The sequence below is a fragment of the Peromyscus leucopus genome, chromosome 2 (genome assembly GCF_004664715.2).
Source record: "Peromyscus leucopus breed LL Stock chromosome 2, UCI_PerLeu_2.1, whole genome shotgun sequence".
NCBI classification, from domain to species: domain Eukaryota; kingdom Metazoa; phylum Chordata; class Mammalia; order Rodentia; family Cricetidae; genus Peromyscus; species Peromyscus leucopus.
Genome location: NC_051064.1, coordinates 69,946,327 through 70,018,415, shown reverse-complemented (window position 1 = coordinate 70,018,415; position 72,089 = coordinate 69,946,327).

Below are 72,089 nucleotides of genomic sequence, written 5' to 3'. Positions count from 1 at the left end.
CCTTGGGTCCTGTGACTCTCTCTGGTTATGGGAAAGTTGGGAATCAAAGACAGACAGATAAGACACAGCTACAGTGAAGCTGGGACCAGGTGGAGTTCCACTATTACCACCACATGGAATCTCAGTATGCTCATTAAGCACTGCACAGTGGGGAAGGGTTAGCCAGTTGTGGTAGGAGGTCTATGTAGGTGAACAGTCTCAGGCTGTAAACATCCAGAGGAAGAAACCACAGATGCTAGTCTTTATACACCCTCATCAATAGTTCGTAAACACTCAGACTCAGACTTCTGAGGAAAGCTTTGTCATTCCTCTTCAGCCTGCCACATATGGGTAATGGCTTCCGAATTTCCCATGGGTCAGTTGCTCTTGAAGTCCTTAAGAAGTTGTGCCCATGTCAAAGTACACACAATCTCAAGACTTCACTTACTCAGGGCTTCCTCTACTCTCTGCAACTTGTATCTTCTCTAATCCAGGAGCCTGCAGAGCACTTTCCAGAACTATGATAACTAGAAGGGAGGGCTTCCAACTCAGATCAAGAATAATGTCTCTGTGTCTTGCAACCAAAGTGTGCTGTTCTTTAACACCAGGGTCTGGCCCTCTAGTTTTGCTGGGCAACCAAGAGCATTGACAGTAATCTATTGCTTTGGGTGCCACTGGAGTCTCTCTAGCCAAAGACTCATTGGAAGGTACCCTAGCCTAGGACAGAGATTTTTTAATCTAATAATCCACTTCTCTTGGGATCAAAATTATTCTCTAATGTGGGGCACCCCTGTTCAACCTCTTATCCTTTGTATATAAAATATTAAAAGTAAATAATAATATTACACATATAAGCTTACTACTAGTGTTCCATAAGGTTTCTTTATTCATCCTAATTTGGTTAACTCCCCCTTTACCTCTCCTTCTCCCGAACGCCTTTCCCCAGCCCCACTTAAACCTTTAATTCCCAGTAGCCTCACCATTTTCTTTCTTATTTACATATGTTTTATTATGCCCTTTTGCACTATTTTTTTTTTAAAATCAGGACTGCATGATCATCAGTACTTTCTTCATGCATACTTCATTTTGGTCAACTTTGCCCCTGGCTCTTCATTTCCTGATCCACCCCACCCCACCACCTGCTTGAATCCTTCTGTCCTCAGTCCTCGCACCCTCTGAATTCATCTCACCTATATTCTATTACCCTCTCTTAAAGCACTCCATGTCAAAGTTCCATCTGTGTTTTCCTGATGGTACCTCATGTACATAAAGCAATAGAACTGAAATTGGGCCCTTTATATAGGGCAGAAAATGTGGTATTTGTTTTTCATTGCCTAAGTGACCTTACTCAGTATAATTTTGTTTTAATCACTATCAACTTATCTGCAAATTTCACAGTTTCACTTTTTCTTTAAAGCTGAGCAATATTCCATTGCATACAACATTTGAGGTTTCATAATGTATTTTAGTTCTGGCTCTCTTGGAACTTGCTCTATAGACCAGAGTGACCTTGAATTCAGACTCTGCTCTCCAAGTATTGGGATTAAAGGCATGCACCACCACACCAGGGTATAATGGTATTTGCAAACAGAGTTTAGGTGTGAATTTTTAAAATTATATTTTATGCATCAATGGTAGATGCATGCCATTATGCATTTATTGAAACTCATAAAATCTAAAGTTCCCAGGAAACCTAATGTTAACTACTATGAACTCTAGGTGATAGTGATAAACACTGCAGTGGTCCATTTAGAGTGACAAATATGCAATACCATGCAAGATGTCCACATTTCAAGAAATCATGCAAGTGTATGGGGACTCACATTCTACCTAAGTTTTATTTGAAACTAAAATTCCTCTAGAAGTAATTGATTGAAAATTAAAATAGCAATGGGGATGTGGCTAATTAGTACTTACCTATCATTCAGAAATTCCTGGAATCCATCCCTTGCACTATAGATAATGTGTGTTGGCTATAGATCTATAATCTGGGTCTTTGAAGATAGATGCCTGAGGATTAGAAGTAAAAGGTCAGTCTAGTCTAAATATGAGTTCGCGGCCATCCTGGGCAACACACCCTGTTTCGAGTGGGGTGTGGGAAGGGAGCAGTGAGATGGCTCAGCAAACAAAAGTGCTTATTGCCAAACTTCCCATGGTGAAAGAGAAATGGACTCCCTGTGGAAAAGAGAAGGACTCTCTCCTTCGGATTGTCACTTGGTCTCCTCATACAGGCTGGGCCACACAATGTGTGCACACGCACAAAATACGTAAGTGTTAAAACGTAAGAAAAAACTAAACTTGCAATGAAAGCCTTAGAAATCATTTGTGTTCAGTTAGTTGTTCTACTTTTAATATATACTGAGATACACTTATAAATATAAATTAGTTTATCACCAACATTGAATCAGGTTTAACACAGAATAGCAGTGGATGAATATTCTCCTAAATTGGATCATTGATTTTTGCTTTAGACCTAACACCATAGAACTCATACCTATTCACAGTGATACCCAAAAGGAAGAAAAAAAATGACACGCACTGTTGCTTGTACGTGACCAAGCACAGCTAGGGAAGAGTTCAATTAGTCAGTGAACAGCTTCCAGATCCCAACGAGGGTGAGCTCGCTAAGGTGCATTACTGCCTGCCTCTGCTGTCAAGGGAACTTGTGCAGCTGGCATTCTAGAGGGCCAGAGACAGTGAGAGACTCTCTGCACCATCACAATCCTCTTTCATGAAGATGAAAATGTAAATCTTCTAGAGTTTAGGTCGCTTTGCTTTGGCCTTCTGTGTGAAATGATCTCAGTTGCTCTAAGTGAATAAAGTGTGCAATAGAAAAGAGACATGTCACCATCCCAAGTAATATGGGAACAGCAATGTGGAATGTAGATAAGATACAAAATGTTATATTTAAGTAAATTTAACTAATTAATCATATTTAATTAAAAAAATATAGGAACAATGATTTGACAGCCATAAAGTTCAATGACAGCTGGAAGGTCTATGGCTTTTCCAGTTGTGTGAAAATCAAGAAAGAAGTTACAGTTACAGAAATTACTTAGGGCCATTGAGAGGAAGTTGATTTCCTTTTGGTTGGTGACATGGCAATGATACCCAACATTTACTGTTTGCTTATTTTATGCCATGAAATCTTCTACTCAGTAGACAGAGTAAAACTGGTGCCATGCTTAGGTTCACAGAACAATCATAATGTTGTCAGCATAGGAAACATTATACATTATATATGTATATATACATGTGTGTATAATTGTGCAATGAATATGTAAGTGCTTACATTTGTAATGAAAATAAAAGGTAGTTTGTTTACCATCAATAAATCATTTTATCAAATAAAATAATGAATTAGTGCTCCTCATGATTCTTTGATTCAAAAAGTCACTTTTCTACCCTAAAGATATTTGTCTAAGTTCATAAAATAATATAAGATTATATTTTAATATATTTTAATCGAGTGATGCTTACATAAATATAAATCAATCATGAAGGAATGAAAGGTTGATATACTTAAAACTCTCTTTCTTCACATTAAAAATAAAGATGAATATTTCCTCATAAAGAAAGCACAATGAAAATCAAATTTTCAAGGAATTCTGTATTGTGATATGCAGTCTTAATTTCTAACTGTATCTGACTCTGCTATTCATTCTAGCTAATGTGCCACGATGTGCATGCAAACTACCTACAGAATATTAGGCCTGGATATATGTTTCTCTTTTACTAGGAATCATGCTAGAAATTTCCAAACATGGTTTCCAAGCCCCACAATTTCTCACATAAGGAAAAACAAAAGTTTAATTATTTGCTCATCCTCTGGTCCCATTGAGTATTGAGGGATTCTGATTGGCTACTGCTTCCACTGCATTGTAGTGATCTCTCTATAATGGTTTAATTTGAATCAGAACAGAGATATTTTCATAATTACACTCACAGTCACTTCCACTTCTTCCTGGTATTCTTCTCACTTTGCTAATAGGGTATTCCTTAGGGAAATTAACACAGTCATATTGCGGAAGTTTTCTTTTTAAAGAGCTTTTGCCAATATTTTACCCAGGATACTGAGAAGCATTATCCAAGAAACACACAAGGTATGACCTCCATTAATTCTCCCAAGGTAACTGTGAGGCTTTCTCACTCTGGTTTTTTTTTTTTTTTTTGGTGCACACTCCCAGAAATGGAGAAAATTACCCAAGAATGCAAAGGTCTAGGTGACTGACCAAAGATCTGTGGAACACACTTTGGATAGGTGATTCTTCAGGACAACTAGGTGAATTTTCACATTATTCTGATTGGACTTACTGGAACATATTTTAACTTATTTAAGCCCCCCTCTGCATCTGATGCAATACAAATATCATTTAAGATAAAAACATTATTGTTGTCTTTTTTTGCCTTGCCTTTCTCCAAAGGCAGGACCATCTGCCAGGCTCTATCAGAGACCAGTCTTCCCCTTAATCCCAGAAAGAGTCACTATAAGCAACAGCTCACAAGTAAGCCTGCTCACCTCTGTTTAGAACCCAGACTCTGACTTCTGTGTATTGTTGCCCCAACCTCACTTTCTTACTCTAACACTGCAATCTTAATTCATCTATTAATGTCAAACTACAACAGGAGTTTGTATCACACATATAGTGCTTTACTATATATCTGTAACTTTTTTGTTTGATGAGCAAAACCTTAAACTACAATGCTGCTTATCTCATAGTATGCTGGTGGTTCAAACCTGTAGGCAGTAACCAGGCCCCCACTGTACCTTGGCCCGCATAAGAGAGTGTGGGATGAGGAGCCATATTTGGCTCTGTTTCTGTGTGTTTGGTACCTCTTTAAAAGCATTTTTAGGTCTTATGTCCACCACGTTGGACACCATTTGTAGATGTCTTTTTCTCTGGGTCGCCAGCTCACCAAAACAAATATTTGTATAAGCTTTTGAAGTATGACCTAATGATTCTTTAGATTTTCTCAGTGTCCATTGTTTGTTATGTGTCCCCTTTTGCAATCTTGAGAGACATTATCATATATATTCTTAGGCAATCATGAGAGACATTATCATATATATTCAGTCGGTGCAGAGCTGTTGCAGAATTAGGCAAACATCAGTTTCCTGGGTCTTTTCTAATAAAAGATCTTTAAAACCTGGTTTTACATAAAATATGCTGTCAACTTGTGGGGACACCAAGAGGAACAGCTCTTTCCTGAGGGTTTTGTGTTGTGACTTACATCACTGTGGCATATCACACCTTTGTTGACAGTAATAAGTTGCAACATCTTCAGGCACCAGGCTGCTGAGGGGGAGGGTGAAATCTGTCCCAGGATCACTGCCATTGAACCCTGATAGAAACACATTATAAATAGAATACATGATATACTATAATCTTATATACTTTTTCTGGTTTCTTGTGCCTGTTATGGTTCTCCAAGAAGAGAAACTTTTGCTCCTGAAATATCTGTGTATCAGGTATGATGAAAACAAGAAAACAAAAGCATGTAGTGGCTTTTTCAATACATACAACAGGAGTTTGTATCACACCTGTGAATTTACTTGCAAGCTCTTAAAACCTTGAAACATTGTCTAGTGCAGTTCTCCATTCAGAGCTCTCTACCTGAAGGTATAGACCACCTACCTCCTCAGGCTGTCCAGTATTGCTCCTGAGAGTCAATAATAAAAAACCTACTGCTATTACTGTTAAAAAAAAAAAAAAAAAACAGCAACAACTTTCACACCACAAAGGAAATGGACAAGTGTATTGGTTTTCTTGATAGATTTCACTTACCAAAGTTAAATAAATATCAGATAAACAATTTAAATAGGCCCATAGCCCCTAAGGAAATATAAGTAGTCATTAAAAAGTTTCTCAAACCCCCCCCCCCAAAAAAAAGCCCATGGTTGTATTGCAGAATTCTACCAGACATTCAAAGAGAGCTAATACCAATACTCCTCAAGTTATTCCACAAAATTGACATAGAAGGAATATTGCCAAATTCTATGAGGCCACAGTCACCCTGATACCCAAACCACACAAAGACTCAGCCAAGAAAGAGAATTACAGATCAATTCCCTTCATAAACATTGATGCAAAAATAATAAAATATTTGCAAACTGAATCCAAGAAAATATCAAATAGATTATCAACTGTGATTAAGTGGGCTTCACCCCAGTGGTACAACGATGGTTCAACATGCAAAATTCTGTCAAGGTAATCCACCATATAAACAAACTGAAAGAAAAAAACCACATGATCATCTCAGTAGATGCTGAAAAAGGCTTGGACAAAATTCAACATCCCTTCATGATAGAAGACTTGAAGAAATCAAGGATACAGGGGATATAACTAAATATAATAAAGGCAATTTACAAGAGTCCTATAACCAACATTGAACCAAATAGAGAAAAACTCAAAGCAATTCCACTAAAATCAAGAACAAGACAAGGCTGTCTGCTCTCTCCATATCTATTCAATATAGTATTTGAATTTCTAGCTAGAAGAATACTAAATGAGATAAAATACAAATTGAAAAGGAACAAGTCAAAGTACTACTATTAGCAGATGATATGATAGTATGCATAGGTCACCCCAAAAATTCTACCAGAGAACTCCTACAGCTGATAAACACCTTCAGTTAAGTAGTTGGAGACAAGATTAACTAAAAACAAAAAAATCAGCAAATCTCCAACATACAAATGACAAATGGGCAGAGAAAGAAATCAGAGAAACAAAACCCTTCACAATAGCCACAAATAATATAAAATATATTGGGTAACTCTAACCAAGCAAAGAAAGACCTGTATGTCAAGAACTTCAAGTCTTTAACAAAGGAAATTGATGAAGATATCAGAAAATGGAAAGATTGCCTTTGCTCATGAATCGGTAGGATTAACATAGAAAATGGTCATCCTATCAAACACAGTCTACAGATTGAACCCAATCCCCATCAGAATTCCAATACAATTCTTTACAGATCTTGAAAGAACAACATTCAACATCATCTGGAAAAACAAAAACCCAGGATTACTAAAATAATCCTATACAATAAAAGAACTTCCAGGGATAACACCATCCCTAATTTCAAGCTGTACTACAGAGTTGTAGTAATTAAAACCTCATGGTATTGACATAAAAACAGACAGGTTGATCAATGAAATTGATGATCTAGACTTGAATCCACACAGCTACAGACATATGTTTTTTGATAAAGAAGCCAGAAACACATATGGAAAAAAGAAAGCATCTTCAACATAAAGCTGGTCTAACCAGATTTCAGTGTGTAGAAAAATGAAAATAGATCCATATGTATCACCCTGCACAAAACTCAAGTCCAAGTGAATCAAAGACCTCAACATAAAACCAGATACATTGAACCTGATAGAAGACAAAGTAGGGAATAGGCTTAAAAGCATTGGAACAGGAGATAACTTTCTGAACAGAACACCAATAGTGCGAGCACTAAGATAAATATTTAATAAATAGGACCTCATGATACTGAAAAGCTTCTGTAAAGCAAAGGACATCATCAATAGAACAAAATAGCAGCCTATAGAATGGGAAGAAGATCTTCACCAACCCCACATCTGAAAAAGGCTAATATCCAAAATAAAAGAAATTCAAAAATGAGACACCAACAAAACAAATAATCCAATAAAAAAATGAGATACAGATCTAAACAAAGAATTCCCAACAAAGGAATTTTAATTTGCTAAGAAACACTTAAAGAAATATTCAACATCCTTAGCCACCAGGGAAATGCAAATCAAAATGACTTTGGAATTCCATGTATACATGTCAGAATGGCTAAGATCAAAAACACAGTGAAAGCCCTTCCTGGTGAGAATGTAAAAGGAATATTGAAACCCTAGCTAGAGCAACAAGATAAAGGGTATACAAACTGAAAAGGAAAAAGTCAATGTATTGCTAGGAGTGGATGATATGATAGTATATATAAGTGCTTGTGGGAGTCTAAATTTGTACAGCCACTTTGGCAATCAATATGATAGTTTCTCAGAACACTGGCAATCAATCTACCTCAGGACCCAGGTATAGCACTCCTGGGCATATACCCAAAGGACACTCCATCATAACTCAAGGACACTTGCTCAACTATGTTTATAGCAGCTTTATTCATACTAACCAGGATCTGGAAACAACCTTGATGTCCCTTAAACAAAAAATGGAGAAAAAAAAATATTTACACAATGGAATATTACACAGCTGTTAAAAACAATGAAATCTTGAAATTTGCAGACAAAGGGATGGAAACGAAAAAAAATCATCCTGGGTGAGGTAACCTAGACTCAGAAAGATCAACATTGTATGTATTCACTTATAAGTGGATATTAGCTGTAAAGTAAAAGAACATGCTACAATCCATGGACGCCGAGAAACTTAGTAAGAAGGAGGATCCAAAGAGGGACACAAGGATCTCACTGGGAAGTGGAAATAGAATTTTGTTTGTCAGTTTGTTTGTTTGTTTTTTTGGAGTGTTTGGACTGGGAACAGGAGGGATCAGGTATTGTGGGGAAGGGAGAAAACACTGGGAGAAATTACTGGCATATATATGGGGACATTTTAGGGATGAGATAGAAACCTAGTACAATGTAAATGTCATGGAATCTATGTGAGCAACCCTAACAAAGACTTCTAATGAGGGATACAGACACTGAACTGGCCATGTTCTGTAACCAGACAAAGCCTCAAGTGGAAAGACTGGGACACAAACCCAGCCACAAAATCTTCAACCTACAATTTGTCCTGCCTGAAGAGAATTCTGAGACCAGAGCCTAGCAAACTTATCACCAGAGAGACCAGAGAGACTTCATCCAGCAAGTGATAGAAGCAGATAGAGAGCCCAACAGCCAAACATTAGGTGGAGCTTGGTAAGCCCTATGAGAAGGGAATTAAAGGACCCGAGGAACCAGTAGGATCAGGGACACCATAAGGACATGACCCACAATTCACTAGCACTCATGGTCACTCACAGATATAGGAAGCCTGTAGTGGTCTGATGTAGGCCCTCTACATATATGTTATGACTGATTAGCTTGATGTTCTTGTGAGATTCCTGACAGTGGGCGCGAGTGCTATCTCTGACTCTCTTTTGTGTTTGTGGGACCCTTTTCCTCCTACTGGCTTGCCTCAACCAACCTTGGTGTGATGGTATGTGCTTGGTTCCATTGTAGTTTGTTATGCCACATTTGTTTGATGTCCCTAGGAGGCCTGCTCCTTTCAGAAGGGGTAATAAGAGGATTTGATCTGGGAAAGAGGAGAAGTATGGGGGAGGATTGGGGAAAGTAGAGGGAGAAAAAACTACACTATGGATGTAATATATGAGAGAAAAATAAAAATTTTTTAAATTAAGTGAAAAAAAAAGCAAAGAAAAAGCCACATGCTCTGTTACTATACCCATGTTCAGTTACTGTAACTATGGAAAATACATCCCATGCTAATTGATCATTATGATTCATTAGTGAAATGGCTATCTTACCAAATCAATCTACAGATTAAACATAATTACCATGCAATTTTAAACATTTTCTCACAAAAAGTAAAAAAAAAAGAATCTCCAACTTCCTATGGACACATACACACACACACACACACACACACACACACACACACACACACACACACAAACAGGATAACTAAAACAATTATGAATATTAAAAAAAACAGCAGGGCTGGCAGTTGCTCACATCTTTATTCCCAGCACTCAGGAGGCAAAGCCAGGCAAATCTCTGTGAGTTCGAGGCTAGCTTGGTCTATAGAGCAAGATCCAGGAAAAGAACCAAAACTATGTGGAGAAACCCTGTCTCAAAAAACCAAAACAGAAAAAGAAAGAAAGAAAGAAAGAAAGAAAGAAAGAAAGAAAGAAGGAAGGAAGGAAGGAAGGAAGGAAGGAAGGAAGGAAGGAAGGAAGGAAGGAAGGAAGGAAGAAGGAAGGAAGGAAGAAAGAAAGAAAACATTCTGAAGATAACACCATCCAATGTTTCAAGGTGTTTTACAGAGTTATAGTAATAAAAACAGCATGATACTGTTACAAAAGCACACATGGTAGTCAAGGAATAGAACTGAAAGCCAAGATACAACTCAGCACATCTATAGCCACCTGATTGCTAAAAAAAGAAGCCAAAAATACACACTGGAGACAATAAAGCTGGTCAAATTGAATAGCTGTGTTTAAATGAATGAAATAGGTCCATAACTATCATCCTGTACAAAACTTAACTCCAAATTGATTAAGGATCTCACAAAAAGGTCACATACCCTGAAGGTGACGGAAGACAAATAACAGAATAAGTATGAACTCAACAGCACAGGAAATGACGTTCTTAACAGGACCCTGATACCACAGATATTGAAATAAACAATTACAAGAAGGACCTCATGAAGCTAAAACACTTCTGTACAGTAGAGATCACCATCATTCAAGCAGTGTGGAAGCATGTAGGATGATAAAAAAATTTACCAATTATACTGACAAAGGGTTTGTATCTAGAATATATAAATACAAAAACATCTCATCATAAAGAAAACAGATAACTCAATTTAAAAATTAGGTATGGAAGTAAAGAGTTCTCAAAATATGAAACACAAATAAATGATTAAGAAATGATTAAAAAGTTCAGCATCCTTAGCCATTAGGGAAGTGCAAATTTACTTTGAGATTTCATCTTACACCTGTCAGAAGGCCCAAGATCAATGAAACGAATGACAGCTCATGATGGAGAAGATATTGAGAAAGTAGACTACTTCTTCATGTTGGGGGAAAGTGTAAACTGATAGAGACACTGTGGAAATCAATGTGAAAGTTCTTCAAAAAGCTTAAAATCAATCTATCACAGGACCTAGCTATACCACTCTTGGGCATATACTCAAAGGACTCCTTATCTTGCTCCAGAGATAATTGTTCATCAAAGTTCTTTGCTGCTCTCTTTATACTAGTTCAGAAACTAGAAACAACTATTTTTATTTTCCATCCAAGATGGATTCACAATGAAAATCTGGTACACTTGCTAGATGGAATATTATTAAGATATCACAAAAAATGAAATTTCCTAGGAGGAGGTGAGAATAGGGGATAGGTTGGGGGGAAGGCTGGGGAGTGGGAGGAGGGAGGAGAGAGAGATCTGTGGTTGATATGTAAAATGAATAGAAAATTTCTTAATAATAAAAAATAAATAAAAATGAAATTTACAGGTAAATGGATGGAACTGGAAACCAATACCCTGAATGAAGTAACCAAGACCTCAAAAAAACAAACACTGTGTGTTTTCTTTGTATGTGGAGTTTTTTAAGTCTGCAGATATATGGTTTCACTGAGAGCACTCAGAGGTTAGGCAGCTAGTGAGAGACCAGGGAAGAAAAGAGAATTGTCCAAGGAAGGGGTTATAGAATTTATTGTTATAAAGGAATAAAGAGGAAATTAGAGTAGGAGAGTTAAATGGGGAGGAAGGAAGAAGTGCAGGGTAAAGGAGATAATATGAGGAGACACAGCTAACACTAAAGGCCTTTTGAAAGCCATATGGTTACCTACTACTGTAGAAGTTTCCTAATACACGTGGAAGGAAATTAAATGGAGTTGCTATGTAAGGGAAGAGAAAATGCCCCAGATAGACATCTTATGACACCAAGTAAAACCTCTAAGTGTCAGGCATGGGTTTCATTTTGATGAGATGTTGACCAGAGGGATCCCATAAGTCCCCTTAACATTATAGGCCATTGCCAATGTTACTGTCTATCCTCCACAACCTGGCAATAAGACCCTGTTGCTGAGGATACCACTAACTTATGTCTGAACACCGAGAAATTGAACTGGTATGCAGCTAGAAGCTTCACTCCTACAATTAGTGTTCATGGTATTGGAAGGTACTATTGTGCTACTGCAGGAGAAAAGTAATCAACAGTATCACCCAGATACAAATCCTGGGAACTATAACAGGAACTGGCATAAGACAGTAAGACTGCTGCAATGGTGGTTCAAATGTTATAAGAAAACCAGCAACTTCTTTTTATTGGACTTCAGGCTCATTTTATGAACTGCAATACATACCTGACATACAATAGTGGCTAAGAAGCTTATAGATAAGCCATGGATTCTAGAGATATATATGCTACAATCAGTCTGTTAAATGCACATAACAATAAAATGATCTCTAGTATCATATTGTTATACACATAGATTGGTGTATCACTTGGCCCTCATCAGAGAACCTTCTTGAAGTAGATGACAATTAACACAGGCACCCACAACTGGACAATGTGCAGAGGGTGAGAAATTTGGAAGTACTTAGGTCAACAGGAAATGTCTTCATCAAATGCCTTCATTTCAGGGGTCTTCATGGAAGAAGAGGCAGAAAAATTGTAAGAGCCAGAGGTGGTAGATGGCTCCAGGGAAACAATACCTTCTAGACACAGCAGGACTGATTGATGCACATGTGAACTGACAGAGATAGCACTCATAAGACATGTGCACATTCAAGCCAGAAAACACCCCAACATGAAGAAGGGGAAGTGAGCAGAAAATCCTACCCATAAATGAGAAACTATTTGCAACTATTACCTGATGGGAAAAGACAGTTTTCTCCAGTTGGTAAATCAATCACACTCCACTGAAAATTCCAGGTCCAGGAAAAGTTGGCCAACACAGGACTGACTCCAGGCTTTTTATGTGCTTTTTATTTTGTTCAATTTGGTATTTTTGTTGAAATTTTGATTTTGTTTGTTTTTATTATTTTCTTTTAGCGCGTGCGTGCACGAGAGAGACAGCATATAATTGGGCCAGTAGGGATGTTAGAATGTTCTAGAAGGGGTTTGCAGGAGAAAGAATATGATCAAAATATAGCATATAAAAAAGTTTCAAGGCAATAAATACAAAACATAATGGAAGAGAGAAACACTGGGTGAATCAAAAGACCTGCCTTTTAAATCTATGGGTAATTAAATAAAAACTCTAGTCCAGGTATGTGAAACTCCTTATGAGTTATTATATTACTTGAGAAGGCCTAATGATCCATGAAATAACACTTACTCTTACCATTGACCTTGATTATTTACCAGAACTAGATCATTAAACCCTATTGCTGAAGATATGACATAGTTTGTTTGTATGATATAGACAAATTAAAGCAGAACTGAACTGGACACTCTTTCCTGCTGGCTAGTTTTCATAGTACAGGAAGGTATTGTGAAGGCTATTGTGTAGCAATACAGGCTTCAAGACACTAATGGTCTTACTTACATTTAGCTCCTATGGGCAACTATATCAACCAGTCAGGGAGATGTCACCTGTTGTACAATAATGTCACAACTGTTACAAGGAAAGATAGTTGCTCTCTGATTGTATTTGAGACCTACTCCAAAGGAGAAAGTCCATAACTGACATTTTAAACCCTATAAAAATAATATGGAACCAGAAAGCATAGGACACTGGGCAGGAGAAAATATAATTCTGAGGTTTAGCTCAATGACATGGTACCAAATCACTACCGTCTAATTGTATATGTTTATATTCATAGACAATTACCACTCTCAGCCTAAACCATAGAGGCATCTACTTCTACGGTATTGTGCTAAAAGCATGGACTTTTGCCTAGATAAGTTATTGAAAACAAGTGATAGTTAAGTATTCAGCTTTATAGAAGAAATTTTCATTCTCTTCTCCAAGGCTCAGGGAACATTAGATAAGAGGGGACAGAAAGAGATGGAAAATAAGAAGAGGTATGAAATATCATCTTTGTGCCATAGTAGCCATTGTTATCATAAACTTTCAACAACTATGAGTGACTGTTCTGAGCCTGCACAAGAATGGACCCAACAATATTTAGACAAGGATGGACAAAGGAATCAAGGGGCTCCTCCCCTCACTGCTAAACTCTTTCCTCTAGATACATTCAAAGAAAGAAAGATTCATTGCCTTCTATTGTATGTCTGTTGGTGGCCTCACTATATTCCAATGGGTAGTTGCAAGTCAGTATTCACACAAATGGCTTTGATTAAACCAAACAACAAGTCACACACACACACACACACACACACACACACACACACTCACACACACACACACACACACACACACACATACATGTCATAAATATAAGAAATGGGAAGATAGGAAGGATGGGCATGTTGAAAGGGGTGGAAGGGAGATAAAAGAGGGTTGGGGTGTAACCAGAATGCTCTATACACATGTATGAAATTGTCAAAACCTGACCTGACTTAATAAAAACAATTATTTGTGGCAATTGAAATGGTTCATCCTGTGAATTTTGAAGGCAAGTGGCTGCACATGCACTCAAAGTTCTCTACAACACTGACATAACTGTAGAAAGTTTAGTGCATTTTAATTAATTCTTCTAATGAGACTGCCTGCAAATTTACTGAGTAAAGTACATTGACAGAATCAAATGGGCTTTGGAAATGAATTTCTTACTATCCTGCTACCTTTGTAGATTCCCCAGATTCTAATCAAATTTTCTGCAGGTATTTTCAATTACTATTTAAATCATTTTACAGTGTGTTTGCAATGTGTTTCTCACTTAGGAGACAGTCATTGATCTCACCTATCTAAACACTTCACTTTTTTTTTCCTGACTCAATTCTCTCAACTCTCTGTAACTCTAAAATCCTCAACATATCCTTTGAGATTGAAAAGGAAAACACTCTCTGATGTGTCTTGCTTTTGCATTGTTATTTCACCCCTTCAAAAGGCATACTTCAGGTTCATGCTTAAGAAGAGTATGGAAGTCATAATGATGACAGATCTGAGTAAATGACACTTAGGACATATTTGGGAAATGTACGGGTATTTCACATGTAGAAGAAAGTGTTGAGCACTTTAGCTTGGACTGTCATCGTGGACATTGCTTTAGTATGAAAACATGGGCTTAGTGTGTAAAACTTCAGAGGACAGGATGAAGATCAATTTGCAAAAGCACAAGGGATGTAGACATAGTATAATTACATTGAAAATGAAATGAATAAAATATGTAATAACTCTCCATGACAATAACTTTTTAAGCACTGTATGTCTATGTAATTCAACAAACATTTAGCCGATTCCAGCAACTAACCCTTTGGCACAGTGAGGGAATGAGGATATAAAGATTAATACAAGACAGAGTTGAGTCAGTTCAGATCTTGGTCTGTGCTCATAGCTCTAGACTTCAGATATCCTTGATTTTTGGAGGGGAGGACTTGCAGTTCAGGATCTCATTATAATCTGCAGGCTGGGCAATGACTACATCCTAGTAAAGCTCCTGTTCCTTCCTCCAGTGGCCTCTGAGAACACTTATCTCTATTTTGTCACTCTGACCCAATGCAAAACACATGCATGGCTTAACTTCATTTTCTCCTTATGAGATTAAGCCAGGGTAACTTATCAGCAATTTCATAAAGGTCCAAGGATAATAAGTGGATTATTTAAATAATTAAAATTAGCAAGCAGATTTGTGATTCTGAAATGAAAATCTGCAGATCTGACGCATCTTATAATGTCCTTTAAAGCAGGGCATTCAATGCCTAAATGTCCACGCTAAATCATGTGGAGATCTTATTAAAAAATAAAGACTTCTGTTGTGTGAGATAGGGCATGATCTCCCAGGCTATGCTTTGGCTCCTCAAGGCACTCTATTTACCACAACCTACACACTGATGATTCCTAGATGTCTTCTTAACAAGATTTTAAAGGGGCTTCTCCCTGCCTGTCATCTCCATGCATCAAATTCATATTTATCTCAGAGTGCCACTAAGTACACAGAACCTGCTCAGAATCTAGTTCAGAGTGAGTGGGACACTTAGAAAAAAAGGAATCTCCTTAACACCTAAATGCTGCCCACTTCTCAGGCCATATATATTTATCTCAGAAAAATTTGGCAGAATTAATGTGTTTTCTGTAATGACTCAATGGTTATTTTAGCCAAAAAGTGCCAAGAAGGTTTTACCTATAATCAGTACTAAAGACAAAACAGAAAACAGACCAATAAATAAAAACCACAATCAAACAAAAGGAACTTGATAGTGTCTATTTTAAATTCTTTCTAAATTAAAAGTGGAAAGCTCTCCTTCATTAAAAGTGTATAACATGCCAATATCTGCTCAGTTCTCAGCAAGCCTGGTCCAGATGCTTTAATCAATCACTCATTTTGCTTCTGTTGGAGGTAAAACCTGCCCAGAGTTCCTGTGGTGTTTTCTGAGTCCTCAGAAATAAACTAACACAAAGCACACAGCTCTCCAGAAAGACAAATGTTTTCTTCTGGTAGTTTATAGGCATAGCACACTCTAAATCCACTAGGAAAAATGTATTATCTGAGAAAACATGTATAGAAGAAATACAGAATACTGTCACAACATATTCAACCTTTGTCAAGACAACGTAAGTAATTTATCTCTTACAGTCATAGTCTCTCATTTTCTTACAATGAAAATACCAACAGAAAATAGCTAGACAGTCTATATAATAGGGGGTCCTGAAAGTAAACAGTATTGCCTTAGAGACTCCTAGCAATAATGGAGAGGGTGCCTGAATTTATCCTCCCCTAATATCAGATCAGTGACTACCCTAATTGTCATCATAGAACCTACATCCAGTAACTGACAGAAGCAGATGCAGTGATCCACAACCAAGCACTGGGCTGAGTTCCTAGGCACCAGTTGAAGTGAGGGAGGAGGGATCACAGGAGCAAGTGAGATCAAGATCATGAATGGGAAAACCACACACACAGCTGACCCAAGCTGGTGGGAGCTCATGGACTCTGGCCATGGGGAGTATGCATGCGTCCTAACTAGGCCCTCTGATTGTGGGTGACAGTTATGTGCCTAGATCTGTTTGGGGATCTCCTGGCAGCAGGACCAGAACTGATCCTGGATGCATGAAATGGTTTTTTGGAACACATTCCCTAGGATAGGATATCTTGCTAAGCCTTGACACAGAGGGGGAGGGGCTTGGTCCTCCCACAACTTAGTATGCCAGACTTTGTTGACTCCCCAAGGAAGGCCTTACCCTCTCTAAGGAGTGGATGGGGGATGGGATTTGGGGAGATGGAGGGAGATGGGAGGAGGAGAGGGAGGGGGAACTGGGATTAGAATCTAAAATGAAAAAAAAAACTTTTTTTTAAATAAATATTTTTTTAAAAGCTATGTTTGTCCTCGGCCTTTTTAATAATTCTGTTCTTGGTGAAGAACTAAGATGCTAGAAATGTTGAAGCCAAATATCTTTCTGTGACCAGACTCCAGGAATATGAGAAGGAAGGTCTGTTTTCCCTATTTATCTTCCTGTAACTGAGCACCACTGCCTCGAAACTATGTGAGAGGTCATGACTGAAACTGAGAAGAAACACCAGAAACCTGCAGGATAGACTGGTGATCACGCACATTTCACCTTCAATTTGGCCCTAAATTCTATAAAACTCCCCTAGACTGGGGCTTAATGGCATGTTTTGGGGGAGCCACTCCTTCTACACAAGAACTCTGCATTCTTTAAATTGGGCGCCCACCCATGAATCAACCTTCAGTAAAACCCTTTTCTAAACTCATCCTCTCATTGTCCGTGTGGGTCATTCTTCAGGAAGCCACTGACTCAGTGAAGGATGTTTGTGATCACAAACAGCAGCAGGTATCCCAATTCCTCATTTAAAAACCCACCCAAAGAAAAAAAGAGTCCATTGAGCTCAAAGACACACTACTTTTCTCAACTCACTTCCATGTCCAACTGCAGTTTCTGGTTTACATTTATTAAACTGTGTGGTTCATTCCTTGTCCTTCACAGTGCTGAGAAAGTCTTCTCTGTGGGGGTATTCCACATTTTACTTCATCTGTAGAAATTAGGTTACATGTTTATGATTCTGTGATCTCTTCAGATGTTGTATGTGTCTTTCGCTGGCAGTCTTCACTCTGGAAGCCTAAACATCCAAGGAGCCACAAAGTCAAACAAAACAACAACATCAACAAAAATATTCAAATGATTAATCAAATATAAAGACTATTTACCCATAATAGAGAATAGGAAAATAGGGAAAGTTTATCTCTACTTACCATAAATGAGGACACAGCTGAAATCAGTGGAACTCATTTCAGCTGATTTCTGTGGTGGCCTAAGAGACTCAAATAAAAATTCTAAAATCTCTATTCTAACAACAACTAGAATGTAGAAAAGACAGCATGAGGTTCCCACAAATGCTATGGCTGAAATGATTGTATTGTTCTCTGTCATGTTTGATTGTTGTCCTTTGGAATCCTGCTCTTTTCTGAAGGGAAATATTGGGGGAATATATCTGGGGGAGAGAGGAGGTGGGGAAATGCTGAGAGGAGTGGAGGGGAGAAAACTGTGCTTGGGATGTATTGTATGAGAGAAAAATCTATTTTCAATTAAAAATAAATAAAAATACAAAAAAATAAGAAATTAAACACTCACCAAACTTTGTTTTTAAAACATTAGCATTCATATGGAGTTTATTAAAATTCCATTGGTTAAGGAAATGTTCGGGAAAGTGGTCATATTTCATAAACCAAAGTATTTTTTAAGATATGTTTACAATAAGGAATTCAATCTTGTGATAGTGCAAGCTACACAAAGAAAATTGACTTCTAAGGTTTTTTGGAGAGCATGGTATATGGAAAGTGGATATGTTCAATATGTTCAATGTACAATGTATAGTTGTGTAAAAATATCCTTATATAACATAGCACCATGGACAATGAATATATATATATTTATATATATATATATATGGTTGTTTGTGTTAATAAAATCAACTGTGCATTTTCTAAAGTTTAAGTTTTTAACTGCTCTATCTCATAACCAATCAATAATTATTGCAACAATCTACCAATTTTGTTTTGTTGTAAAATTTTGTTCAAGATCTTAAAAGAAGAGATTCTTTGTTCAAATGAATCCTAAAAACTGTTTGTTTTTGTTTGTTTTAAGAAGAAGCATTAAAATAAGCGTGTGCTTCTTTACAAAGATGTGTTGTGAACAGCTGTCAAAGAAACTCAGAAGAGTGCTACCATGGAACACAAATCTAAAATAGGTTCTTGAGAGAAGTTGCATAGATACAGCATACAATTTCTAAACTGATTCTGACACACAGATTTAGCTGGACTAAGGAATCATAGTAAACCCCAAAGGGTCACTAAGGCAAGTCCCTATGTCCATGGGAGCATGGAGCAGAGGAAGGGCTCAGGCTGGACAGGTTGTTGAGAAGGGAGCCTTCAGAACTTGAGGACTGGTATAAGCACCCTTCATTTGAAACATACAAAATTGTTGGGTTAGTGTAAGTCAAAAACAAAAGGTGTAGCAGGGAGGAAGGCATGAAGTTGAATAATGCTAAAAGCATCACTCAAAGGTCATAGAAAAACTATACCTTTGATTTCAAAGTGGCAGGATCCATGAACCAAGAGGTGTAGAGACTACTTTATACCTAATTTGCACAATTAAAACAACTGTGTATATTTGCCAATTAAATGTAAGAGATATTTAAGAAAGTATAAAACAAACTAATCCAGATAAATGATAACTCTTAACACAAAGAATTATAAATAAGGGTGGAACTGAGACTCCATGTGTCTTAATAACTTTTCTTGATGCAGTGATAAAGTAACATAACAAAAGAGATTTAAAGGAGAATGGAGTTTATTTAGGTTTACATGCTTATTGATCTACAGATGGAAAATTTGAAAAATTATTTTAAAAGTAGAAGGGACAAAAACATTGTGATAAATAAACTTAACAGCATAAGGACCATCATTAAGAAAATCTAATGAAGTCAGGAAGCAGTGGCACATGCCTTTAATCTCGGCACAAAGAAGAAAGAGGCAGGTGGATCTCTATTAGTTTGAGGACAGTCGGGTCTACAGAGTGAGTCCTAGGACAGCCAAGGCTATCCAGAGAAACAATGTCTCAAAAAAAAATCTAATGGACATATTTCAGTAATATGAAAATATATAAAGATCTTAAGAAACCAAAAAAAGAAGTTGCCATGCAGGTAGATACTACCAAAAATTGATTGCATAGACATTAAACTATTCAAATTAAATAATTGACAATGTTAGACTGAAAGAGTTCTATAAGACAACAATTGGCTTCTTTCATTATTCTTGGGTATGCTACAACATTGGTTGATGTAGACATGACATAAGTTAATTCATTATAACATTTCAAGGACAGTAAATTCAATCAACCAAAGGAAAAGGAAAAATGAAGAAAAACACATGGGATTACACATCAGAGACTACAAATTGAAAATAAGGGGGCTAATACCCCTCCCCACACTCTTTTTGTTACAGCCAGGAACTTTTCTTGTTTTATTTTGATAACATGAATGCAAAGTGTTGTATCTGTCTGGATGTACAAAAGACAAAGATTTCTTTGCATCTTTGCAACCCCTTAGACAATTGTCTGTGGCACACATTACATTCTGTATTAATATGTATTCAACAAAAGTAAGCAAGGTTTTCTTTCTCTTCTACCTTTGTGCAGAGTTTCCTGGGTTACTGGGAGATGTTGTTTTTAATTACATTTCTTCCACACCCTGTCAATGACAATAAGAAATTTGGAAATTTCTCAACAGACAAGCTGTGTACTTCAGCAATGCAAATCAGAGACTTTAAACTGTAAATTAAACATGAGCAAATCTCTCGTAGCTCTCTGCTCTTTTTCAATACTGACAAGGTGGACTATGCCTTCAATGTGAAGATTTTATTGTTGAATAATAGTAAATAATGGTAACAAAGGTTTCAAAAATCATATATACAGTTTAAGAATATAAGAAGGTAGGGATAAGAATGTTGCCTGCAAAACATTATTTTGTTTAAATTTCTCTCTCTCTCCTCTCTCTCTCTCTCTTTCCTCTCTTCTGCCTTTACCTCTCCTTTTCTCTTCTCCTTCTCTTTCTCCCTCTGCCTGTCTGTCGTGAATAGGTATATAATCATACAGCAGCCGAAAGTTAATATTTTATTTGTACAAAAGAGCACATTTATTATTTATATAACTGCAACTCTGCTGTGGGATAATGCTCTTGTACACTTTAAATATTTGTCACTCAAATTGGTTTAATAAAGCACTGATTGGCCAGTAGCCAAGCAAACTAAGAATGCTGGGAAGAGGAATGGCAGAGTCAGGAGTCACCAGTCAGACGCAGAGGAAGCAAGCTGAGAATGTGGAACTGAGAAAAGGTACCAAGCCACATGGCTAAACATAGATAAGAATTAAGAGTTAATTTAGGTGAAAGAGCTAGTCAGTAATAATCCTGAGCTAATGACTAAGAAGTTGTAATTAATATAAACTTCTGTGTGGTAATTTGGGAAGTCGCTGTTGGGTATTTGGGAGTTGTGAGTGGAACAGAAACTTTTGCTCACAGAACTCCTAAACATATCTCATCCCAAGGAGATAAATTGCTGGCAATTATATGTTATATATCATTATTATCAAAACTGATTTAGGTAGCCAGAATTAAAGTGGAGAAATGAGACAGGGAATTTGATAACCCTCCTTTTAAAAAACCCCCATTCTCCTTTCTTTGCTATCTCCATCCCACTATTAGTTTGCCTGTGCTTTTCCTTCTGTGCCTCAGTTGACTGGAAAATGTCACTGATGTTCTAGATGGGCTGTTTCCTTTCTCAGTGCATTTACCTGCAGAGAAGGACAAGGTTTGTGGCTTAACTGGTAATGATACTTCTATTTCTGTGGACACATCTTTGAGTTCTCTTGACTAAACTTGACCTTACTTTGTGTCCTAGAGCACACTCCCATAACTGAGTCCTTTAATATGAACACATTACATAGTAAGTATTATAACTCTAACTATAAAAATGTAATTGTATAACAAAATGGAGTATCGCTAAGTTGATAACTTAGAGGAAAATAAGCAAACTGATGAATGTAGCTACAAAAAAGAAAATGTAAATGCCCTAGAATTTAAATTTCTCCTATTCAGATTCCAGCAAGGTAAAGCTTTGTAGTATAAAAGATCTTCACCCTAAAGAATCTAAGCACCAAGGGAATCCAGGGATTTCTCAAACCCCGTAACTAGAGAAAAGCTAAAATCGAATAGTGGTGGAACCTACCTGAAGCATACCTGGAAAGAGAGTGGAAGCAGTTTTAGCCAGAAGAGGAGTGAATTCTCAGTTGATTTCCACATGCAGTGGGTTGAAATCTGAAAAGTCACAAGCATGGACCCAAGAGTAGATCAAAACATTGCTTCAGTCAGATTAATCTTTTCTTCTCTCTTTTCTACCTAGCTTGGGTTGTTCTTGAGCCTATCCAATGCCAAGACAAAGAAAAAGTAGTAGGATGACAAGGATAAACCATAGGAACCAAAAGGCTGGGTGTGATGATAACACAGGACATTTGTCATACCTCATTAATTGCCAACGTTCATTCAGCTGCTCTGAAAGGTCAGGCAGGTATCATCTTCTTTTTCTTTCAACTCTTCTTGTGTGTCTCTCCTAAGTGTAGGAAGAGGGCAGCCTTCCCCTATACAGAAAGACTATTCTTCAGTCAGTGACATGGGAATATCTGTGTTGCCTTTCTAGACATCAGACAAGCTCTCAAAAGAGACAGGAAAGCAAAAGGAAGGAGAGGAGAGGGGATGGAATGGAAAAGCAAGGGAAAGGAAAGTTGAAAGGACAAGAGAGACTAAGGAAGACAGATAAAGAAAAATAAGTGACAGAATAAAGAAAAATATAGAAATGGGGGAAGGAAGGAAAGAAGGGGCTTATTATGTTGATTCTTTAGCTAAATCTTTTTAATTAACTATAACAATCTCTTTGCAAGCTAGCAAACAAGGGAAGGAAGGAAGAAAGGAGTCTACATGGAATTACTACAGAAAGCTAAGAAATTGGAAGGTAAGCATAGAGAGGAAAGCTAGGAAATGTGTAAATTGTAGAAACAAGATACTAAGCTAGAAAATATTGGCCAAGTGACTCAAATTGATAAACTAGATGTGTCAGTGCCAAGGGCTAGTTATTTCTGCCTATAAATACTTTTATAATATAACCTTGCCATTTCTAGTAGATACATTGCTACTTAATTGGGCCATTTCTTTGAAAATTTGTTGTGTACCAATTGGCGATAGCTTAGTAGAGACTGTTGACGTTTGGTTAGAGTTTAGCTTTTTGTCCTTCCAAGGTTCTCATATACATACATTCTTTTATTAGGGAACATGTGTTTTGACTTATTCTTTATTCATTTTCAAGATATAAATGGGGTTGTTGCTGCATAGTTTAAAGGCTAACATCAGAAGCCTAGGTCACATGTCTGTGGAACTATTCTGGGGGAAAGTCTCTAATTCAAATGCCATATACCTGCAGAAAGAAAAAAAAGTTGTGGAACAGAACGCAGTCTCAGTGCTGGATAAACAATCTGATCAATGATAATCAACTCATTGCTTAGGAATCTAGGGGATGGTGAAGCTATTATGATAGATCTGTAAAAGAAAACAACTTGTTTACAAAATGTATAAACAAGTTATGTGCAAAATATATCCTTTGTCAATAACTCAAGTGAATGTAACAACAGGAATAATTAGAACCATGAGAAATAATTTACAAAATAGAGAGTTACCTCATGATATCTCCAGACCTCTAGTAATGAAGCAAGATTGGAGCTAGGTACCTCAGGATAGGTGTGAGAAGAAAAGACATGTAGTAAAACCTACACATTGATTACCAATGTTACAATGGAAACAGATATTCTGGTTGAGAGGAAAATTGGTGTTATATCAAGAAATCAGGAACACTGAGAAAGATAAACAAGATTTCTTGTAGTTGTTCATCAGATCACCAAACTGACCAGCTAGAAGCAAGACAGGGCATCTGAAAGTGAAATGAGTGTGTGCAGGCCAGCTGGCCAACTCACAGAAGTTCAGAGAAATAGATAGATGTCACTGTCAATCTTTAGTATATTCTTCTTTGATTCAAACAATCAGTCATCATTTAATATATTCTTCTTTGATTCAACTAATTTTAACAGACTAAATTGTAAGTAGGAACAGCTTCTACAAAATCTCCACCTATTTCAGGAAAAAGACTACCTCACATGCAATGAGCTAAACATGAAGTAACCAAGATAGACTTCAGATCCATCTTGGTATCTGTGATAGCAGTAGGTTCTCTAGTAGATCTACCACCTGGCCACATGGATGTGAGAATACAGGGAACATAGTTTTATTAGCAACTATGAAGACATCTGCAAGTTCAGCAGTACCAATGGCAGCCAGACCTACTCAAAGAAGTCAGAAGAGGAATGGAGGTTATGGGGCTTCAACCACAATTAACTTGGCCAGCTCTATATGATCATCTCCATGACTGAGTCAGAGAAACAAGAACAAAGTATGTGGTCCCTCCATTGACTCATCTTCTGTGTTAGTCAGGGTTCTCTAGAGTAACAGAACTTAGAATACTAAACATATAATAGAATGAATCTCTCTACATATACATATACATGTATATGTAGAGAGATTCATTCTATTTTATGTTCATAATATATACATTATATATATATATATATAACCATATATTTTATTTAATCCCACATATGAAGGGGATTTATTAAAATGACTTACAGGCTGTGGCTCAGGTAACCCAACAATGGCTGCCTATGAACAGATGGATCAAGAATCTAGTAGTTGCTCAGTCAAAAAGGCTGGATGTCTCAGCTCATCTCAGTATATGCCATAATGCCCAAAAAACTTGGCTCTATTGCTAATGAAGGAATGAACTTGACAGTGAGGCAAGAGCAATCAGGCAGAATAAAAGAGTTTCTTTCTTCCATGTTCTTTATATCAGCTGCCAGCAGAAGGTATGGTCCAGATTAAAGAGGGATCTTGTCATCCCAAAAAATCTAGATTAGAAGTGTGTCTTTGCACTTCAAATGATTTCATTGAGGAAAAAGCCTTCATTGGTATCCCAGGTAATTTGGGTTTTAGTTAACTCAACAACTAAAAATAGCCATCACACCTTGTGATATGTTCAATGAATCAATAGGTGAATTAACCAATCTCAATAGAGATTACCTCACACTTTGTCTAGTTCCTTCCATAAATGCTGTAAAAGACCCTAGACAAAAAGCCCAGTGATTTTCCTCCTCCATTGGGGACCCCTTCCATTCCTGGGCATTTTGTATTTTCCTTAGTTTCTCACATTTCTTTAATTTCCTATACTAAAGCCTGATTTGACTTTGCTCACTACTATTTTCATATCTTAATTCATCATTGGTGTGAGTCTAAGAAATCCATTTCAGGTTGCATTTGGGAAACATTAAGCGTTTTGGCTCCTTAGGTCCCTGTGGCATGTTTATATGGCCTGAGAGATCTGCAGATAGACACCAGAAGGAAGGCAAATTTAATGCAGTTGCTGCAATTGTTCTGAGAATCCACTACCAAGTTTTTCCTCCTTCTTCCCTCTTTCCTTTTTCCTTCTAAACCCCCTTCCCTTTTTTCTTTTTTGCTTCTTTGCTTAGGAAATTATTTATCTGCAAAGTGAGACCTTACCCCCTCTTGAAATTGTGGAGCCAATAACAAAACTGAGCAGCAGTTAAGCAATGAATGATTTTTATTTTATTCTTTGCCAAGAATAGGAATAGTTGTAGACACAAGGGGAAATCAATCTCAGAACACTTGGAGTTGGGATGTTATGCATATAGGCATCCTTTCCTAAAAGCAAAAACAAAGAGAAAAAGAAAAGAAAGATTAGAGTGGGGCAGAAACTTAGCTAGGTCATTTAGGAAATACTCAAAAATGCTTCCTTCCCTCCTTTTTGTCTTACAAACAAAAAGCCTAAATTTTTGTTTAATCTAATTATGGTAGAATCTAGTATTTATAGTATAGGATACTTGAGGGATTCAGAGCTCTTCTATTTTCTCTAGTTGTTTACACAAAATAAAGATAGAAGTGTATCCTACCAGAAGGACCTATAATTCTTAAAATACATATAAGTTCTCATTAGTCTCAGAAAGGAGAAAAACGCATAACTGATATTTTGGCTTTGTAACATTTGTGTGTGTGTGTGTGTGTGTGTGTGTGTGTGTGTGTGTGTGTGTGTGTGTTTTACAGAAGCATATTTTTACGCCCTTACTTGGAAGATTTTAATATTACCGAACTAAAAAATAATTTAGTTAATTTGTTGTCAGATATAAGCTAGAGACTGCTGCAATTTAGAAATATGGCTGGTTTGCAGATAACATGCCCTGCTATAAAAGCAAACAAAGAAAAACCTGGGGTAATTGCTGAAAGGGTTTTACAGGGGACAGAGTCCAGCTTTTGCAGAGTGGGCAAATCCTATGCCATCATGTCAAATTAACTCTATAAATCCTCTGTTTTGGGCTGTTGGATGTGAAGAGGCGTTTGAAAAACTGAGAAAGGTTATCATAGCTCTACCAGTTCTATTTATTCCAAATTCTGAAAACCCCAATATGATTTATATCATACTAATGTTGCATATTGGATACTTTTTACTGTTGGTCGTACACTGAGAGGAAAACACTGGCCTGGATTCATCAAGGCTTATTGTCTGTGAAAATTCATCCAAAAAATAAAGTAAAATAAATTTAAAAACTCTAAAGATTGGGTGTTTATGTCTGGAGTGAACTGTGCTCACACATGAGCTGTCAACAGCTTTCAGGACTGTGATGCTTGGTTTGGACTTTAAGTGAATATACATGATGACTGTAACAAATAACCGGGGAATTTCTTTTTTAAAAGCAATGTTTTTGCTTTAATGAGAACAAAAATGTCTGATGAGAACTTGATAGCATATTTGTTAGTGACACTCCAGCTTCCTGCTCAGTTATGAGTCATTCATGCTACAGCTCACAGAAGACAGGGCAAGGTGTCTGGTGGGAAGGATATTGCTATAGAACTGAAAAGCTGGCATTAAAATACAGCAAAATCTAAACTTAGAAATGCCATTTAATACAAGAAAGTTCTGTTCATTTTCTAAAGACTAGGTAAATTTTGTAATTGTGTGTGTATTTATATGTGTGTATGTGTTTGTACATGTATGTGTAAGGATGTGTGCATGACTGTGTACACACTTGTAGAGGTCCTAGGGTAAATATCTGGTGTCTGCCTCTATTACTCTATACCTTGTTTCTTTTTTACTGATTGATTGATTAATTGATTGATTGATTGATTGATTTAATGACATACATGTTTGTCCACTGGGGTGTCCATGAAGAGTCTGGAGGTTAAGGTTAGAATGTCTTCCTCAATTGCTCTTTCATCTGATGTTTTGAAACTGGTTCTCACACTGAATCTCAGATTTGCCATCTTGCTGGTCAATTAGCCCTCAGACCTAGATCTGCCAATCTGTGCCACTCAACACTGGGATTTCAGACATCCGTGGTCACACCTGCCATTTAAAGGGTGCTAGAGATCAAATTCTAGTGCTCATAATTGCTGAGAAAGTACTTGATTCATTGAGCCATGCTCCCAGCCTCAATTTTCTAAAAAACATTTTAATAAAAAGATGAAAACTGATGATAAAAGAGGATAGAAATTATGAGTCTTGCTGCACCACAGTCTTCCTGCACTTTGTTAATAATGGAGTTTCATTCACAAAATTATCTGAACATAAACATTTTAAAGGCAGCAGTAGACTGTTGCTATGCCAACCAGCTATATAAAATTCATTCAAAGCCTTAGAGGTACACTTCTGGCAGAATTTGTTACTGGATAAGCCCAAAGTACAGAAAGTTCTTTGATCAACTTTACCAGGAAGCTGGTGGCAGTGGAAGTCTATAGAATGAATTCTTCTAAAGATAAAGAGATTTTAAAAGTTCTAATTGTTTGGTGTCTGTCTGGGTGGCCAGCAGTCTTTCGATTTTGAAAAGCCAAAGTTTGGACAGTAATAAAGTTTCAATTAATATATGTCGTCACCACTTTTAGGAAAGTAGAGTACACTTAAACTGCTTAGAGGACAGCATTTCCTTTCTACCATATATTAAATTTTTGTAGTTTCTTGTAAGCATCAGTTTTCCATTAAAGCAAATGAATCAAACAGTAAAATGAACTATTTCTCTACAATTCTGCAACCATTATGTGAAAATGGCCTAAGGCTTTATACTCACCAGAATGTTTGTTAAAACTCCGAGTGGAGTTCAGAAATAAGCATGGAAGGTGTTCTGTTAAAGTCATGTGTGGAAGGGCAGGCCTACAAAGTTGGTACTGAGTTCACCTTCCTGTGCCTGGCTCAACTGTACCCTCCCCTAATCAAATCCATTGAAAACAAGGCTTCTCCCTTTCCTAGCAACTGTGAGATGTCAAATCATTTGGATCAGGAATGAATAGTGCAAAGAAGTTAAATTCTTTACTAATAGGAATTCTTCATTTCTGCTGTGCTCTGAGTTAGAGTACTCAGACAAATTATTATAGACTAATATACTCAACAACCTGATGGCTGACAAAGCAAAACAAACCATTTTATTTGTAATTTTTAGAATAACAAAGTAAAAATGATTGATTTGCATCTTAATACATAGGTCTGAAACATTTTGCACAAAAATGCTTTCTCGTGTGCTTTGATTAGCGGAGTAATGCAGAAAAGAAATAAATGTTTTCTTAGTAGACAAACATTGACCTAGCGTTACAATGAGAGAGTGAACAGGACAGTTCTGTGATATACTTGCTTAACTTTGGCATGCAGGGTCTGTTCAGTTCTGGAACACACAATAACAACGGGAGTGGATATGATTCAGGAAGGTTTACTCTACTGTGACTGTATCTGAGCTATTATTAATTTGTTCTGGTGAATTTTTGTAGACTAAGTTAGTCTTTGAGGTTTAAAACAAAGACATAGTCACTAAGCCCCTGAAAGACCCCCACTCCATTATGAGGACATGGGGCGTTGGGCCGATGAAATGCCCCCCTCCCCCCGTCCCAATAACTTAGCCTAAGAAACACCATTCTGAAGGAATCAGAAAAACAGGAGTTCACAGCTGTGGCCAGCCATCCAGCCTTGAGAGAGAGATAACTATGGCCAGCCATCCGGCCTTGAAAGAGAGATAACTGTGGTCGGCGGCCTTGGGAGAAAAACAGTTGAGTCAAATCAGGATATTTTATGGCTGGCCCCCTGGCCTTGAGGAATAAGCAGCTGGGCTGGAAAAACACCCACTATACCCTGGGCAAGGCCAAGTCAGCCACACACATACGACCCCAAGTTCACCCTGGCCTTCTTTGAAACAACCAATAGGGACCCTGTAACTACGCTTCTCGCTTCTGTAACCGCGCCTCTGCCCCTGGGATCCCATAAAAAGTCCCCCTTGCCCTAGGAAGGCGTGCAAGTCCTCCGAGAGACTTCGCCCCAGGTACCTGTGTATCTAAATAAACCCTCTTGCTGTTTGCATCTGATTCGTGGTTTCGGCGTGTTCCTTGGGTTTGGGGTCTCTCCTGAGGGAAGATCTCCCCTGGGGGTCTTTCATGCAATGCAATCTGTACCTTTCAATGTGTGGTCCATAATAAAACTTTTGGCATTAGGTGATGGTCATGGATATATTTGTATTTCACTTCTTATCCAAGAGAATTATTAGAGAAGAGAAAATAATTAACAAAAGACCTAAACAATCATTTAGAAGTGATGCCATTTACATTACTATGTAGGTGAAATTGCTTCTACTGTAATGAATATTGGAGAAAAATTGATGAGAAATATTTTATTTTGGCTCACAGCTTGATAGGTTCATGCACACACTTCAAAGCTCTGTTGTTTGGATCTGCTTCAATGCAGCATCATGTGTGCTGAAGCAAAGCTGCTCCTTCACAGCTAGAAGGAAAAGAAAGAAACAGGAAAATGAAGGAAGGGGTAACTCAAAATTCTATACAGAGGCATAGTTTCAAGGTTCCAGATTCTTCCTCTAGACCCTGCATCTTAAAAGTTCCATCTCTATCCAAGATCCTGTGGTCAGTAGAAAGTTATTACTATGTGTATCTTTGTGGATAGCATGGAAGATTCAGTTATTGAAGTGACAAGTGATTGTCAGACTCTACTAGGAAAATCCTTGACTAAACAGTTAAATGATCTACCTTCAGAGTTAAACACATTTTAGATGTGAAGGGGATGAGACATTAGACCAGGGCATAATGGTGTAATAGAAGTGCAGGCCTGGAATATCTATATGCAGAAGGCTAGGACGAGTAGATCACAAATTACAGACAGACCAGTCTGGACTCCAGAGTGAAATCCTTTCTCAAAAGTTGAAATAAGAAAAAGAAAAGATAAAGACAATAAAAAACTACCAAATAATATTTACTGGCTTGAAAATAAATTTTCACATTTAATATGTGAATAGGAATAAATGCATTGTTCATTAAGAATCTGATATCGCCGGGCGGTGGTGGCGCACACCTTTAATCCCAGCACTCGGGAGGCAGAGCCAGGCAGCGGATCTCTGTGAGTTCAAGGCCAGTCTGGGCTACCAAGTGTGTCCCAGGAAAGGCGCAAAGCTACACAGAGAAACCCTGTCTCGAAAAAACAAAAAGAATCTGATACCATTAAATTCAGTAATACTGCTTTTCTATGGTAATTTTGATAACTGACTTCCATTTCTAGGACTTTGCTGGGGAAATAGACAGAAAAAATAGAAACAGCAGTGGACATTATTAGAAAACCCAATACTATTTATTTACTAGCCAAGGTGGAAACTATAATGTTGACTACAGTTTAAATTTAATATATCTAATTCTTCCAAAAGAAAATAACGAAAGAGATTTACTCTTCCTTACCTCTGACCTCTGGTTTCTTAGAACATTCATCAGAGAAAACCTGAAATTCTTTCCCTGTTTCTGAACAGCTACATAAATGTTTGAGTTCCAAACAAACAACTAGAAGTCGTAAGAACGATAGATACCTTTCTGAAAACTCCAGGAGATATTTCTTTTGAAATCTAAACATCTAGGTCTAGAGAACCCTATACTTTACCATCTCCCATCTCTACAAAAGGGTAAGATCATAACTTCTGAGACACCTCTTTTAAAGTGCAAAACTATTTCCAGTCATAGACATGATGTACACACACATACAGTACATATAAGTACATACATAATTTACATATATATATGTGTACATAAACATGCATGTTCAAATTATGTGTATATATGTATATATGCACATATATAATTTTCCCCTTGGCTAATTATCTAACACAGAATCACCCCAATTACAAAGTAAATGCAAGATGTGCATAATTAGGCAACTTATGATACTAATGCTCTTACTTAGAGACTATTACCTTCAGAACATATAGGGAATGGACTGTTCCTATTTGCTATAAAATATTGAGATTTTTGACTTTAAAAAGATTATTTTCTTTGTAACTTTTACTTTTTATGTGTGTATCTGTTTTACCTCTATGTATATGCATCATCTGTGTATCTGGATCGCATGGAGCTAGAAGAGGATGTCAGAAACCCTGAAATTGAAGTTACATATGGATGTAAGCTATCATGTGGCTGCTGTGAACTGAATCTTCTCTTTTGGAAGATCAGTGAAGCTCTTCACCACTCAGCAATCTCTCCAGTACAATTTCTGACTGTTTAATTTAATCTCTCAGAAGTTTCCCTATGATAATCATTTTTTGTTTAGTGCTCATTCAATAACAAATGTGTTTCTTTTCTTGACTGTCTTTGTTGGAGTAATAATCTGTGTTGAGGGAAGGTTTGGTTTCACTGATATTTTCCCAACAAATGTAAACAAAGCTTGGTAACAAAAAAAATAGTAAAAATATATCACTGACTTGATATGATGCTAAGTCAAACTAATTTGTATATTAATGTAACTGAAATGATTAGCATGATGGTTAGGGAAGATTATCTGCACAATATTGATTCCCATAATGCATGGGCACTGTTTTCATGTGCTTCAAATTGTGATCATATAGTGTAAACTGTTTTTGCTATTCCAGCCACAGTCTCCTTTTTCTTGGATGCATTATCATCTAAAATATTTATTTGCTACCTCAAACATCTTGATCACTTGTGTGCTTCCTTTTTCTGCTGTCTTTTGTTGCATTTATTGTGTTGCAATTACTTTTAAATATTGACGATGGTGGACAAAATTGCCATGAAGGCCACATTCCATTTTATCTTACACCCCACAATACACTGTTCCCAGACTCTCACATGGATGAGCTCATCAGTACAACCCAATGGAGCCCTGCTGAATTGCATTGGTTTTGCAGATTGGAGGATACAAGCCACACTTTCCATTTCAAATTTGTTTCTAAACTGTTTGTCCTAATAGAGTATTCAATTGACAGCTTAGTTGGCCCTTGGCTCTCAGCTTTAATCTTGGGTACCATCCAAAGTTTTCCACGTTCTTTCACTGGGAATCTAATTTATATTGCAAACTCTCTTGAGGAACATTTGAGACGAGTATACAAAGTAAGTGCTTCAGACAGTTTTTTGCTTCTCAAGAAACTGACAGACTTTGTGTTTTTGTGTATTCTTGTCTTCTATAGGTCATATTCAATAATGATTTAGTGAATGTTATGCTAGAAGGGTTTTAAATGTGTTTGACTGTCTTTGGGCCTCTTAATATTTTCTACTGGCTTCATTAGAAACTGGCTTTTTCATTTTGCCACACAGAATTTTTTGCCTTCACTCACACCTATTATTTGAAAATAGCCCCAAATACATAAAACACCTTGGGATTGTTTTATGGATTCATTTCAAAAGCACCTACTCCCAAATTTAGCTTATTATAACTTTAATTAATCACAACAGTTTCCAATTTTGTTGCAAATATTACTTTATGATTTAATCCAAACTTTCTGGTTTGTGATTATATGTTGTCACTATTTTGACTTGTCATTGCATATGTGTTACATATTGCTGTTATATCCTTAAGTAGTAATTTATTTAGTTTATTTAGATCAATAGTGATTCACTTACAATATGTCCATATGTGTTCTCTTGTTTTAATTGTCTATTTTAGGAAAATAAACTTTAGAACAATTTATGAAAATTAAGCAGAAAGTATAGAATGTGCCCATACCTTGCTGTAGAAGAATTGGTTTAATAGAAAGCTGATTAGCTAGTAGCCAGGCAGGAATTATAGGCAGGACAACCAAACTAGGAGTATGATAGTAAGAAGGGCAGAATCAGAGGAGACAACAGCCACTAAGGAAGCAGAACACATAGAAAATGAGGTAACAAACACGAGCCATGTGGAAAAGCATAGATAAGAAATATGAATTAATTTAAATGTAAGAGTTAGGTAGTAATAACCCTGAGCCATCAGCAAAACATTTATAATTAATATTAAGCCTCTATGTTGGTGATTTGGGAACAGGAAGGCAAGACAGAAAATTCCAACTGCAATATCTGTCCCTCTTCTCACCTCCATATCTCTCTATTATTAATATATTGCATTGGTTTAGTGCATTTATTATAGTTCATGAGTTAATAATGTTCATACTATATCATTAAATAAATTCCAAAGAATACATGGAATTCATCATTTGTGGGTTTTTTTTTTTTCAGTGCATCATGGATGCATTACCATCTCATGTAGTAGAGTTTCACTGGCATGAACAGCCCCTGTATTCTACTTATCTATTCTTCTCATAGCAACTGATTGGTGATTCTGTCATTTCTATATGGTCATGTACTTTAACTCATATTCTATTAAATGCATAACCTTTTTAGACTTCATGATGATTTGCATAATAATGATCCCCATGTACTAATATGTTTGAATGCTTGGCCCATATATAAAGGCACTATTAGGAAGTGTGGTCTTATTGGAATAGGTATGACCTTGTTGGAGGAAGTGTGTCACTGTGGGGGTGAGCTTTGAGGTCTTATATACTCAAGCTAGGCCTAGTGTGGCAGTCTACTTCTGCTGACTGCAGATCAAGATGTAGAATTCTTAGCTCCTTCTCCAGCATCATGTCTGCCTGCATGCTGCTATGTTTACCACCATGATGATAATGGACTAAACTTTTGAAACCACCCAATTAAATGTTTTTCTTTATAAGAGCTGCTGTGGTCATGGTGTATCTTCACAGCAATAGAAACCCTAAGATAGACTTCAATAAACATTTAAATTTCTTTCATTTCTTTTATTGTAGCTTGTCTACCACATTTTATTGTTGAACAATATTTGTTTGTGTTGCTCCTTCACAATGTGTTTATCTACTCATCCATTGAAGTCCTTGTATTTTTTTTCCAGTTTGGGGCAATTATAATATTTGTGTGTAGGATCTTTCTTCCTGCTGCTAAGCTGCCTACCTGCCTCCCCTTCCTTCCTCCCTCCCTCCCTCCCTTCCTTCCTCCTTCCCTCCCTCCCTCCTTCCTTCTTTACCACTCATCATTGCTCTCTCCGTTCCTTCCTTCTGTCTTCTACTTTCTGTGGGAGAAGGATCTGTTCAGCTCTGTCCCAGCTGTTTACAAAGCTTAGCTGAATTTTCATCAGCTGTTTCTCTTGTCCATTCATCTGGACTTGCTATCCTTCCATCTGCCTGCCTTCTGATTCACCCTTCTGGATCTGTCATCAACATGTCTCCCATTCATCTATCTGGACCCAGTCTTGACACTTCATTTCTGCACCTGGACTTAACTCTAAAGCAATGCTCTAACATGTTATCCCATAGAAGTGGCAGCAGGGTCTCTCTAGAGACTGTCATGTCAGGACAAAATGTGTTTCTCCCAGGTTGGCCTCTCTGGGCTCTTGGTTTCTTTTACCCTGTACAAATAATTTGTAACCTATGCACATGGAAGAGTATAGATATATTTACTGTGTGATATACAATATATGCTCTGAAAGTTTATATTAGTCATTCAGATTGAAATAAAATGGCCTGTGGTCAGTTCAACCAGGGACACCATTGAAAGCAGGAGCATCTGGAAAATGTCTGTGAATGAAACTGCAATGCCTTGTAAATTTATTATCATTCAATGAATTCTGACATTCTTTAAGGACACAAATCTGTTCATTAATGTTTCTGATGCAGCCTGTTCACAACAGCTACAAGAGGCTATAATAGGAGGTTTCCTTTCTCTGGGTGAGGTAAACCCTGGTAAAACACTCTCCCTTGATGGCAGTATCTTTTATTGAGGATTACAGACTTACCTGGGTGTATTTCAAAAATGCGACTTTTCCATTTTGAGGCCAGAGGGGATTTTTTTCTTTAATCTTCATTCTAAAAACTGGTCAGTCTGCTTGAAGTAAAACCCATGAAGACATGGGCTTCCCTAGGAGCTTTTATGTCAGACTACACAGGTCACAGGCTCCAGAAATGAGAAGTTAGGCCTTCAATGCTTCTGTTAGCTGCTGGCATGGGAATTGGCTCCTGTTTAAGCTGTGAGGCTATCTTCCACTTCATCTTTTTTCTTGTATGAGGGTTTTTGCTGAGCCTCAATTCCCAAGTGGATTTAAAACGAATTGATTTTTCAGATTTGTCAGTGTTTTACTTATGAGGAAATGAATAATGATCTCTAAATTACTTGTCTGTCTGAAGATGAGGCAAGATAGAAAAATAGTAAAATGAAGGGGTCATGGTAAGAAAAAGGTCTTAGAGTCTGGCTGAAATTTCTTGTGAGCTAAGATTAAAGAGTTCCAGTACAATGGACACTAGCTCTGAAAGATGCTAATAGAGACAATATTCCCTTCACAGAGAGTCATTTCTACAGAAGAATGTTAAGGTAGCCACAATGCATGTGTAGTAACCTTAAGTATGGCCTTGTTCCTTTCTCTATTATCTTCTAGAAATCTCATAAGTGAGACTAGTTAAGTCCTTTTACAGAGTAAAACATCTGAACTCGCCATATAACTCTTATGACTAGGGTATTACTTTATCAGCTATAATCCTGTCAGATGGATTTGGGGAACCAAGCTGGAATCTCATTCAGTTCCCTACCAACCCTTTGAAAAAAGTAACTATGCAGTCTTCCAAAATCCTACAAAAGACTATTCTAAGGACAGTTAAGCAAAAATCTCTTTTGAGAAACTCACATCCATACTGAAGTGTATTCTTCCAGCCCTAGGAAGTTAGAAAGAGCAGGCTCATAGGCTCACTGTCATTCTCAGCTAGACAGTACAGTTAAAGCTATCATGGGCTACATGAGACCCTGTCTTAGCTAGCTTCTGCTGTCAACCCGGTGAAAGTTAGAGTGGACCAGGAAGAAGAAACCTCAACTGAGAAGTTGTCTAGACCCATTGGCCTGTAATTATGTCTAGAAGGCATTGTTTCGATTGATGATTGGTTGTGGGAGGGCCAAGCTCATTGCTGTGGATATCACTCTATATAAATAAAACACTGATGGCTAATGACCAGGCAGGAAGTATAGGCGGGACAAAGAGAGAGGAGAATTGGGGAAACAGGAAGAAGGAGGAGAGACACTGCAGCCACCGCGAGGAGAAGAGCATGTAGAGTCGCCGGTAAGCCACCAGCCACGTGGCAAGCTATAGATTTATAAAAATGGGTTAATTTAAGATAAAAGAACAGTTAGCAAGAAGCCTGCCATGGCCATACAGTTTATAAGTGATATAAGCGTCTGAGTGATTATTTTATAAGTGGATTGTGGGACTGCGGGGCTTGGGGAACCTGGAGAGAAGCCCTCCAGCTACAAATGGCGCCCAACGGCTCGAGTTTCCACCTTAAACCTGAGAATATTTAATAACCAATTCTAAACAGAGCCAAAACCAGGTTCCTGCTTCTTGTCTCATACGGGCAGCTAGATGCGACAAAACGCAAGTTTGGACACTGGCGGGTTCCTGGCGGGTGCGTTTGACCGGCAGTATGGCGGAAATGAGGCATCTGCCAGCGGCAAATTAAGCTGTGTGGTAGATTTAGTCTTTACTAGTATTTAAAAAAAAAAAAAAAAAAGAGGTTTCTGGGCTACACACTGCTTTGATAAAAGCTTAGACCCACTATTTCTGAGACTTGATGACTCCCAGAGCTGGCGGAAAACGTACCACTGCCATGTTGGGAAGCTGAAGTGGGCGGAGCCAGCAGCCACAGCGCCGTTTCAGCCTTACAATGGTACAGTTTAAAGCAATAGGCTCAAGGCTCAAGGTAATATAAAACATAAGCCACATAAAGATGGCTACCACACAGAAAATCTGGATTATGTTCTCTTTGATATTCATAACTAAAGAAAAACATTTGATTACAAAACCTGTTGAGTTATGCCAAAATGTATATTTTAAAGGTACCTTGACTTCAAAATTTGGATATAAGGATATGTTACTTTGGAAAAGAGGTTCTGCTTTTGTTTCCACAGAAAGCCAGAGGCTGTGGACTTGTTCCAGATTAAGATACATCAGGTTTCACCAGCCAAGACCCCCTGAAAGGACTCCAATGACACCATGGCCCAGATGATCCAACATCCAGATCGGTTTCAAGGCAACTGGTTCACACAATACAGCCTCACGGACTACCCCATATGTCTAAAATTTTCTTTGCGTCCCCATAAGATACAGCGCCCCCCTCCAGCAGAAAGTAGTAAGAGATGCTACGCCCAAATTCCCAAATATACCAAGCTGGCTTTAGAGGTGGAATTGGCTCACTCCCCCTCTAAACCCAGACATATTGCTTTTAAAAAAAAAAATGGTTAAGTGATTCTTATGTCCCAAATCAAAAGAGCCCTCTGGTATGGGACAGGGAAAAACCAATATTTTTATTTAAAACAGGTTGATTATAAATGTGATCTCTTTCTAAAAAACAAAAGGGGATATGATATATAGGAGGATATGGAGATGATAAGATAAAAGGGTAGATTAATGAACCTACTTTTAAAGAACAACTTGTTTAAAATGTTTTACATTGGTATAGATTTTAGTTTATGTTTAAAATGTTTTACATTGGTATAAATTTTAGTTCATTGATACAAACTTGAAGTTAATTTTGTTATACTGTATATATATATATATTTCTATTCTTGTTTGAGGTATTATGTTTATATAACTCATTTAAAATTGTAATGGATAATTAAAAAATAGGTTAATAATTAGTCATCTATGATAATCATATCTGTAGCCATGTTAGTTAAGTCTTCTAGGTATACATAGATATATTTCAGATAGATAGGTAATCTTCAAACACTTCATAGACCTAGAGAATATGGCATTTAAATAACTTAGAATTCTGTTGACATGAGACACAATTGCTCCTGGCTGCACCAAATTGATCCCGAGAGAATGTTGGGCTTCTAAGACATTTCCATTTGGAAGTTTGTCTTTTTGGCACAAAATGGCCTACTGGGCAAAGAACTGCCCTTGCCTTGATGGCTGACAGTACAAATGCAATGCTGTCCTTTCTGGACAAGCGGGACACAAGGAAAGCGACTACTGTACTCTGCCAAGACAGGGTAAGATGGTCTCTTAAAATTCCTGCTTCTAAAAATGGTCTGTCAGATACTCTAGGCCTGTAGCCAATTTGAATGCACCAACAATGCTGAGAAACATTAGGTGACTGTCCAGGCTGCCAGCTGTCTTGGTCTACTCTTGCAAGATTCCCGAAAGTTGCTTGCATCCATCTACCATTTCTCAGGTACCATTATGTTCCTTCTCAGGTCTTTGATGTGGTTGAAGACTAGATAGTCATAATTTTCTCAGTTATGATAAAAGATAAGTTAGCTATAAAACCTTAAACTCACAAATATAAGATAGATAAGACATCTTCTTTAATATTGTAACTATAATTCTTGCTCGGTAATTGTTTTGTTATATGTAATTTTACCATGTTAAAGTTAAAACCTTCCTTTTTAAAAAAAGAAGAAAGGGGAAGTGCTGTGGATATCACTCTATATAAATAAAACACTGATGGCTAATGACCAGGCAGGAAGTATAGGCGGGACAAAGAGAGAGGAGAATTGGGGAAACAGGAAGAAGGAGCAGAGACACTGCAGCCACCGCGAGGAGAAGAGCATGTAGAGACGCCGGTAAGCCACCAGCCACGTGGCAAGCTATAGATTTATAAAAATGGGTTAATTTAAGATAAAAGAACAGTTAGCAAGAAGCCTGCCACGGCCATACAGTTTATAAGTGATATAAGCGTCTGAGTGATTATTTTATAAGTGGATTGTGGGACTGCGGGGCTTGGGGAACCTGGAGAGAAGCCCTCCAGCTACAGCTCATTATGGATATCACCATCCATAGCATACAATTCTGTGCTATATAAAAGAGTTACCTGATCATGAGCATGATTGCAAGCCAGAGAGGGGCCAATAAGCAGTATTTTTCTAAGGTTTCTGTTTGAACTCCTGGTCTGACTGCCTTGTATGAAGAATGTGACCATGAAATATAAGCCAAATAAACCCTTTCCTTCCCCCAAGTTTCTTGTGGTCAGAATATCTTATCACAGCAACAGAAAAACAAAAACCAGCCACTGTATTAACAATAAAAAACATTAGGAGAAAAAGGGAAGATTATAGCATCTCTGCAACTTCAGCCAGAATAAACAGGACAGAGAGACAGACATGAAGTCATAGATGTTAGCTTTTCACCCCAGTGTTCATGACCTTGTGAGCTCAAAGGAAGAATCAAAATTAAGTCCTTTCGTTTGCTTGTTTTTTCTGTTTGTTAGCAAAAGCAGCTTCTAGTTGATGACTTCATTGTCTAGTTTCTTTCGTAGTCTTATTGGATAAAATTATTGGAACACGTAATAAGCATCAGGTTTTGCTAAAAACAGCATTGACCTCTCACTTACATGTTTCCCTGCAGCTCTCAGATTACAAGGATTTTTTCACTTGCAAAATCAGAGTGTTTAACAGGAATTCAGGAACTTTTGTCTTGAAACTGACCTCTTAAAGGAAGATACAAAGAGATTACATTCTCCATTGTCTCAGAAGTAGGTCTGTGAACAAAGAATTCTGCCAAGCCCAGGAGGATCTGGAATCCACTATCCCACAAACAAAATTCTTTTCTTTCTTAAAACAGGGATCCCTCAGACCCTATTTTCCTCTTAGTGGATTTAAAGAAAAAAAAAATGTGGAGACAACCTGATTGAGTTTGAGGTCCCTTGTAAAGAACAAATAAACCTAACAAAAGGACTCCTATACTGCTGGGTGCTCCCCTCTGAAACCTGGATTAGGCATAGACCACACCTAAATAAACAATTTCTGAGAACAAACCAAACACCAAGAGATACTTTATTAAGTAAGGCAAATACACAGGATGGCTGAATCTGAATGGGGCAGAAACGGCAACAAATAGCTTTCCAAGTGTTAGTTTTAAGAGGGAAAAGGGGGAAGAGGTCTGTGTTAGAATGACCTAGGACATATTGGTAAGTTCTGATTGGGCATTTTAATTAGGCTTGTCAAAATAATGAATTTTGATGGCTGGACCTTGATGTTTTAATAGTTGGGCCTTGGTGATCAGCCTCAGGAAATAGTCAGGCATTACAAAATAGCCACTCAAGGGAATAGAACTTGGTGGCTAGCTTTAGGATTGTAATCTAATGGTTAGCAAGGGAGAGGGAAGGGGAAAGGGCCAAACTTGCCAGCTCCGGCCTGTGTTTACCATGATTGGGCTTGCTAGAGCCCTTCACTTAAGTCATGATTAATTTTTGCATGAAGCTTAGCTTTTGTGGTGGTTTGAATGACATGCCTTCCTTAGTTTCAGGCATTTGAATACTTGTAGTGATGTTTGGGTAGGTTTAGGAGGTGTGGTTTTTCTGGAGGAAGTATGTCACTGGGGTGAGCTTTGAGTGAAGAACTAAAGTACCCCCATTTCAAGCAAGCCCCTCACCCCAGCTTGAAATAGGCCTGAGTTTCAAAATTCTCAGAGCTGCTGATATAAGACCCAGGACAAACTCAGGATGTTTGAAGAGCCATTTGTTAGCAACTGATTAACTGTAGAATGGCCCAATGCTTGAGATGGTCAAAGTACAAAGTCAGGATGTTTGAAGGACTATCTGGTAACAATTGATTAACCACAGAATGTCCCAGTGCTGGAGGTAACCTATACAGTTTGACATACAACCTGTTAAAACTACAAAGTAAGATAACACAGAAATTCTGAAAAGCCCCTAAAACTTGCGCCAATCAGAATTGAACCCATACTAGCACTCCTAAATAGTGTAACCTTATGGCTTTTGCCTTTAAAAACTGAGCTTGCAGAGGGGCGGGCACCTCCTCCAGCCTGTACTGTGTTGGATGGTTTGATGAGGGCCCTGCCATGGCTTGAACTGCTTCAATTAACCTTGCTTTTGCATTTCAGTGAGTTTGTGTCTCTGGTGATCTCTTGGGGGGGGGGTGTCTCACGCCCAGGGCACAACGTTGAGGTTTTGAGATTTTAAAAGACGCATGCCATTCCCAATTTGCTCTTTACTACTGGTTTGTGTTTTGAAACTTCAGCCCTCAGGTCTTAGCTTCCTTCCCTCGTCACCAGGCCTACCTGCTCCCTGCTTCCCTATCCTGATGGAGATGGACTCTTATCCCTCCGGAACCAAATGGCCCAAATAAACCCTTTCTTGTATCAGTTGCCTTGTTCATGGTGTTTTTATAACAGTAGAAAAATAACTACTACAGCCTTTTTCTCATGGCTTTCTATAAACTGTAAGATATCCAGAGGTTAAACCACAAACAATTCAATTTTGCTTTCTCAATTTGTTTTCTAGTTTAAGGTGTCAACGGCCTATCAATGTTAGTGACCCTGGTCACAGGATAAAAGTGAATTTTTCTCTGTCTTCGTTTGCTATGTTAGATACCATAAGCAAAAGCAAAAGAGACAGGAATGCTTTCCTTTGGATTACCATTCTAGGTAGCAGTCCACTGCTGAGGGAGGTTGGAGCAGGAACTCAAGCAAGAGCAGAGGTAGGAACCATGAAGAAAAGCTGCTTACAGAGTTGCTCACTTTGTTTTCTTATACAAGTCATCACCACCTATATCAGGATGGTGCCAATCACAATAGTCAAGTCACTCCCATATCAGTTAATCAAAAAACAGCCCACAGACTAGCCTTCAGGCCAATGTGATGGAGGAAATCCCTCAACTGTGGTTTGGTCTCCCAGATAACTAGCTTGCATTAGGTTGACAAAAGCTAACTGGCACGTGATCCATATTTTGGTTCAGGTTGGCACATTTTGTATATATTTTCCATTCTATGGTTTCTAAGTGTTACAAGGGAACTCAGGTTTCCCTCTGTTGGATTAGTAGTCTGATAAATAAAATAATTTCTAAACAGATTCAGAAGGAAGTTGAAGACAATTTTCTTAGAGTTTTCAAGTAAAACAACATGGTAAGACCAACTTTAAATATTGGCAGCTGCCAGGAAGTGGGACATGGAGAAGAGTAAGAGAGGACATAGCATCTTTCCTGGTAGGGAAGAGGAAAAAGGCAGGTTCAGCAATGGAGATCAGCAACTGCATGGCAATCAAGCAAGTGTCAGACTTCCTGTATGGTGGACTCCTGTCTGAGGGGTTGATAAACTCAGCTCTACTCAAAGGAGGAGAAAGCAGTGTGCAGGAATCTCACTTCTTGGGCAGAATGTCAAGCTCTCTCCAAGGCCAGAAGTATCCCACCAACCCTTTCTACCAGGAAGAAATACCTTTCCTAAGGACCTCAACAAAGACTGAATTCTCCATCTTTTCATAAGATATTTTAAACCTAAAGGAGTGGCAAAATTCAAAAGAATCTCAGTCTTACTCGGGAAACATTAGGTGGAGTCCAGAGCCAAACATGAGAAAGGAGTGAGTTCACACTCAGTGGAATCCAAGGTTGTAATACCTGCTTATCTACCTAACAGAAAGGTAGTAATTTTTTATCTGCAATAAGTATGATAGGATGCACTCCAAGTTCAACTGTGTTAAAACTATTTGAAAATTTAATTTGAAAAGGCACTTATGAGTTACTTGAGACAAAAAACAATGCTTTTAAGTGATAGAGCAAATTAAGTAATTTCATTTCATTTTCTAAAATGAACCAACTCTGTCTTGGAAAGATTAACATGATGTTTGGATGAGTGAGAACATTAAAAAATTGACAAGGTATAAAAGTTAAATTAAATTTATTTTAGAAAAAATGGTATATATGTACACTTATTCTGTATATTAATATTTTATAGCATGATTGCCATACATTTTATTCTTAGTTTTTTTATTTTATGAAAAAATAGTGTATAAATGCATAGATATGTCAAAAATGATAAAATAAAAATTGCTCATTTTAGAAATGATAGCTTAATGTCAATATGTGTGCAAAAAATATTCTTTTAGGTTTTAGCATTTCACTCTGGGGTGTAGTTTGGATGATGCAGAAGTATATTCTTTCAGAATGAATAACACTAAAATGATACAATCAATGGCAACAATAAAATAAATTTGGCTGATCTTCAAAGTGGAAAAACCTTTGATTCCTGTATGAAAGGTCAGATGTAGCAAATCCATGTGCAGAAAACCAAGAAGCAATTTCAACAAAGATGCCGGCTCAGTTCTGAAGGAATAAGGTATAGATAAGTGACAGAGTTTCAGTGTGACTGTTTCTATAAGCACTTGTTGAAAGAATTGATTTATTCCTAGTTAATGAGAGACTTCAATCAGCCAAATATTGTCTTATTGATTACAGACAAATCATAACCTAATGCAAGCACTGTCTTACATTAGAGAGAGCAATAATAAAATCCAAGCACCCATGTCAGATTTTTTAACTGAATAAAACATGAAATTACAATAGAATTAAAAGAGGAAACATTTGCTTTTGGCTTATGTTTTCAGAGGTTCCAGTCCAAGGTCATCTAACTCTGTCTGTATGGGCCTGAGGAAAATAAGAGTATTATGGCCATGGGTATCTATGGTATAGGAAGTTTTTTATTTCTCAGAAGGCAGGAAGAAAAGAACAAGAGCTGGGTTGCTGGAGATAGGGTCTACCGTTTAAAATCAGATGCCCAGCAATCTGTTTCCTTCAATTAGGCTCTTTCCCCACTAGCCCTTTAGCTACGAACTCATGAATGCATTAGTTCATTCATAGAGACTGAGCCTCCAAAACTTCAAAACTGATATGCATTTGAAATCTATCAAGACTGAAGGCTAATGCCCTAAGAAAGTTTGGCAGAGACTTGTTACAGTCTGAAAAAGAAATTGACCTGAAATCTGAAACAAAGACTTAACTACACAAGCCACAAACTCTTACAACCCAAAGGAACAAGGGCACCATCCCAATGTCAAAATAACAAACAAACGAAAACCACTAGTGTCAGGGAACAAAACAAAGTTTAATTGAAGCAGAGGAAATCCAAGAACACGGAAGAAAATAAGAAAAGAATAGACTATTATAAAAAGATATTTGAAAAAACATGTCTTTTTTTCCTTTGACACACAGAACAGCTATAGATTTTAGTAATCAAGAAGTGTTAAAAGGAAAGGAAGTATTTTGACCAAAATCATGAATTCACAGGATAGCTCTGAAAGTAGTGTTGAGGCAAGAAATAAGGACAAAAGAATAGATATAAGGTAGCATCATCATGCAATCACTTCATTATTAAGGAAAGAGATAATAGTAGCTTTGACTGAAAAGGACATCAAAAAAGTAACTCACTTAAAGAGACATGAAGGAGGCAAGATTAAGAAGTCTGATTAAGAATTATTTTAAAAATTCTCTAATGTTGTCTTATATTGCTAATATATACATACATGGTCACTCATTTGAAAGTTAATTATTATGTATTTAATCTGTACTGGACTTCTCTGAATGGTAGTGGACTGAGGAAATTGGTTGAGACCCGGTTTTGTCCTTGTCCTGAGCCTGGGGGTAAAGAGACTGAAACTTTCTAGGGCACAACTGTTTGCAAGATGTTTCCCAAGACTGTAAGACTACAACCTAAACCACAGGCTAGAGTAAAGCATGAAGTACAGACCCAATACAAGACCATGTTAAATGTAACAGCTGACATGCACAAGTGAATTTGTAATGCAATTGTATCTTTCAAGATCCATGACAAGTGGATCACAGAGCAGTTTACTACAGGAAAAGAGAAGTCTGCATCTACTGACTCCTAATCAAATAAGGACCAATACAGTTTCAACTCACCTCTAATATTTTGGTTGTGCCTCTGTGAGCCTTAAGAAGGGATCTGTGGTGTCGTCAGCATCCACATACTAAGAAGATCCTAGAACAATAGTGTGGGTCCCCAGAAGAGACAGCAGAGAGGCCAGGATAAATGTAGCAGCAAAAAATGGTTAGATATGACAGACAAAGAATAGGTATAAAAGATGCTTTAGTATATAATCACATCACTAGCAAAGGCAATTTTGTAAGGTACTATAAAATGAAGCAAACTATATTCAGTGTGTAGATCTGGGAACAAAGGCACAAAATTGAAATTAGTATGAATGAAAATGGTAAGTCTTTAGCCTTTAAGATCATTCTGAACCCAACTCTGTCCTTATATTGTAACTGTAATTATATGGACTCCCACTGTTTTGCCTGTTCTGTCTGTAACAATCCCATTGAAATTAGGGAACTCACTCATTTAGGCTATAATACTTGACATTACAACTGAAGAAATTCTCAAAGGCACTGATTGTCCACTCAAGTCCCAGTGACTTTTGTGTACCTTATGCATTTTAAGTAGATAGTACATTAGCTCAATACACAAGCTGAATTCTTTATATTCGAACTCTAACTTTACTTCCATCTCTTTCCATACATATTATTGCAAGAAATTAGGGTTACATTACATCTTTTGAAATGAAGGTCATCATCAAAACAACCCTTTGTTTACATACATGTTGTTAGAAAATTGGTTTGTTCCAGTAGTCAAGAAGGAGATAATTTCATGTTTGAAACTACGTGAAGATTAGAATTAAGGCATGTCCATTATATTTAGTAGCACTAAGGATTGCTGCTGAATGGCAGTGAAGAATTTCAATTATTGACATTTGAAATGAAGATCATAGTACTTTTATTAGGGAATAATTGGCAAATAAATGGAAACAACACATAGAACATTTTATTTCTTAGAAACTTTGCTAGTAATTTGAGAAGTGTTTTGGACAAAAGGATGGTAAAGGTACTTTTTTTTCTACCATTTTAGTTTCTTGTCAAAGGGCAGAGAGGAAAGTGAACATAAAATATACTGAGAAGTATCCATTTTAGAGAGAGTAATTGAATACTCAGAAGACAAGATACAGAAGAGTATCGGAGTACAAAAAATAGGAAAAAAAAAAAAAAAAAAAAGCAAGATAAGTGTGACTAGATGAAGTGTAGACAAAGCAGAAACGAAAGAAAAAAAAAAAACAGCAATGAAGAAAAATCCTAGATCAAATAAAAAATTATATAAATAGAATATATTGAAATAGCAAAAGGTTGTTAGTTTCTAACACACAAGAGAGGGAAGTCTAAGGTGATCTGTAATTAATCTGCTCTCATCGCTCCATCAGACACTGATGAGTTCTATATGACAGCAGTGTTCGCATCAGATACCAGTTATCAGCTCAGGCATCTGCAGTAGTCTACAGTAGCGTATCTTGTGATTTCTGTGTCTTAGCATTCTGCTTCTTCTATTCTCCTGGGTCTTCATTCATCATGGTATCTTATTCTCCACTCTGCTCCTGATCAGCTGGACTCCCTCAAGCTCTCTCATTGTCTTTAGTTGCTTATGTAGATCTCATCTATTTCTCTGTAGTTGGACGATCCCTGTGTCTTTCTTACAGTCTTCTTTACTAGGTAACCTCCCTGGAGTTATGAGTTGCAGTCTGGTTATCCTTTGATTTACATCTAGTATCCACTTATGAATGATACTGTGTTTGTCTTTCTGAGTCTGGGTTACCTCACTCAGGATGATTTTTCTAGTTCCATCCATTTGCCTGCAAACGTCATGATGTCATTGTTTTTCTCTGCTGAGTAGTACTCCATTATGGAACTCTGGGATTCCAATAGGCAAGAGAAAGGAGGAATTGTATGAGTGAGAGGTATTGAGACCATGATTGAAAAAAGCACAGGGACAAATTGCCAAACTAGTGGAAACGCATGAACTGTGAACCAATGAGAGAACCTCCATGGAACTGGACCAGGCCTTCTGGATAAGTGAGACAGTTGATTAGCTTGAACTGTTTGGGAGGCTCCCAGGCAGTGGAGCCAGGACCTCTCCTTTGTGAATGGGCTGGTTTTTTTGGTGCCTGGGGCCTATGCTGGGATACTTTGCTCAGCCTTGGTGTAGGGAGGAGGGGACTGGGTCTGCCTTAACTGGGTCTGCCAGGCTGAGCCTACTCCCCAGGGGATACCTTGCCTTGGAGGAGGGAGTGGGGAGTGAATTGAGGGGGAGGGCTGAAGGGTGGGAGGAGGGAGGATGGGGGCATCCGTGGCTGATATGTGAAATTAAGTTAATTATAAAATAAAAATACTATAAAAAAACTTATAAAAAGAAATAGCATACTTGTGAGTTACAGGGAGTCATTTTACCAATATGCTCTATTCACTCCACATTGGTTGGTTGTTTATTTCAAGATAGAGTTTCACAGATCCCAGAATTTGAACTTTGAACCACCTTACTACCACCCTTACTACCATGCCCAGTTTATGTACTGTTGGAGACAAAATCCAGGGCATAAAAAGAAGCACTCTAACAGCTATTATGCTCTAGCTCTCTGTTCTTCTTGCTATGTAACTATATTCAGAATTTTTACATTTTTATGTCTGTCATTCATTAACAAAACAAAAAGAAAATCAGAAATCTTACTTTGACCTTTGATGTTTCCTGGTTTATTTTTACTTTGTAACTATGGAACTTTAAAGTTTCCAGGGGTCCCAAATCCACTGAACTGTAATTGTCTACTTTCACCAGTTATTCAAAAATAATCATAGAATGGAAAAACTGTACAAAAGGAAAGCCTCCCAAAAACAGAAATCAAAATCAGAGTAAATTCCAGCAGTTTCATGGGTATGGACATGAAAAAGTCAGTTAACCTAATCACAAATAAAAATTTATATCCTTCCAGGTTGCAATAGACCTTTTTTGTTTTCTTATTTTACTTTAAGAAGGCTAGAGTTTATCCTTCTTTTCAGGTATTGAAAGACCAGGTATGCATACAGATCTCATTCATGTTGAGGCCTGTAACTTCTTTAGCTGGAAACAAAGATAAGATTTTATCAAAAAATATTTATTTTTAGAAGTTCATCTAAATAATCATAATTTTGATAACTCTGAGAAATTCTGGGAATATTGAATACTGTTCCTGAGTCACAAAATATAACATGCTAGGAATTTGAAAGCACTGAGAAATTTCCTTTCTTTTCACATGGTGTACTATAATTCAAAAATGTAGTATTGCTTCTAAATAAACACATTTCTTAAAGAACAAAAATATTTGAAAAGAAATATTAGTGTTCAACAGGTCGACCTACAAGATGTACAATTCTCTGTAGGACAGCCCCACCTGCCAATGTCCATGGGGTCACTGGCTGTGGAATCTGATTGTTTTCTGTCTGTAACTTTCTCGTGTGTCACCACTCTACCTCTCTAAAAAGAAAGCTGTGGGGTTCTTCCACAGCCCATTGGTAGTGTGTTATACATTTTTGGGCACACATGCTGCTGTAGATGGTCAGGAAGATGATTTCTCCTTAAGCTGTATAATTCTAGTAATACTAGAAATTTTTCATAACTGACACAGGAAAAAAACAGTATTCTCAATCTTAGTGGCAGCTAATTTTAGATTTCAGAATAGATTTCAAAATAGACTAAGCTGCCCCTGAAGAAAATACACAAAGACAAGATCCCAGTATTACTAAATCAAGGTCAGTCTTGAAGCAACTTTGGTAGACATAACCCCTTATAATAATTGACGTTTTGCAAGTAGTCCCAGCCTCAGTTTGTGTTACAGGCTTTAGGTTCAATCAACTGTTTACTTTATGTCTGGAAACTCTCATCAACTTATGCTACATTCAAGGCCAAGCATTACTCACTGACCAGTCAGTGTGACCTTCCTACCCTGAGAGAAACCATGCGATTCCTTATGTGTATCAGTTTAGCTCTGTCTCTGATGGTTTACTGGAGAAATGCCTTGTGACCCTGAAAATATAACTCATAAGTGTGCAGAGTTTGGCTATGAAGGGGGCTGTGAAAAGCTATGGAGAGAACTGCTGTGACAAGAGCTATGCAGAGGGTAAAGGTGAGTGGGTAGGGTTAAGTGCTGAGGAAGGGATGTAGATGGGCAGAGAAACTATAACATGCTAGGAATTGAATGTTGGCCAGAGAAGAAGAAATGGGAGAGTAAGATGACAGGGTGAATGAGTAAAGAGTGAATGAATGATGCAATAGTGTGTGAAAGAATGTAACAGACTAGAGAAATAGATAATGGTATGTATAGAAATGTGAGGGGGCTGTGTAGAGCTATGTAGGAAGTCGCTGTATTAAGAGGGGTGAGTACATGTTAGAATGTGTATAAAGAGCTGTTCAGTGAGGGAGTAACAGAGCATTTGTTAGAGTATATGGGGGATGTGCAGAGGGAGCTGAGGGAAGAACATGTGTAGCTAGGCAAAAAGAGAACAAGAGAGATTTTCAGAGAGTGGATTTTTTAAGATGAAGTAAAGGAGAAAGTTACCATCGGAAAGTGTATGTTTCCTTATTTTCCCCCTCAGGAAAAAATCTAGCCCTCAGATAGATAAGAATTTTTCCTAAGTCATCACCACATTAAAGAATTTTTTTTTTTGTCTACCCTGGTGGTAACTAGAAGTTGTCCCCTCCCAAGTTATTGATAATATAGAATATAAAACAAAAGCTAATATTATGCCAGAATTTTTTTATATTTAACATTTTCTTTGACCAAAGTATGGAATATTCCTTTATACTATATGAATATATGACACTGTGATTGGTTTAATAAAGAAACTGACTGACCTATAAATAGGCAGGATAAATCTAGACAGAAAAATCAAACTAAGAGAATGCTAGGAAGAAGAAGGGTGGTGTCTGGGGCTGAAAGCCAGACACAGAGGAAGCAGGATATGTAGAAAGTGAGATAACAAGCCATGAGCCACATGGTAGAACTTAGATAAGAAATATGGGTTAATTTAAGTTGTAAGAGCTGGCTAAAAACAAGCCTAAGCTATCAGCGAAGCATTGATAATTAATATTGAGTCTCCATTTCAGTTATTTGGGAACTGGCAGGTGGAAAAGAAATGTCTGCCTATACCAAGTTATCCATTTCCTGTATTGTGTCCTCAATGCTTAAGACACATATCTTGTATTCTGTTGGGGAGGTTTGCCTTTGAGGCTCCTGTTCAAGTTCCTAAATTTTTCATCCCACATTTCCATCAGTTTGAGTGTTCTTTTTTGGTTCTATTTCCACTTTCAGGTCTTGAAGGTTTTATTCACTTCCTTCTGTTGTTTGTTTGTTTTCATAGATTCCTTTGTGGGATTTTTCATTTCCTCTTTAAAGAATTTTATCATATTCATAAAAGCTATTTTTTCTTAAGAGATTTTCTATTCATTTTACCTACCTACCATAGATTCCCCTGTCCTCCTTCCTCTTGCCCCCCAGGTTTACCCCCAACCCACCCTGCTTTCCTGCCTCCTCCAAGGCAAGGTCTCCTATGGAGAGTTATTAGAGCCTGGTACATTCATTTGAGGCAGGTCCAATCCTCTCTTCCCTGCGCCAAGACTGCATAAATCCAGTTACCCTGAACCTGATAGAAGAGAAAGTAGGAAGCAGTCTTGAACTCATTGGCACTGGAGATCACTTCCAGAACATAACACCAGTAGCACAGACATTGAGAGCAACAATTAATAAATGGGGACCTCTTGAAACTGAGAAGCTTTTGTAGGGCAAAGGACATGGTCAATAAGACAAAAAGACAGAATGGGAAAAGATCTTCACCAACCCCACATCTGACAGAGGACTGATCTCCAGAATATAAAAAGAACTCAAGAAACTAGACATCAAAATACCTAATGGTCCAATTAAAAAATGGGCTATAGAGCTAAACAGAGAATTCTCTACAGAAGACTCTCAAATGACTGAAAGACATTTAAGCAATTGTTCAACATCCTTAGTCAGCAGGGAAATGTAAATCAAAATGACACTGAGATACCATCTTACACCTGTCAGAATGACTAAAATAAAAAACACTGAAGACAGCTTATGTTGGAGAGGATGTGGAGCAAGGAAAAACTCCTACACTGTTGATGGGAATGCAAACTTGTACAACCACTTTGGAAATCAGTATGGCAATTTCTCAGAAAATTGGAAATTAATCTTTCTCAAAACAAAGCTATACCACTCTTGGGCATATACCCAAGGAATGCTCAATCATACCACAGGAACACATACTCAACTATGTTCATAGCAGCATTATTTGTAATAGCCAGAACCTGGAAACAACCTAGATGCCCTTCAACTGAAGAATGGATAAAGAAAATGTGGTACATATACACATGGAGTACTACTCAGCAGAGAAAAACAATGTCATCATGAGGTGTGTATGCAAATGGATGGAACTAGAAAACATCATTCTGAGTGAGGTAACCCAGACTCAGAGGGACCAACATGTTATGTACTCACTCATAAGTGGATACAATCAGACTGCAAACCATAAATGCTATTTTAAGGACTTTGTCTTGTGCTTCAGCTATTGTGTAATTCTCAGGGTCTACTGTCGTAGAGTTGCTGGCCTCTAGTGGAGACATATCTTCATGGCTGTTATTGATTGTGTTTTCATGCATCTGTTTTTGGACTGAATGTAATTCTGGATGTTGATATTTGGTCTTGTCTTTGTTCAGTGGGTTTTTTTCCTTGGTTTCTGTTGCCCTCTCTGATTCTTAGGGGGTGGGGGCATGGTAGCTAGGTGTGTTGTCTTGCAGGGAATTTTTCTGGGATCCTTCTAGGTGTGGCAGCGATTCTGGTAAAATGCATTTCTAGGTATTGGCCCTTGAAACTTAGGAATGTGCATGAGCTGAGGGGGCACTGAGAGGGTCATAGAAGGATGGAATGCAGGATATCCCACCAGGACCTGCTTAGTCCCCTGGGGACTGGGAAAAAAGAGTGAGGAGAGGCCACATCAGGTAGTCTGCTACAGAGCAGGCCAACTTTCTGCTCTGGCAGGCTTGATTTCAGTTCCCATGAGTAACTGCTGGAGTTGGTGGCTGGGAAAGCAAGATGAGTGGGAGGAAAGTTAGAGGAGAAGATCTGTGTGATTCACTGGAGATGGGGGCAGGTGTGAAGGAGAGGCCACAGCAGGTGGTCTGCTACAGAGCTGGGAATGAGACTGAGGAGGTTGAATTTGGAGGAGAGGAAGGAGAAGTGAAGATCTGAAGCTAGTCTACCTGCTTCCCTGTATGGAATGCCCTAGCTTTCTTTTCTCATGCTTCTAAGAACCATCCTACTGTCATATGTATGTTTCCCACCAGTGGTGCTTTTGTGGTTTTATATCTTGTATGTCAGAAAACAGCTGCATATTCATTTGTAACCTCTATCTTTTCTAAACTTATTTTCTAAAACTGTTGATTAAGCACATAAAGAAAGTTATGCTATGGTATTCTCTCAGCTTCTGGCTTGCACTAGCTAACATTGGGAATAGTCTCTTTCATTTCTTGTTTATATCTCAATGGAATATGATTTAAATTAACTCAGGTTTGGATTTGAGCAACCTGTTAGTTTTCCTCACACTAATAAAATACTCCAATCAAAGAACTTAAAGAAGACGCATTTCTTTCAGCTCATAGCTTTGGAGGTTTGGGGCCATTGTTGTCTGGCTTCAGGTCCAGGTAAGGTAGAAACATGGCAGAAAAACATGAAAGAACATGGACAGAAAGAACTTCTCACCTCAGGCTATCTAGGAAACAAATGTAGGAAGAGTCTAGTAAGAAGACATACTTTTCAAAGATATACCTGCAGTGATCTCATTCCTCCTGTTAGGCCCATCTCCCAATAGACTATTCAGAATCAACATATCACTAGGTTAAATCATTGATGAAGTGAAAATCCTTGCATGATTCTCACCTCCCACCTAGCAGCACCACCAGTTGGAGACAAACCATTAACACACAAGGCTTCTGGTGGACATTTTCAGATTAGTCCATTAAAGGAAAGGATGGCAATTGGACAAATATCCTGCAAATGCACATCTGGAAGAGAGATCTTTTCTTCCTATTCAAACATGACTTGGTGATGACATTTAATAGTGGGTGCAGCCTATTCTAGTGTCTGCTTCAGCCTTAATGCTGCTGCTCATACATTTTTACAAATATTTTACAAAATATATTTTAGTATCTTAGGAGATACTAAAAACCATAGGTCTTAAATTATTTTAGGTTTATCAATCTAATTTTTTTCATTCCATGTGTAGGTTTCTAGTTCCTAATCAGGACCCTGACTTTGATACACTAGACACACCTAGAAGATTAGACAAATTTCCTTGAGTTCTTGACTGTTATGATGATTGACTTCTGGCCTGTATTCTTGGTGTTCTCTGCATTTACATGAAAATCAAAAAACTCTTTAGTAATTGATCAGTCTCTGCTTCTGAACTACAGTTTTCCTCGCAATTGATTGTTATCAGCCCTTTGTCTTTGTCTAGTACATACCTAAATATTAGGCATAGTTACTCACTTCTATTTTCAGTATATTTACTATGTTCCCAATATTTCTCTAGTGCTGTTTTTTTTTTTAAACAAAACACTACAGAAAAATCAATTATTTCAATTATTCTGCAGGTTTAAAATAAAAATATACAAAACTAATTCTTAAAGAAAAGTAGAAGTGTGAACATCTTGCCAAAACATTTACATTTGCTTGTAACAATATGACAAGCATAAACGTTGGCTAACAGACACTAAGGTACAGTTAGATAAAAGAAATAATTGTCATCCTCTATTGCTCAAAAGGGCGACTATAGATCTGTGCTGTACATTTTGTAGAAGCTAAGAGAATGGCTATCAGAAGTTTCTACCATGAAGAAATAGTAAATATGTGAAGTTTTAAAGATTTTACAGTTTGCAGGTATTAATATACCACATGCTACACCATGAAAATGTACAATTTTTCTGTTCAATTCCAAATAAAATTATAGAGACAAGAACACAACAAAAATCACTACTGCTTTATAAATGTAATTTAATATTGAATAACTAATAATCAATTATAATAAGTTAAAAATTTGTTATTATTCAAGACATCTTTCCATCTGCTTCACTTTTAATACTTCCTTTTATTGATTTTCTCTAATTCAATAATAGTGTTGGATAATCTAATCCAATCTCTCTCCTTTGGTAAAGGTTTGACCAGTCAGAGTGATGGATCACAGAGATACCCAATTTTTGCCCACTTCATTGTGCCTTATCAGTTCTCCTCTCAAATTTTTTTTAGCACACCTTTTCTTTTTTCTGTTTTTTTAATTTTCTTTTCAACATTTAAGAATTTAGCACCCCTTTTCCAACTACTTAGTTACACATTACATTTTTTTTAGCACACAAGCTAACAAATAGCCTTAGTTATACAATGTTACAGAGTTTAACAAATGTACATTTTACACTAATTTATCATCTTCCTTTAAGAAAACCATTGTTTTGTTTAAATTTCAAGAACTTCTTCAGGACCAAATTGGTTGATTGTACCACTGCAATGAATTCTGTCATCATGTTAGAATTAGTGTCCTTTGTCTGCTGTGGATAAGCACCAAGACTGAATAAATACACCCAAAGTTGTAGGTCAGACTTGATTGTATGTATATTCTGCTTTCTCCTTTATGTGTGCTGCCACATGAGCCCAAAGGGTGTCTCGTTTTCATCAGCACTTTAGTACTTTAGTTACTGCTTAGTAAAGTGAGGATGACTTGAATAAGAGTGTTGTGATTCCACAACAGTAATCTGTCTAGTAACCAGAAGAACTCAAGTTATTAAAGGACAGATAGTGAAAACATTTGGGACTTACACATTAAAGAGATGAGTCACATCCTGGGCAGAACTGAGCAAGATAGTGAAAACTTTAACTTTGCTACTCAAAATAGCAAAGAATTTAAAATTTATGAGCTGGTTATTTCTGGAACTTTCAGTTGATATTTCAGACCATGTTTGACTGTAGATAACTGAACTTTGGGAAAATGAAATTGCAGATGATAGGCTACTGCTCTCATGGGTGAGATTACGTGTATTACACAGTTTTTACTTACGGAAAGGGCTTGATCTGCTCATATAATTATCATGGGAAAATAAATTCCTTTTCAAAGTACCATGAATAACAGAAAATGTTCTTTGAGAAGTGTTTCACAGTCAAAAATTGTAGCTAAAGAAAAGAAATCAGACGTGATTGTCTGTGATCAAGATTTTAAAAACATGAAGTATTTTGCTGGCAATGTTTCCTGTGTTGAGGGTTTTAACGGCTACAACAGCCGAGATCCCTAATGCATGTTCTAAATTCTCAGCATAACTTCCTGCAGCACTTTATTCTTTACACTTGGGAAATTCATGAAAGGTAAAACAATTTCTTTTCTGTTTTGAATATATTTTCTCTGTGGAATCATTTTGCTTCTAAGAGAAAAGTAAACCTTGAAAGCTTAAGATTCAGGAGAGAATGGGGGAAATGCATGTCAACTGTTTAATTATGCAGTCAATTTTTCACAATTGCAACTTTTCATTCAAATGTAACTTTTTTCAGTATGTTTACTATGGGTCTTTTATTCTCAAAGAAACTTCTGCTTATTTCTTTTCCTTACTAGACATTCAAAAATCCTTATGCCACCTTTTTTACTTATTTCCTCTAATTTTTTATATTATATCATTTTCCTTCCCTTTCCTCTCTCCAAACCCTCCCATTGACCCTTCCTTACTCTTTTTAAATGTGTGTCCTCTTTTTTCATTAACTGTTGTTACAATTATATAAGTTTATATATCTATGTTCCTAAATACATACATACAACCTGTTCAGTCTGTATAATGTCATTTGTTTGTAAGTTTTCAGGGCTGACTATTCAGTATTGTATTTCTCTTATTCTGCTCTCAGTATTCCTTAGGTGCTTCTAGTTATTTATATAGAATTAAAGTGTTCTCCTGTTTTCACTTTGATGCCTCTGTGTCCTCATATCCAAATGGCTCTCACCTGAACTGTGCTGCTCAAAACCTAAAAGCTTAACCAGCCAAAATGCTTCTTGTTTCTGGTCTTTGTGCCTTATATATCTTTCTGCTTTTTGCCATCACTCCCTGAGATTAAAGGCTCACTTTACAGGATTAAAGGCATGTGTCACCATGCTTGGCTGTATCTTTGTGGCCTTGAACTCACAGAGATCCAGACAAATTTCTGCTCTGGAATGCTAGGATTAAAGGCGTGTGCTACTACTGCCTAACCTTTATGTTTAATATCATGGCTGTTATGTCTCTGACCCCAGATAAGTTTATTACAGTGCACAATATTTTGGGGAACACAATCCCACCACAATTTCGCCCCCAATGCTACATTTGGCCTATGAATACTGAAAAATTCTTCATTCTCTTGATTTAAAGTACTGATGATACTTAATTCTGTATATTCAAAGTATAATTACTGTAAAAAATTTCTTAGTAGATAAATATAATTCATAAATAAAAACACAATTTGTATATTTTCTTATCAAATTTGTTCTATTTCCTATGGTTTGTCCCAAGATAACTGCATCCTCCTCCATATAGTTATGCAGTTATATTATTTATGTACCTCTTCTCACCAATGTCTTATTAATTCATAAATCATGATGAATCTACTTCTCCAAGATCTCTCAAGTTATCTTCTTCTGTCATGCTTTTATTTTTTTAATTAAAGTAAAATTATGTAATTTGTTGTTTCCTCTCCTACCCCCACCCTTCTCATATCCTCTCTTTTCAGCCCCTTCTGTTCCCCCTTCACTCTTTCTCAAATTGATAGCCTCTTATTGATGATTATGTTACAGACATGATTCTATATGCATAAGTATCTAAATATAAGCTACTGTGTCCATTTTGTGTAATTTGTGTGCATTTTATTTCTGGGCTGATCAGTTTGCATTGGAAAACCAAATCTTATTTAGTGCTATAGCTTGAATGTTGATCACCTCAAAAACTCACACTTAAATTTTGTCATCATTGTAGGATTGTTAGCAGATAGGATTGAGGGACTAATTATACAACAGTAAGTATAGATCTGAGTCTTACATGATAGTGTATACCTGAAAGTGTAAGACAGGAAGATTGCAAGTTTGAGGCCCCAGTCTGGACTACATAGCATCCCAGGCTAGCCTGGACTATGTAACAAAGTCCAAAATAAAGCAAATAAGAAGGGTGAATTCCTCATGGTGTGCATCAGCGCCACTATAAAAGACACACTCAATTTATTTTCTTTGTTCTTCCTCTTTTCACCATGTGATGAGATAGTATTCCTCTCTTGAAAAAAAGGATGGAGAGTTCATAATGAAATCGGACTCATCTAACCCATCAGCCCCTTGATTTTGAACTCCTAGCTTCCAGAACTTTAAATCCATGAACTTCTATGCACTATAAATTACCTTGTTTGGTATACCTGTGAGGAATTTTTCTTGATTGGCTTATTTGAAGTAAGAAGACCCACCTTACGTCTTGGCCACACCTTCTAGTGGCAGCATATTTAAGGGACACAGGAGAAGAAAGCTCTTGCTCTATGTCTCCTTGCCCTCAATCTCTCTGGCACATTCTTTCCTTCAATGGCATTAGAGTCTACTTCTTCAGAATTCTGGCATATACCTGAGTACCTGAGACAACCAGCCACATGGACTGGACTTAACAACTACTGGATTCTTGGACTTTCCATTAGAGAACAGCTAGTGTTGGAATAGTTGGACCCAGCCTGTAATCTGCTCTAATAAATTCCATCCCATATGTATGTGTTTCATTTCTTTTTCTCCTTCTCATCCTTCTTACTCCCTTGAAAGTGATGTTGCTACAATTGTGATTCAATGATTTCCCTCTAAATAACCTTTATCTAGCACATATTTATCTAGCACAACCAAATCTATGTTAAACTAAACCACATTCTTTATCTCTTTTAGAACTCTGCAATGTACAAGACAGTACCTTTCATGGCACAGATGATAATGGAGATGGCATTCTTGCCATATGTTGAGTTGAACTTCTGACTTCTAAGTATGGTAGAACACCTTGAAGCAAATTACATGTATTTTACAAATATCCACTTGAATGAGTCTCTGTCATTATGTAAATGCTGAGGGGATGAGTATTAACCTTGGTAAAACTTTTGTTGACTTTGTTAAAGATGTAAAGTATTCCCTGACAGTCAAAGTTGGCTGCATGGACTGGAGGATAAAAGATTATAACATGCAATGTTTGAGCTTTTGAGCTTAGATACAGATTTTTTCTAATGACAAGAAACTAAATCCAGAGAATTAGAATTCTGGAGCTGAAATGAGAGAACAGTTTAAATAAAGTTGCCCTAAAGAGTTGTCTGTCCTTCTGAGGCTCAATACAGAGACCTCAAATCTAGACCAAAATGTCTCATACACCACCAGTCCCCAAACATAACAGCCTGTTGTGAATTGGTGAATTGGTTCCTTTCACAACCTGATAGTAAGGTCCTGTTGCTGAAAACAGCACTTACTTACTTACATAATCAAACATGGAGGAAAGGCGCAAAGCTATACAGAGAACCCTTGTCTCAAAAAAAAAAAAAAATCAAACACGGACAAATTGTTCTGGTATCCAAGTAGAAACTTCACTCCTACTGACCAGCATTCATGGTGCTAGAAAATACTATACATGCTACCAAAGAAGAAAGGTAGTCATCAATATCACCTGGCTATGAATCCTGTAACCTACAACAATAATTTGCCTGCAAGGTAGACTGCTGCAGTAGTGGAGTAGGGAACTAATCAACTACTTTTTTTAAAAAATTGGATTTAAGGTCTACTCCATGCAATATAAACCATACCTGACACTGTTAAAGTGGCCAAGAACCTGGGACTATATATATCATGGGCCCAGGAAAAGAGCTACTGCTATTATTCTGCTAAATGAACATAGCAACAACATGATGCCTACTAACACATTTCTATACCCATAGATAACTTCAGAACTCAGCCCCCATCAGATAAATTTCTTCTTGTAATAAGTCATAATTAACACAAGGCTCACAACTGAACAGAGAATGAGAGACTTTTGAACATTCAACCCTAAATGGGGTGTCTTTATCAAACCCTTCACCTCAAGTCTCTAGGATCTATGTGGAAGAGAATGCAGAAAGATTGTAAAGCCTCAGAAGTGATGGGTGATTCCAAGAAAACCACATCTTCCATACACAACAGGGCTCATATACATATGAATTCTCAAAGACTATAACAGTACACAAGACTTGCACAAGTTTTAACTTGATAAACTTCAGCATAGAGAAGAAGTGGGTACTAAGTCCCATCCCTACACAATAAGCTGTACATACTTGTTAGCACCTATGAAAGAGAAAGTAAGACTTTTCCAATAGAGGGACACTAGATCTGTCAACCATACACCAGGGCAGGACCCATGCCCAGAAGTAGTTGGCCAACACAAAACAGACTCTATGCTTTTTGGGTTCTTTGGTTGGTTGGTTGTCTTGGTAATTTTCTCACTCTTTTTTTTTTTCTGTGTGTTTATTTTGAAATTTTTCCTTTTTTTCCTTCCTTTCTTCCTTCCTTCCTTCCTTCCTTTCTTTCTTTCTTTCCTTCTTCTTTCTTTCTTTTTGAGAAAGAACCATTAAGTGAGGTGGGCAGACAGATGAGATTGATCTGGGAAGTATTAGGAGAGGGGAAAGGATATGATCAAAATATATTTTATGAAAAAACATGAATTTTTGAACCCTATTTCACAGGGTAATCTAATTTTCCAATGGGCATATTGAACATGCCCATTGGAAAATTAGATTACCCTGTGAAATAGTTCCAGGGAAATACAATTAAACACATAATATCAATAAAATACCCAACATTCTTCAAGCCAAAGATGTTGTTTTAAGTTACTTTAGGTTTCTGGGAAATTTTCTTTTTCTTTCTTTCCTCTTCCTTCCTTTCTTATTTATTTTTTTTTTTTTTAGATTTATTTATTATGTCTGCGATGTTCTGTCTGCATGCTGCCTGCATGCCTGAAGAGGGCGCCAGATCTCACAGATGGTTGTGAGCCACCATGTGGTTGCTGGGAATTGAACTCAGGACCTCTGGAAGAGCAGCCAGTGCTCTTAACCTCTGAGCCATCTCTCCAGCCCCCTTATTTTTTTTTGAAGCAAGTTTCTTTTAAATTTTTGAGAGTACAATATAATTAGAACATTTTTCCTTTTATTCCTTTTCCTCCCTCCAAATCTTGCCATATAATGCTCCTCATTCTTCTTTAAATTCATGGTATCTTTTCACTAATTAATGAAAATAATGTTATTACATGCATACATGTAGAAGCATATACAAAAATATTCCAAAGTACAACCTGTTCAGTCTATGTAGTTATTTGTATATATGTTTTCAGGGCTGATCACTTGGCACTGGAGAACCAATTGGTACACTCTTTCTCAGAGAAGGCCACCTCTCCTGCACCCAGATTTTCAAAGTTGCCTGTAGTTCTTTGCATAGAGATGAGGCCTTGTGAACTTTTCCATGTCCATGCTGGAATGCTCATTTACATCTTGGACATGATGTGAACTAACAACTGACACAGAGGTCCATGCCTACATATACAGCAATTGCAGTGTTTAAGAATCCTGGTAGAACCTCAGTGCCTCTAAATGATGGCTATAAAACAGCTAGGTCACTTGGTTATTTTTGAAGGTCAGTGTTACAAGAAAATTTTCTGACTTCACAAGTAATTAAATACTTATCAAAAGTGTAAATTGGGCCAGGTCTGACTCCTTAACTAAAGCTAATGATAAGAAACTGAGACATGGTTAACACACAAATACTTTATAACCTCAGCCAACTAAAACTGTCTACTTATCCACCACTGGAAGGAAACCCTATTCCTCTTCTGCATTTGAAAATATTCTCTGAATGTTGAAGCAACGGTAACAGTTAGGAAGATCACATTGCCATTTCCTTTTTCAAATATTGTTCAGGCATGAATGAATAGCAGCACTAGCTGCAAAACCAGCATTCTTGAATTTAAACATGGGTTTATAATGATTTCTGTGGAAATTCTAAAAGGATGCTCACTTTGACTTCTGCCTATATGCCTGGGTTATTTTCCTGAAGAAAGGCTAGGATTTCACATGCAAGAAAGACTGAAGAACATAATAATGAAAGCAAGGAAGCCGAATTGTGTGTGTCTGTATGTGTGTGTTTCTAATGCTATCTTTTTAAAAGTATTTTTTTGGGTTTTTGCTTATTTGTTTTCTAAAGAGAGAGGGAAAGAAGGTTAGGAATTCGGTGGATGAGGAGGTGGGGAGGATCTGGGCAGATTTGGAGGGGGGAAGTGATGACCAGAATATATTGTATGAAAAAAATTTTTTTTCCAGATAGGGTTTACCTGTCTAGACCTGGCTATCCTTGAACTCTCTCGGTAGACCAGCCTGAGTTTGATCCCAGAGATGTGCCCTCCTCTACTTACCTACTGCTGGGGTTAGTATATGCCCCATGCCCAACCCAAAAAATACCAATAAAAAAATCCAAAAAGAAGTTCAATACTTAAGTAGAAAATATATTTACGATGGTGTTGTGGAATATTATTTTAAGATGTGTTACATTCCTTTATGCTGTGAAATATTTGTTTAAGGATGTAAGTGTTGCATTTTTGTTGCTGTTGTTGTTGCATTTGTTTAACTCTGTAAAGCTGTGTTAATTTGCCTGCCTAAAACACCTGATGGTCTAATAAAGAACTGAATGTCCAATAGCTATACAGGAGAGGGATCAACAGGGCTGCCAGGCAGAGAGAATAAATAGAAAGAGAAAATGGGAGAGAGGAGCAAGACTGGGAAGAAAGGATGATGCTAGGTTCCAGCCTCCCAACAGCACAGCTAGCCATGGAGTAAGATATACAAGAAAAGATATACAAATAGAAAAGGGTAAAAGCCCAGAGGCAAAAGGTAGACAGGATAATTTAAGGTAAAAAAAAAAAAGCTAGAAATAAGCCAAGCTAGGGCTAAGAATTTACAAGCAATAATAAGTCACTGAGTGACTATTTGGAAGCTGGTTGTTGGGCCTCCCCAAGAGCACAGAATAAGTACCAACTATGTGATGGTTAAGTCATCCAGCCTACAGTATTTTGTTACAGCAACTTAGACTGCTACATGTTCATTAACAAAAGTCGAGGATTCTTTGAAGAAGAGTTGGTAATTTCTGGTTTGGGAACAGTAAGGCTATGTCTTACTGAGAAACACTGATGATTACAGTAATTTCTGTTAATTTATGGTTAGAAATGTACACGATCTTGAGTGGTAGCCTTATCCATAAGGCTGACAAAACACTGGTTCTGACAATTGGAAACACTAGTAAAAACTAACTCTGCGAGGCACATTCAATATAAGAAAATCCTCTGGAATGTGGAGACTGGCATAGCTATGCTCTGACAAAAGTACAATTCAAGTTATACTTGCAGGACGGCAGAGTGGGGACCTCCACAGACTTGACTCTCAATGCAAGATATATAACTATCTGAACTTGTCAAAAACCTGTAAGCATTCAAAATCTCTGAGGAATACCCTAAAGGCATGTAGAAAAGAGGGACGGATGTTATGTAAGAAAGTCTGTAAAAGTTCAATAAAAAGAGTGAAAGTCTGTGACATTTGAATCATGACCCATTTCTTCCCTCCATCCACCCCTATTTCCAGCTCAGTGGGATGGAAACTCTGCTTTGTGTTAGATATCTTAGATGAAATGGAACAAACTCTTAGAAAGATATGAACTCTTGACACTGAGTGAAGAAGAATCAGAAACTGAAAACCTATAAGAAGTATAGACTGAATTAGATAACAGAAATATCCCTACTAAAAATAAGCATCTGGGCCCAGGGTGTGCAATGCTGAAGTCAACTATATATTTAAAGGAAAATTCATATCTGTTCTCAAATTTATGTAATGTACAAAAGAGAAACACTTCTAAATTCATTCCATAATCGCAGTGGCATTTTGACTAAATAAGTCTTTTATAAGAAAATAAAATTGTACATTAATGTATCCTATGAATATAAGCACAAAAGTCTTCAATAATACTTGCAAACTAAATCCATCAACATGCCACAAAGATTAGCAGGTTGATATTTGTCTCATGAATATTAATATAACTTAATTTGGAAACCAGTGAATGCATTTCCCCATAGTAACTGCAACAACAAAGGATAAAGCAGTCATGATCATCAACAGATATAGAAAAACATTTGAGAGAAGTCCAAAATATATTCACAATAAAAGTGTTGAACGTATTAGGAGCAGAGGGAGCACTCTCAATTCATAAAATTGAATATGCTGGCCCACATGCATGATGCACACTCTGAGTCCCAAAGCTTACATGACACTTAATGTGAAAGGCTGAATACTTTCCCTAAACACAGAAACCAGACAGTGGTATTTACACCCTCCACTTGTATCCAATGTGTTACTGGCAGTTTTAGCCAAAATAGTTAGGCAGAAAAGAAAGGCACACAGATGGTAAAGGAAGTAATAAAACCGTCTCTGTTCACCACACAGATGGTATTATATTGTTCATTGTCTTGAGAAACCCACTGGAATCCAACTAGTTAATAAACTCTTTATGCAAGGTTGCATAAGGGAGATCAAAAATCAAAAATCAATTTCATTTCTAAGCACTTATAACAGCAATATCAAAAGTTGTGAAAAGGATATTTATAGAATAATTCTAATTAAAACACATCAAAGTGTAGGATACTTAAGTACAACACAGAACCCTATGAAATGAATTCTGAAACAAGGTAAACCACTATCAGCATAAATTAAAAATATAAATAAGGTGAAATAAATTCCATCTTCAAGGGCAGAAAAATTTAGAGTTCAGGTGGCAGTTCTTACCTACTTTTTGTTCATTCTCATTTTAAAATGCCTGCTGGCATCCTTGCAAAATATTGAGACAGTAAAAAAAAAATCCATATGAAAATTGGAAGTACTCTGAACAATCTAGTGTCTAATAAAATAACAAAGAAGTCTGACACATTTATGACTATAGTACTCACTACAAAGATCAAATAATCAAAGAATTAGTGGCATTGGAACAATAGAGATGAATCAATAGAATATAAGACATTCTATAACCTTTGATTTTATAACAGATTTGTAGATGTGGCACAAAACACATAACAAACAAAGAAAAATACGTAAATTGGACTTCATTACAATTAAAAATGCACTTCAAAGAACAGTATATGGAAATAAAATTAAATACATAATACAATGGCAAAAGTCTACAAATCCTAACCCTACACTTTGAGGGCATTTTTGAATATATAAAGAATTCTTATGTCAATAATAAAAAATGTAAGTTACCTAGTGATCAATATAGGATGGGGTCTCCGTCAAAGAAGATAAGTGAATATTCTAGATGCTCCATAGCATTTGCCAATGTAACATTTCATACTTCAGGATGGTTATTAGTAATTTTTAGGTTATTTTACAAATTAATGTTTTGAATAATGACATTTTTGTGATTGTCCCCATACTTTTTTCTCATTCTTTCCCCTCTTTACTACCATCCCTTGTGTGTCTTCAATACCAATGGTTCCGTTTCTTCCTCCTGTTGGTCTCCCACTCTACTTTCTCAGTAAATGTATCCTGTTGCTGTTTCCCACCTTTAAAATGTCTTAATGCCCTCTTATGATACCCTCTCTCACTTCTAAACTATAAAACCACATATATCAATACAGACATATATAAATTCACATACAAATATTATTTATATATATGAAATTTTATCTAGGTTCCATATAAAAGGGACAATATGTGTTATTTGTGTTAATTTGGCTCATTTTGCTTGACATAATAATTTGCAGTTTCATCCATTTCTTTTAAATACCATGATTTTTTCCCTTATGGGTGTAGAAAATTTCATTGTATATATGTACCACATTTTCTTATTCACTAATCTATTGATGAACATCTAGGCTGGTTCCAGTTCCTGGATATTGTAAATAATAGAACTATAAACAAGGATATACAAGGATCACTGAGTGTCAGAACATAGTCTAAGAATAGAGTTGTGTGAGGAGATTTCTGAGTGCTTGTGATAAAAGCCAGAGAAACCAAAACAAAAGCATTATGACCTCAGTTTCTTCAAAAACACGGAATTGTTCTTTGATTATGCTTTCATGCCCCTCCCAGGTGTAGTGAATAGGAGTGAGTTTAGCTCAGATTATTCAATACAACTGACCATTGTTATTTGTTTATATGCCTTTATGGCAAAACATGTTTTTGCTCTGTGCAGCTTGCCTTTGTGATTGCACACTTTATTCATGTGACTTTTCTCAACCACCAGAGTATAAACTTTCAGATGCTCTGCATAAAGTTGGCTATCACATGTGACTTTAGCCTGCCTTGTTTACCAGCTCCATTCTCCTAGGACCCACCACTTCTAGAGCAGTAAACAAATATAGTTTGCTGACTTAGTGTCTTTTGAATATACACCCAAGAGTAATATAAGTGAGCACATGGTGACTCTATTGGTGTTGAAGTCTTCTAAAATTGATCACAGTAATGGTTTCCTAATTCTAAAGATAATAAAGCTATCAAATCATACATTTTAAATGAGTCAGTCTGGGAGATATGAGTTATATCTCCATAAATCTATTTTTTAAAATGGCTTACTGGATATACTTATGATTTCAATATTTATCACCAACTTAATACCATAGATTTATCAAATCATGCTTTGAACTTTTCTCTGGGGTACTTTAGGCCAATATGTTACATACTATAAACCTTTGTCATGTTAGATAGTAGATAATAGTTTTTTGCCTGGCCAACATCAATTCTCTCTCTCTCTCTCTCTCTCTCTTCTCTCTTTTCTGTGTTTACTCCCTTGCATTTCAGTAAAGGTGAGACTTTGTCTTGTACCAAGAATAGATCTGACTGCTCAAGGTTTGCTTCCATTCTCTTTGCTGAGCACTGAACCTAAAGACCACAAATGAGTGAAGAGCAGAAATCTTTAATGCACTTGAAAAACTTCATACATTTTTAACAAGTCCCTGTGAATACATATTTTTGCAGATGTTGCCTGAACTATAAATCATGAAAATTTCAATTTTCTTGGTACCACTCTAAGAATGAAGTAGACACTGAAATGGCAGAGCATGAGAATGTAGAGAACTCATGTCTTTGTACACACTTCACTGCTGAAGGGAGTCTGGCCAGCATGAGCATGGTGAGCATGAATCCGGCAGGCCTTGCCTTCCTCCCCATTCCTTCTGCCTTGCTTAAAAACCATTAGATCACATTCCTAAAGCTAGCCACCAAGGTCTATTATCTTATTGGGCCAATTCCTCTTCCTCAGGCTGACTGTCAAGGTCCAGCTATCAAAGTATTGAAGTCCAGCAGTCAAATGCCTCCTTTGGCTCATCTAATTAACATGCCCAATTAAAATTAAACACCTCGTCCTAAAATGGGGTTTCCCCTTGTGCCTTTATAAACTGCCATTTTTCTATGTGCCACCTCTGTCTCCTCTCTATCCAGAGCCAGTCCTTTGTTGCTAAGGGACAAATAACTGCTCCTTCTCCTTCTTCCTTGTCCTCTGTCTCCTGTGTTTGTATCTTATTCCTCACCCTCTGTCCTCTGGTGCAAATAAATCCCTTTGTGCTGAGAACTTGGTCTTGGGGGTCCTGAATCAGTACTTTTCCTTTCAACTGACATGCCAGAAAATCTGGAACATGATGGACTTTAGGACACTGCTTGGACATCAATATGAAATGAAAAAGATTGGGTGACTGTCTTACTGTAGGATCATCACTAGTATTACTCATTCATGACTTCTTTTGACAGTGAATTCTTTTTCTTGAATCATTTTGTTGTATATCAACAATCATATGGTGACTTTATACCAGGATAAGTACAGAAAAATATATAATTAGAACAGCAGGCATGCTTCTTCTGTGGTTGCCTGAACCAAATTAATCCAAAAGACAAGCTGGACTTGGTCTTGTTGCTGTGGTTACCATCATGGCCCCCACTAAGTTTCCCTCAGAGCTTTGATTTCACACTCAATTTTTAGGTTTTCTTTTGCCCATGCTCCAATAGCTGTTTTCATAGCATTGTCCATCTACCCATTTTTGAATGATTTTGTAGCTCAACTATAAACATTTACAAAGGAATTACACAGGAGGCCTCAGGAGGGAGTGTGGCATATCATAAGACATGGTACATAGACAATGTCTAAAATTTCTATAGGGAGTTTTTGTTCCATGCCTACATTCAGAAGTCTTTGTCTGGCAGGGAATGAAGAACAAGAACACCAAGAGAACACAACCTACTGAATCAACTAACAGGGCTGACATGGGCTCACTGAGACAGAAGTGGGAAGCACAGGGTCTGCATGGGTCTTCCCCAGATTCTCTGTGAATATGTAATGGCTGTCAGTTTGGTCTTTTGGTGGGACTCCTAACAGTGGGAGCTTGTGTATCTCTGACTTTTTTGCTTGCTCTTGGGACTCTTTTCCTCCTATTATGTTGCCTTGCCCAGCCTTGGTATGAGGGTTCTACCTAGTCTTATTGTATCTTGTTTTGTCCTGTTTGGCTGTCATTTCATGGAGGTCTGCTCTTTTATGAAATGGAAATGGAGGGGTAATGAATCTAGGGGAAAGGGAAGGTGGGAAGAATGGAGGGAGTTGAAATCACGGTCGTGATGTTTTGTATGAGAGAAGCATATACTTCCAAGAAAAAATAAAAAAATAATTTCAAAGAAGAACATTTTCATTTGGATTTTTGGGCAGAGGTTTTTCTTAGGAGACTTCTGCAAAGATGCTATGATATGTTTTTATTAGGAAGAGTGTGAAGAGGTAGTTGAGGGGGTTCAAGAAGCCTTTCTTTCCTTTCTAAATCAGTGCTAGGCACTCTTCCATTTCTAAAACACTTCCCTGATTTTTTCTATTCTCAGATCCCTGTAAGGACAGGAGCCTTTTGTTCACAGATTTTTTTTTTTTTTTTTTTTTTTTTTTTTGGTTTTTCGAGACAGGGTTTCTCTGTGTAGCTTTGTGCCTTTCCTGGGACTCACTTGGTAGCCCAGGCTGGCCTCAAACTCACAGAGATCTGCCTGCCTCTGCCTCCTGAGTGCTGGGATTAAAGGCGTGCACCACCACCGCCTGGCTGTTCACAGATATTTTCCAAGGAAGGTGATCCTAATGCTAATTGATCAGAAGACAATCAGCCTCATGGGGATAGGACCTGGGAGGCATTTCTACTTTTGCAGATTAACTTTTTTCCATACTGTCACAGTGAGGGGAGAAATCTTAAGTTTCATTTTATGCTCCTTTGTTGTCTCAATTGACTACCCCAAGCTGTCTGGTAAGCTTGCTCAGGCTCAAAGCAATTATTGTTGCATTATATTTGCTAAAGTAGGGAAAGGAAATGTCATACTTTTCAGTCTTAGGAATTTTGCTTTCTTAGAAATCTCAATGTTCCTCTGGCAGTAGGAGATGAACTGAACATAACATGGTTTACTTTCTCCAGTGAATAGTGTTTCTAAATTATAAAACCAAGCTAAGTATTAAACAACAGAAAAGTGTTTAAAGAAAATGTGATATATGTGCATAGTTGGAATTTTTTCACCCACAAAGAAAGAAAATTTTGTTTTCTGTTAAAAATTTGGTAGAAATTAAGATAACCTTACACAGAACATTAAATTAGTTTTAGAAAGAGGAATGGGTATTATTGATTTTTTTCTCATGTATGAGTCTTTGATTTGATGCAGGCATATAAGATCATACTTATGACTTTTAAAAAAAGTGATATGGTCTAGACAAACAAGAGACACAGGAGGGATGAGGGGGGAGAAAGAGGATTAAGAGGGCATAGACTGGAATGTGCTCAACATACATTATACACTTGTATAAAAATGTCTTCATGTATCATAATATCTTGAACAATGAATATGGGCAATGATCTTTTTAATGAAAAATAAAAAGAAACAACAAAATAATTCTCCCTGGTAAAGTGAATTCTCCCCTGTGTTCTGAGGCATGTTGCTTCTTTATTCCCCAGGGGCTTACAGCTTTTGTTCTGCACTAGAGAGAGTCTGTGAATGGTTCTGTGCAGCTTTCTTTATAGTGTGCTTTTCTTTAAGACATTACTGATTAATTGCTCTCATATGCATTTCTGTCTCTCGCATTCATCCTTTTTTCTGTGACCCTGTTGAAGTGTGTGGAAAGGAGTCTACCTGTGTACCCAGGCTGTGGCACATGCTTCTTTGGCTGTCTTGAGTGGTACATCTTCATACTAGACTGACTCAGATGAGAATAATTCACATTTTTCCCTGTGTGCACTGCCAGTTGTTGATGCCCAGCACTCCTCCCAGTATGCTTCAAAAGATGTCACCTTTTTCATTTTTCCTCTCCTGCCTTTCCACAACATGGTTTCCTTGGTCAGTTATTTTCAGCTAGGTTATGAATTTGTAGCTCTCCCTAATATTAGTTTGAAAGTTACACCTTTTAGGTTAGTTTTTTTTTCTAAGTTTCCACAATCTGAATCAAAACCATTGTTGACATTTTGTTGGAAATTTTTATGTGTGACAATTTTATATCCAGATACTTTGCTGAAAGTGTTTATCCTCTGTCAGAGTTTCTGGTGGTATTTTTAGGATCACTTACACATAAAATCTTATCTTCAAATAAAGATACTTTTTTTTTTTTTTTTTTTTTTTTTGGTTTTTCGAGACAGGGTTTCTCTGCGTAGCTTTGCGCCTTTCCTGGAGCTCACTTGGTAGCCCAGGCTGGCCTCGAACTCACAGAGATCCGCCTGGCTCTGTCTCCCGAGTGCTGGGATTAAAGGCGTGCGCCACCACCGCCCGGCCGCAAATAAAGATACTTTGATATCTTCCTTTCCAATTTATATTCCCTTGATCTTTAGTTGTATTGTTTCTCTAAATAGGATGTTGAGTGTTATATTGAATAGGTATGGAAAAAGTGGACAACTTGTTTTGTATCTGATTTAAGTGGAATTGCTTTGAGATTCTCTCCAAGCCATGGGCTTGCTGTAAACTAACTTATAATGTTGAGGTATGTCCCTTGCAAAACTAATTTATCCAGTACTTTCATCTTGAAAGGATGTTAGATTCTGTCAAAGGCTTTTTCTGCAAATAATGAGATGATCATGCATATTTTGTCTTTCAGCTAGTTAGTTTATATAGTGGATTAAATTTATTGAATTACATATGTTGAACCATCCCTGCATCTCTGGGATGAAGCCTATTTGGTCATGGTGGGTGATCTATGTGTTTAATGTGTTCATGTATTTGGTTTGCAAATGTTTTATTGAGACTTTAACACCTATATTCAAAACAAATCAGTAGCCCTCCTACATACAAATGATATAAGGACTAAGAAAGAAATCAGGGAAACAACACGTTTCACAATAGCCTAAAATAATATAAAATATCTTGGAGAAATTCTAACCAAACAGGTTCAATACTTGTAAAATAAAAACTTCAAGTCATTGAAGAAATACAATTGAAAAAGATATCAGAAGATGGAAAGTTCTCCCATGCTAATAGATTGGTAAATTAACATAGTAAAAAAATGGCCATCTGTTTTGGCATCCTATGAAAAGTAATCTATGGATTCAAGGGACTCCCCATCAAAACTCCTACACATTCCTTAAAGATCTTGAAAGGACAATTCTTACCTTCATATTGAAACACACACACACACACACACACACACACACAAAAGTGTAAGCAAAAGAATCTTGAATATTTCAAGAGGCCATTGCTACATTCACATTATCCTCATATAAACAAGATTGGTGATGTTTTGGAGAATACCAGTTCAGCTGGCTTAATGGGGAAGGTTGACAAAACAATACTGTATATAGGGTTGAACCTGAAGACAGCCTAAGTTGATTTCCCACATTCCATTTTTCTTCACGTTTGCTTAAATAGCAAAGACCAGCATTAAATGGCTAAAGGAATTTGTAACTTGAGACCGGGTATTACAAAATAAACTTGCGGAAACTAGTTTTAAAAGACAGCAAAATATGCAATACGTGGTGGTGTGAGTCTGTAATTCCAGCATTCAAAATGTGAGACAGGAGAATTGCTGGGAGTACAAGGTCAACCTGGGCTGAATAGGATCAGATACCAAGACTACATAGCAAAAGACTATCACAAAAAGGAAGGAAAGAAGAAAAACAGCCAGCAATCAACCATCATGTGTTTCTGTGGAATCAGATGTTATAGAAAATAAAGATTCAGGATACTACTTAAAATACAACTTCTGTGCCACGTTCCTCAGCAGGTGCAATCATTTAAGACCATGATGGTGGAGTAAAGGAAAGAGCAGAATTTAGCACTCTGGATGCTTAAGTGAGTGCTTGCTTTTAACCCTAAAATTGTTTGAAATGGGGAAGAAATGTAACAGGATACAATTGGGCTAATTATGCAATATTTCATCTTTTCAATTCTCTAGCTCTATACTGTTCCTAAAATGGAAGAGTGAGTCTCTTTGGTGTTGCCTGCTCAATGTAGGGATCTTTGGTAGACATTTCTCATAGTGTGTACTTAAGTACATAGTGTGTACTTAAGAAGTGCCTGACATTGATTTGTGTTGACTTCTAAGTCCATGTAATAATTGATACCTGTTTTCTATGGTATCATAAAAAAAGGAAAATAAAAACACACTGAGAAAAAGACAACTACTTCACCAATGTTGTAGTCAAACTAAATGGATACATGTAGAAGAATACAAATATATCCATACTTATCACCATGCACAAAAGCCAACTCCAAGTGGATCAAGTACCTCATCATAAAGCTAGATACACTGAACCTGATGTAACAGAAAGTGAGGAATAGCCTTGAACTCATGGCACAGGAGAAGACTTTCTGAAAGAATATAGTTGATATAGGCACTAAGATCAACAATGAATAAATGAGACTTCATGAAAATGTAAAACTTCTGTAAGGCACAGGATGCCATCAACTGAACAAAGCAGCAACCCTAAACATGGGATTTTTTTTTCACCAACTGCACATTTGATAGAGGATTAATATCCAAAAGATATAAGTAACTCAAAAAATATATAACAATAAACCAAACAATCCAACTAAAAGTAGGGTATAGATCTAAACAGAGAATTCTCAAAAGAGGAAATCCAAAT